Genomic DNA, 69,696 nt, shown 5'->3' on the forward strand with positions numbered 1-69,696 from the left:
ACTATAAATTTTGGAAACTTATAGTAATAATAAGTTAGTATTTTTGTAACAAAAATTATTTTGGAAAATTTATTATGTAACAATATTACTTTACATACTTTTTTATTTTAAATTTATATGAAAGCAAATTAAATTGAATCTATATAGTAGAAAATGTATTTTTTGAGATACTGTAAAGAATTTATTTTAAAGAAAAACTATAATACATTGTACTTCAAAATATATTAGTAGTAAATATCATATTTGAGAAATACACTAAGTTGGATAAAATATCTTCTTTTAATTTGAAATAGAAATGAATATTTCTAACAAAACCATTGTAAATTTTATTTTTGAAAATTAACCAGTTTAGATTGTTATTATCAGTGAATATATAATTATAATACTTTATATAATTTTACATTTTCATATATAAATTAAAAATAAAATAAATTTTAATTTCTAATTATAGTTTATTATAACTAAAATTAAAATTAATTACTTTTGGATATAAAATTTAAATTGATTCCAAAAATATTTTAAAAAGATTTTTTAGAACTTTCTTAAAAAATATTTATTGTTATTCAATTAAAAATATAAATATTATAATTAATTCATGTAAAATTTGATAAAATTTTAAAGAATGGTCCAAATGAAAAAATCACGCATTAAAAATTCATCACTACAGTATTTATATATTAAAAATATTATATATTTAACGATACATGTTTGTTAACACAACATCTATATAAATATTGATACATGTATAATGTATAACATAATTAATAATAATAACACTTATTATGAAAATACAATAGTGTTAGGATTTTAATATTTGATTTGATTTTATTATTTGCATGGTGAAATTCTAACATTATTTTATTTGCATAATAAATGTTAATTGTTATTATTATTAATTAGATCATATGCAGGTATTAACTTTAGAATAATTAAATGTTATTATTATTAAGTAGATTATAAATGGTTATATGCAACTATAATTATATATTGATGGAATAAACATATTTTCGAAATTATCCATTATTAATAATATTTTGATGGAATAAAAAGATAATTAAATATCTTGTTAGGATATTGTTATGAACATACAAAAAAAATAATGTAAGCAAATTTCTAGGGATGGTCCCTTTAAAATATCACACATGAAAGAAGTCATGACTTCTCTTTTAATAGTATAAGATATTAATAGTATAGATCTATCTGGTCTTTTAAATAAATAAAAAAACTCGCACGGTTGTGCGGATATTTTTGTTTAAAAAATCAACCAATCTTTGTATTTTCTTATATATATTTTCACAATAGAAAAGTCTATTAGAAAAGCTTAAATAATATTTATATATTCTCTTAAAATAAAATGCCTCTATTATAGAATCATATATCAGAACAAAATGCAAAATTAACATTTATTTATATTTTTCCATTAAAAAAAAGGAAACTCTATTATATGTGCATATAAAACCATGTTAGTACTTTGATTTTCAACATTTTTTTTTGTCGTCAACTATTACAGACTCATACGGACTCTATAAACCAAACCGGGTGATCTGCATCCATGTGAACGACAAAAGACGGTTGCTTCCTAGCACTGCGTGCTAGTCTATTCGCCATTGTATTTTGCGTCCTTGGTACATAGATGATCTCTGATCTGGTGAAGCTCTCTTTTAGGGTCTTGACATCCTCCAAGTAATTTGCAAAAGCTGGCCATTCATCTGGTTCTGAAACCATCTTCACCAATTGAGAATAATCCGTTACAAACGTAACCTGAAACTGATGTAAATTCCTCATACATTCCATTGCCCAAAGAAGCGCTTCCATCTCCGCATGAAGGGGAGAGATACTAGCCCTCACATTCCTTGCCCCCAACAATCCCTCAAATCCTTCTAAGGTGCTGAGCCAACCTTGTCCTGAAAAAATATCACCCTCTTTCCATGAACCATCTGTGAAACACCATCTTCCTGGAATTGACGGCAAGTTATCCAACATTATTATCTACAAGTTTGACTTTATTTTTGATCAACCTAAGTAATAATGATAAAAAAAATTGCATAAACTAACACATTCCTGATACCACTTTTCATGTTTACCTTAATCACATTTATCTTCATTTTAAAAAAAATAAATAGACACTTATAACCCTAGAGTTAACTGATCTAAACTTACGGTTTAGATTTAAGCGGTGGAGTTTTGGAACATATTGTTTAGGATTTTAATAAATATATAAATAAATATTAAACAAAATAAAAAAAATAGTTTCAAAATGAATTTTTGATTTTCAAAAATAAAATTTGATTTTTTTTATAAAATTATAAAATAGTTCGAATTTAAAAACATATAATTCGAAAACTATTAAAATTATGCTTTATCTTTTTATTATTTATTTAAATAATTATTTATATTTATATAGCTATAAAGCAAAAATAGAAATGTATTTTGCTTCTTTAATGAAGAGGATATTTGTGAAAATATTGTCGTACCAAAAAGAAGGTAAAAGTGAAATTTCTCCATCATGATAATGGATCGAATGCAACACAACATCTGATTCGCGGAAAATAATTCATATGTTAGTACTTTCATTTCATCCAATGCCCAACTCCTTAATTCCTCATATGAGATTTCAAAAGTAATGGTTTGAATAATGAAATTTAAAATTTTCAGATTGTTTGAAATAATAGAGATTATATTCAAATATACAAAATTGTTTTTAAAATTTTATAACTAGTATAGTAGTATATAATTGACATGCATTAATTTATTCATTACCAAGTACTGATTTTGAATTGGAAACATATATAGCTCAATAACATGTGTTAAACTATGTATGATTTACTTTAATACAAACTAGATTTTGATCCGCGTTTCGAAAGCGCGAGTTTTCTTCCGAGAATAACAATATTAGATATAAACTAAAGTTATGGTTTTTATTTACATTACTAAGTTACAAAGTTGTATTATATCAAAGAAGAAAATGATCTTTTATTTAAAATTATATTATTTATCAATTAGTTTATTTGAGATTCTTATGCACACTTTGATTTTACAACGTCATCTTTATATTTTGTGTATATTTTATAAGAGTTATATTTGTTGGGTTGGTGAGACCTAAGATTTACTTAAAATAGATATGTATGGTTATTAATAATTTTTATCAATGTTTTTGTACACGATCCAGACCTGTGGTCAAAACGGTAAATGCGGTGATCTATGTATAGTCCGGTTCGGATTTAGTTAAAACACGATAAGTAACGATCTAATAAAAAAAATTTAAAACTCAAAAAGCCCATCATTAATCTGCGATCCGATAATGGTTGATCCGATTAAAATATATATCAATCTGGTGATATTTTTTTAGAAAAAAATGATATACTTTTTAATAGTATATAAATTTGAATAATTATTTCATTTGTGATTTTTTAATCTATACTATTAAAAGAGAATCATTCTAAAAATTAAATAAATATTTTGTTTGACCAAAAATATACTAATCACAATTCTAATAGTTTCATATTCTATAAACATATATATATATATATATGTGTATATAAATTTAATGTTTTATGGGTGTATATAAGGTATAAGAGCTTATGACATGAGGTTAGAATTGTTAAAAATTGTTAAAAAATCATTCAATAATGAATAAATGGTGTGTGGCCTAATATAGTTATAGAAAATAACCAATCTATTCACAAGACAAAATATATCTCATAATTCTCTTACATTTTAAAAAAAAATTCTCACATTCATGTGTCTTTTTAAAGGCTTCTCACGTTCATGTGTCGCGTAATTATTGTGTTTATACCATACATTATAAACTCAAGTGAAGAAAAAAAAATAGAACAATTGGTCTATTCGTGGTTATATGATATAGTATATGATTATACATATCAATTAAGAAATTGATTTTCATGCCTTTGTGAATTTGAATTTAAATGCAAAATCCATTAAATTTCTCAACTACTTAGAACGTCCACGAGATATTTTAGGAGTGTATGTTAATTTCTATAATATTACTGTAGAAATTTAATGTTTACCAATTTCAAAGTACCATTATTCATTTTTACCATTATTAAAGGGATATTTTCAAAAATACATTCTTTATTAAGTGGCAAAAAACACTTATACACTTGTTTTCTATATATATATAATAAATAATTATTTAAATAAGTAAACAATAAAAACAAATATTAAAGTAAATAATAATAATAAAAATAATAATAAAATATTTTATGTTTTCGAATTAGACTTTTTCAAATTCGATTTTTTTATAAATTTCTGTTTTTTGAATTTTTTTTTCGAAAATTTTCTTTTTGAAAATAGGAAATTATGTTTGAAATTATTTTTAAAATTGTTTTATATTTTTAAGTATTTATTTATATATTTATTAGATTCCTAAATTTCACATCCCAAAATTTTTACCATACCCCTCAACTCTAAACCCTAAATCTAGATTATTTAATCCTAGTAATATAAATGTTTTTTACTCGTCATTAAAAGTGACTGTAAAAGTGGTTAGTGTAAACATGAAAAGTGATATTATGAATGTGGTATTTGTGGCTATTTCTCATTATTATTTCTATTTTAGGTTGGCTTATATTTTTGGTAAATATGAAATAAAACATGTTAAGTTATTAATGAATACGTCCAATAACCTTTTACATTATATTTTTAAAATGATTCTCTTTTAATAGTGTACTAGATTTTGATCCATCCTTCAAAGAGCGGGTATACTTTTTTTTAATTTTTCTTTAAAAAAATTAATTTTCATATTTGTGTTTTGAGTAATTATATTTGTGTTTTTATGTAATCAATAAAAATATATTTTATAAAATAATAGTAATTTAAAGGTTGACCTGTCGGCATACACTTGTTTCTTTGTAATTATATACACATATGTCCATTTTTTTGTAATCGTATTTGTCTATTTTAGATCTTAATCCGTGCTTCAAGTGTGGGTATAATGTTGTTTTCTAGTTTTTTTTGTTTTTTTATGTAAATATGTTACATTTTCTGCATTTTTTTCTTATATGTTATAAAAATTTAATTTATATGTTTGTGTATAATATTTTTTAAAAAAAAATTATTAGTAAGAGGTTTTGATGTATTGAATTTGTGATGTTATATAACTATACAATTGTGTCATAGTTATTTCATTCATTAATTTTGAACTTTGTTCCTAAATAGTGGTTAATTATTATTATTTTTTAAATAAGAAAGTATAGTTGCAATTTTGTTTAGCAATTAAATAGATAAAATTATATATTTTCATTAAATTTTCATGATTTGATTTCATATATAATTATTTATATAATATTATTATTAGATGTCCATTTAAAATTATACACTACTCAAAATTCATTCCACTTAAATTCATTGAGTGATGATTAAATAAAAAAAGCTTAAGATCAAACCACGTTTGATATAAACCCAAAAAAAAATATTTGTTAATATATATATATTTATATATATATAACTGTAGGTAATATATTTTTTTTCAAAAACAAAAATTATCTGTAATATATGTGTTTGTACTGAAAATTTAGGATGGAAGTTACAAAAGAAAAAAACTGACGTTACTATAGATCTAATGTATATTCCAGAAATTAGATTTTATATGGTCCATATTATTAGGTAACAAATCGAAAAACTGACGTTATATATTATTACCTATTCATATTTTTATTTAAAAAAATGGTGATTACATTTTATGGTGGTGGCCGCCAATTATTTAGCAAATAAAATGGTGGTTACATTTTATTTTCTTTGTAGTTATATTAAAAAAGAATGTATTATTTAAATTATAAATTGGACTCAATTATTATCAATTGTGCATGTTCCTAATTTAATAGTATTGATATATTAATACCAACTAAATTTAGTATTATATTTTTAACAAATTCAAATATATTTAATTGTATTTTAATATTCTAGTATTTTAATTTGAATATGTATATTAAAATGTAAAAATATTATTAGTTTAAATATTTTACTTTAATATTTTATTTTAATAATTTGAAGTAGTTTATAAAATTCATGAATATATGTTATTTTGTATATGTAATTATTTTGAAATTTAAAATTTATAAAATATTTAATAAATGGATTAATTAACTTTGTATTTATTAATTGGTCTACCAATTTAATTATGAATATGAACTATGTATATATAAATATTATATAATTTTTATTTCTTATTCTATAAATCAGAAATGGATTAATATTCATTTATAATAATAGTTAATATTTATTACGAAGTTTATTATTTAAAAGTAAATATCAAAAATAAATATATATTTACATTTAAAAATAAATTATTAAAATATTTTATTAAGTGTAATCTTATAAAAAATACTTAAGAATCTTTTAGATATTATAATATGTTAGATATGATATATATTTTAATATGGTTTCTAGCATCGTAAGAAAAGTTCTACCTGCCACATGAGTGTATTTTACATGTTTTAATATAATCTTCAAATGCCAAAAAAGAACAACTTTTTTTTTGGAAATATTAGAACGTCAATTTTTTTTTTAATTTATCCTTTTGACATTTTACAGAAATAGGTAAAAGATCCCCCTTATCTTAATTCCTTGGAGGTTTTTAAATCCTGTGCGACTCCACAGAACAATGAATACAAAAATAAAAGTAGAAGGGATCTTTAATTCAAAAAAAAAAGAAAAATCCTATAACGGTAGAGTAATAAGTAGATCCGAAACGAAAAATCAGTTTCGTCATCTTAACAAAACAAAAAAGAAAAGCAAAAAAAAAAATATCATTATTACTCACTCTTTCCCTCTGCTTCAAATTTGAAATCTCTCCTCTCTCTCGGCTCTCTCTAATCTCTTTCTCCTTTCTCTCTCGATCCTGTATCGTCTTGGGCAGCCAATGGCGGATTCAAGATGGAGCTTCCTTCCCAAATCCGTATCCGCACACTTGAACCCTAGATCCGACATCGAGAACGCACCTCCGAACATCCCTGAGCCGAGAACTAAATCAATTTCAAAATCACCGGCTCTCAGGAGTCAGATCGACCGGCGAGGCCAAGTGTCAGCGACTCGGGTGAGTGACGACGATCCTAACCCTCTCTCGTTTTGATTTTTGAATTTTCTGGGATTTAATCTTTTTTTTTTTTTTTTGTTGGAATATCAGCGAACGGCGTTGAAATCTCGCAGTGAAGTGGAGGAAGCTTCGAATCATCCACATGTGAAGGTTGTGGTGAGGATTAGACCTACGAAAGAGTATTGCTGGACTGTTAAAAAGCTTTCCGATGATTCTTATTCCGTTAGGGATCGCAAGTTTACTTTCGACTCTGTTCTCGACTCCATTCATAATCAGGTTCGTCTCTCTCTATCTCACACTAATAGCTGAGAAAGGAGTTTTTTTTTTTTTTTTTGCATTTTGAATCCTCCAATGAGTGAGCCTATAAGTTGTTTTGAACCTTTTTTTTTTACTTGTTGGTGCCAGGAGGATGTGTTTCAGCAAATAGGTGTTCCTTTGGTGAGGGATGCGTTATCAGGTTACAACACTAGTGTCCTATCATATGGACAGGTACTTAATGATTATGTTTTTCTATTTCTTTGAGCCACCAATTAAAAGCTAATAATCACCATGTGTTTGAATATATTCCCTTTTTCTGCCTTTGATTTGTGATCCTAAGAATGGAAGCGGGAAGACATACACAATGTGGGGTCCAGCAGGTTCAATGCTGGAAGATCCCTCTCCTAAAGGCGAGCAAGGACTCGCGCCTCGTATCTTTCAGATGTTGTTTTCTGAAATCGAGAGAGTATGTTATGCTTCTTAGAATTGATCGTAGATCTTTCATCAAAGACTAAGCTTCATGCTTTTACCATTATGCAGGAGAAGATGAACTCCGATGTCAACTATCAGTGCCGTTGTTCTTTTCTTGAGGTTTGCCTTTTCCAAACACATATGAATGATTCTTTTTTTTTTGAAGACTTTTGCCAAGTTAGGTTGCTTTGTCTTTTCTCTGCAGATATACAATGGACAAATCAGTGATTTGATCGATCAAACCCAAAGAAACCTTAAGGTTTAACTTCACTAACCTACACTTTTTGTTTTCATATGTTAATCTTTATTGAGTGTAAATTTGTATTTATTGTGTCATATGGCAGATAAAGGATGACGCAAAGAATGGTACTTATGTTGAAAACCTGACTGCGGAATATGTGGATAGCTACGAGGATGTTGCTCAAATACTGATGAAGGTAGCGTTCTAAGTTATGAACACTATGATATGAGAAATTTTACACTGCACATTCAGCTTTGTTGATTGAGTTTTCATTTCTTACCTGTTTCCAAGTCCATATCTCATGTTTTGGTGTGGTCTCTGCTCTGCTTTTCAGGGCCTGTCAAGCAGAAAAGTTGGAGCCACTAGCACAAGTTTTCAAAGTTCTAGATCACATGTCATACTTTCTTTCATTATCGAGTCCTGGAGCAAGGTATAGTTAGTTTGCAATTTTCTTGATTGTTCAAATCTGATGAATAATTGATCAAATACGATATGTGCACAGGGAGCTTCAACAAGGTGTTTCAATACCACCAGAACAAGCAGGATCAACCTTGTTGATCTTGCTGGAGTGGGAACAAATGTACGTGATGCTACTAAACACTGTGTAGAGGAAGAGAAATTCTTAAAGAAGTCCCTATCCGAGCTCGGGTATAACTTCATGAAAACTTTCATAGGTCTCAACTAAACATTAATAAATTAGTGATCTCCTAACATTGTCACTCTTACTATTGGTGCAGACATGTTGTGGATGCTCTTGCCAAAAAAGTCCACCCTGGGATATCTGACCGCAGTCTTCATAAAACCTCCTGCTTGACGCATTTATTGCAAGAATCGCTTGGTGGCAATTCAAAACTCACTATCCTGTGCAACATTTTTCCAATCGACAAGTATTTTCTTCACCTTATCATCACTTACTAGTTAAATATAAACATAGCTGCCTGGTGGTACCAAGTATTCAATCAATATAATGATCTGAAAATACAAATTTTAACTTAGTTGCGCATTTAAATGACAGAATGCCCACTATATGTTCTAATAGAGTTTTCTTGTGTAACGCAGAAACACAAAAAGAACAATGAGCACCCTTCGCTTTGGTGAACGAGCTAAATCTTTGGGAAACAAACCACTGATAAATGAGATCTCAGAAGAAGATGTGAATGATTTGAGTGACCAGATTCGTCTTCTAAAGGTTTAATCTCCTCTTCCACCAACCTTTTCCCTTTGTTTTTCCGTTGTTGAAGTTGGTTGTCATTCAAAGATTCATTGGCTTTGCAGGAAGAGCTTATAAGAGCGAAAGCTGATTGTCATTCTGTTGGGAGTAAAGATAATCATCATCTTGGAGCAAAGAGTGCACGTGAAAATTTGAATCAACTAAGAGTTAGTCTTAACCGGTCTCTAATGCTGCCAAAAATTGATATTGATGAGGAAGAGATAACGGTTGATGAGGATGATGTAAAGGAATTGCATCAGCAAATCAAGTCCTTCCGTGGTTCATTCAGTGAGAAACAAAAGAAGCTCCCTGTCTACAGAGAGTCAGTCAGCTCTTCCTTTGTTACAGCATTCGGTGAATCAGAGCTAATGGATGATGATGAGATTTTTTCAGAAGAAGTAGAAGCTGAAGAGAAAGATTTGGATGAATCTTTCAAAGAATGTGACGTCGACAGTGCTGCAGCAATCACCAAATCAACTGAGAAATCCAGGATAAAGGAATTTGCATCGGCAAACAACATGTCAATAAATCCTTGCCGTCAATCTTTAATCTTGCAAGAACCAATCCAGTCAGAGTCTCCTAAAATCAGAAACTCTTTAAGGAAGAGCATAGCTCTTTCTTCCTCATGTCTCAGGAATCAGAATAGCCTGGCGCAGAGCATAAAGTCCTCGTGTCTTGCGGAGAGCCAACATATCAGGGCATCTTTACGTGGAAGCAAGATATTCACAGGTTCTACAGAATCTCTAGCTGCAAGTCTGCGGAGAGGCTTGGATGTTATTGAAAATCCTGCATCAAACCGATGCTCGGTTTCCTTGTCTTCTGATAACTTGACCATGCAACATTCCAAGGAGATACTGCAGGATGATGATCAACTACCTCGTTCACCACTCTGTCCTTCCTGCAGACAGAAATCTGATACATTATTAAATGTTGTTGAGGGAGTAAGTATATCATGTGAAATAAAGTATGTATATGGATGTCAATTAAAATGAAGCTAACATTGTTGGACTCCTTGTGAATCAGGATGGACATCATCAAACGGAAGGGCTTACTGAGAAGCAGCAAGAGCTCGAAAATCTGTGCACAGAGCAAGCAGCCAAGATTGAGCAACTAACTCGCCTGGTAAACAAATTATCCGTGTCTTTATGTCTATTGAAAATTGGATCAGCACATATGGTTACTGTTATATCTTATTCAGGTGGAGCAACACAAACATCAAACTGTGAATGAAACAGAACAGCTTGTGGGAGCAAGTAACCGAGAACAGTTTTCTTCAGCAAACAAAAATCAGGTTTGTTGTTGTTCTTTACTATGTGAATTATCTATAGTGAATACATTTGAGCGATTGTAACCATATATTCCATTTTCATGGTTATGCAGCTTCTTAGCTCTAGTGATGTTGTTGAGTCCATAAAGACAAACTTTGATATTGGCGAGAAGGAGCCATTACTCAAAGAAATTGAAGATCTGAAAACCAAATTGCAGAAACCTGTGACCATGTCCACCAACGAACTGAGATCATCTTTGTTGGCCCGTTCGTTTCAACTGCGCAACAAGAATGCTGAAAAAGATATCGAGGAAGAACGACTTAAGTGCACAGAAATGGAGAGCGAGTGGATATCATTGACAGACGAACTCAGAATTGAGATTGAAACACAACGCTCACGCGCAGATAAAGCTGAAGGACAGCTTAAACAAGAGAAACTATCTACTGAGGAGTTAGAGGATGCACTTCGAAGAGCTGTTCTTGGTCATGCCAGGTTTGTTGAGCATTACACAGAGCTACAAGAGAAGTACAACGACTTAGGATCAAGGTATAAAGCAACGGGAGAATGGATAACAGAGTTGAAGAAGGCAGTAGCAAAGGCTGGGAAAAAAGGTTGCGGTTCCCGTTTCGCTAAATCACTTGCAACTGAGCTCTCTGCACTCCGAGTAGAAAGAGAGAGAGAAAGGGATTTTTTGAAAAAGGAGAACGTGAGCCTTAAGATTCAACTGAGGGATACTGCTGAAGCTGTTCATACTGCTGGAGAAGTTCTTGTTAGGCTCAGAGAAGCCGAACAATCAGCATCAGCTGCTGAGGTAAAGAAACAAGATGTTCATGTTTGAATCGAGGAACCATTTGTGTGTTAGTGTGACACTGTTTTTGGTTGCAGGAGAAGTTTAATGAGGTGGAAGAAGAAAACGAGAAGCTAAAGAAGAAAATGGAAAAGCTGAAGAGGAGACACAAGTTAGAAATGGCAACACTCAAACAGAGTCTAAAGCAAAACACACTGCCAGAATCTGCATTGCAGCCACTGCATCAGAGGAACTTGGAGATTGAAGAAGAAGGTATGTAGAAGAAACATACCAAAGTGCATAACTTGAAGACCTTTCTCGGATCTGATTGGTATACACATGAACTTCCTGTTTATTTTTCCACTTGCTGCTAATAAAAAAAAGAAGCTAATGTCTTATTCCACAAGGCATTTTGATTATTAGTATTTTGGTTTCCCATTGGAGTTTATTTATTATTGGCTGCTTTTGATTTGAATATTGTGTTTGTGGCGTGCAAACTGGTCTTCTTTGTATAACTTTCAATTGGTAATTTATTTTATTTATTTTCTCCATTTTAAATTTGTTATCTTTCTTCCAAATTCAAAGGTTTCATACGTACAAGACATATTTGGTCATCTTGTAATACAAAAAAAAATATATACTGATGTTTCTTTTTCTTCTTGTTTCCCAATAAATTGTCTATAGTATTCTTGATCATAGTTCTCTACTATAGTTCATGTGTACTTTCACGTTTTTTTGCTTGTGGAAACTGAACTCAAAAGTTGGTAAAGGATATTGGAAAAAATATCTCAAGGCATTGAATGGTAAAGAAGCTTTGTCTTGAAGATCTTCTTGGTTATTAACCATTCAAGAGTTTGTCGAGTTTCGTTATTCTAGGTTTAGCGTTGTCCATTGATGCACCAGGCTGGTGGACATATGGCGAAGGTAATCCTATAAGTTCACTAAGAAGTTGATGTATTTACAAGACGGAGTTGATGTATTTCAAATCGTGTTTTTGGCTTTTGTAAGCATTTAGATTTGAATTAAACATGTTAGAGGAAAATTGGAATCAGATAACCATAGGAGCTTTAAGACCTTCCAAAGTTCTGAAGTTCTCTCTAATTTTTTACAAAAGCGTTTTTTTTTTCTGATTTCGTGGATTCTATCTGTCAGCAGTATTATTTATCATGGACGCACCAATGCGTCAAGTCAGAAGGTATATATGTGTGGGATCATCGAAGGAGTGCTCATGGTGATGTTGTAAGGAAACCTAAATAGTGCTTTGCAGTAAAAGCAACAACACAAACCGAGTGGACTCAGTGCTTAACGTCGGCGAGATAAAGCCCACGAGTAACAAAGACGTAATCAAGCCCAGTACAAATGTTTTGCCATCATCAGTTTGGTCTTCACTCTCCAACGTCCATTGGCAAACCCATTTATGAGTCTATGAAGATATGTGGTTTGTTGAATGGTCTTGGGCGAGAGTATGATCCTATCTCTACAGTAATACAGAGCTCGATGTCTCGTGTTCCAACACCAATATCTTTCACTGAGGTCGTGTATGAGATACAAGGCTTCGATGCTCGACTACAAGCTCATGAAGCTTCTGTGGTGGTTCAAAATATAGCATTCCAAACAGCTACTGCGAACCCTCAGCAAAACTACCAACCTGCGCAGTATAACAACCGCGGAAGAGGCTCTTATAGCAACCAGTTTGGCTCAAACAGAGGTCGTGGTGGTTACTCATCACGTGGTCGTGGTTTTCACCAACAAACGATGACTTCTGGTGGAAGTAACGCTCGTCCTACATGTCAGATTTGCAGTAGAGTGGGTCACACGGCTTTGAAGTGTTGGAATCGTTTTGACAACAACTATCAAAGCACAGATGCCCGACAAGTCTTTGCTGCGTTACAGACGGCTGATGCTGCAGGAAATGAGTGGTTTCCAGACTCTGGTGCAACAAGCCACATCACTTCCGACATGGCAAATCTCCATCAGTCTGTTCCCTACCACGGCTTGGAGTCAATCATGGTTGCAGATGGTAACTATCTTCCCATAGCTCACGTTGGCTCCACTAACCTCTCTGTCAGCACAGGTAGTATTCCTCTTAATGATATACTGGTTTGTCCCTCAGTAAAGAAGCCACTATTATCTGTATCTAAGTTGTGTGAGGATTATCCTTGTGGTGTGTTCTTTGATGCACAAAAGGTCTACATTCTGGATCTCAAAACAATGAAGGTGCTGACAAAGGGTCCAAGGCGTGAAGGTCTCTATGTGTTGGAGAATCAGGATTTCAAGGCTTTCTACTCTACAAGACAACAGGCGGCTGATGAGTTGGTGTGGCATCACCGGTTGGGTCATGCTAATCCTATGGTTCTTCAACAACTGCAACGTAATTTCTCTATTTCGCTGAATAAAAGCTCAAATAAGCTTGTGTGTGAGCCGTGTCAAATGGGCAAGAGTCTTAGTCTTCCTTTCTCAGTTTCAGAGTCAGTCACCATAGAACCACAAGCCAAGATTCATTGTGATCTTTGGGGGCCATCTCCTATAGAGTCTGTACAAGGTTTCAGATACTATGTGGTGTTTATAGATGATTTTTCAAGATTCAGCTGGTTCTATCCGTTAAAATTAAAGTCTGACTTCTATGAAATATTTGTGATGTTTCAAAACCTTGTGAAAAATCAGTTCAACAAAAATATAAAAGTGTTTCAGAGTGATGGAGGTGGTGAATTCTTGAGTAACAAGTTCAAAATTCACTTACAAAGATCCGGTATCAAGCATCAGATGTCATGTCCACACACTCCTGCTCAGAATGGTGTTGCGGAGAGAAAGCATAGGCATTTAACTGAGCTAAGTCTGTCAATGATGTTTTAAAGTCAAGTTCCTTTGAAGTATTGGGTTGAGGCATTCTTAACTGCTAATCACATTGTCAACCTGCTACCCTCTGCTTCTCTGAAGACGCTGACACCTTTCGAAGTTCTTAACAACAAGAAACCAGACTACAGTTACCTAAGAGTGTTTGGCAGCGCCTGCTACCCATGTCTTCGACCCTATGCTGCACACAAGTTTGAACCACGGTCTCTTCAGTGTGTCTTCTTGGGCTATAATGCGGCTTACAAGGGCTACAGGTGTCTATACCCACCTACAGGGAGAGTTTACATCAGTAGAAATGTCATCTTTGATGAGTGCATGTACCCGTTTATTAAGGCGTTTAAACATCTGTTTCTTCAGTATCCTACTGCTCTCCTTCAAGCTTGGCAATCAGCAACAAAACCACCTCCTCCTATCAACCAAGAGGTTCAGCGACCAGTCAGACTTCCTGTTCCTCCAGTGTTTCACCCTCCCGTAGCTGTAGTTCAATCACAAAACCCTCCTGCTCCTGAAGTTCAGAACAATGAAGCTCATATAGACTATGAGCAAGGCAACAACGAGCTTCAAGATGTGCTTCCTCCGGTTCAGGAACCTGTCAACACACATCCAATGGCGACAAGAGCGAAAGCAGGCATATCAAAGCCAAATCCAAGATATGTTTTGCTGACTGATAAGGTAACTAATGCTGCTCCACGCTCAGTAACTGCTGCATTAAAAGATCCGCGCTGGACAAACGCCATGACTGATGAAATGGATACTCAATATGAGAACAAGACGTTTCATCTGGTTCCTTATGATTCAATTATGCTTGTTCTTGGAAGCGGTTGGGTATATCGCCACAAGCTCAATGCTGATGGTACTGAAGATAAATGTAAAGTGAGACTGGTGGTCAAAGGAAACAATCAAGAAGAGGGAGTTGATTATCTTGAAACGTTCAGTCCAGTGGTTAGGACTTCAACTATACGAATGGTTCTTGGTGTTGCTGTTGCAAAAGGCTGGTCAGTCACTCAACTGGATGTCAAGGCAACATTTCTACATGGAGATTTAACAGAAGACATCTATATGTCTCAGCCACCCGGTTTTGTGAGCAAAGAACATCCAGAGTTCGTATGCAAGTTGGACAAAGCTATCTATGGGCTTAAACAAGTGCCAAGAGCTTGGTATGATAAGTTTAGTTCTTTTTTGCTGGAGTATGGTTTCACTTGCAGTAAAGCAGATCCTTCTATGTTCACCTACTACCACAACGGCAACACAATGGTGCTGCTCCTGTACGTAGATGACATTGTGTCAACCGGGAGTGATCCAGCGCTCTTCAGACAGTTGATTGATGCATTGAGTACTCAGTTCTCAATGAAAGATCTCGGGAGTTTACACTATTTCTTGGGGATACAAGTTGAGAAAAATTCAGAAGGCATGTTTCTTTGTCAAAGAAAATACACTGAAGAAATTTTAGAGCTTGCGGGAATGGAGTCTTGCAACCCAATGCCCATGCCTCTGCCTCTACAAATGTTTCCATCCTCTGCAAGACAGTCTGAGCTATTCCCGGAACCTAGCTACTTCCGAAGTCTTGCTGGAAAATTGCAATATCTGACTCTAACAAGACCAATTATTAAATTTGCGGTGAACTTTGTGTGCAAAAGAATGCACGCACCAACTCAGTCGGACTTCTGTTTGCTAAAGAGGATCTTACGCTACTTGAGAGGTACATCAACACTCGGCTTGCACCTCAAGAAAGACAGTTCTCTGGCTGTTCTAGCACTCTTCGACAGTGATTGGGCTGGATGCCATGATACTAGGAGATCAACTACCGGATTATGCACTTATCTTGGTCATAATCTCGTATCATGGAGTGCAAAGAGACAAACAACTGTCTCTAGATCTTCTACCGAAGCAGAATACAGAGCTATGGCGGAGACAGCGGCTGAGCTCACTTGGATCGCTTTTATTCTTCGTGATCTTAACATTGCGCAAGACGGTCCGGCCATACTGTGTTGCGACAACTCGTCAGCAATTCATCTCACAACAAACCCGGCCTTCCATGCTCGATCAAAACACTTTGAAACAGACTAGCACTACATAAGAGAAAGAGTGGCGCTTCGTTACATCGAAACACGTCACATTCCTGCAGCTTAGCAAATAGCTGACATCTTTACAAAGTCCTTGCCGTACAAGCCATTTCAAGTTCTTCGAGGCAAATTTGGAATTGGTTGTCCACCTGCCTCAAGTTTGAGGGGGGGGGGGGGGGGGGGGGGGGGGGTAAAAGCAACAACACAAATCGAGTGGCCTCAGTGCTTAACGTCAACGAGATGAAGCCCACGAGTAACAAAGACATAATCAAGCCCAGTACAAATGTTTTGCCATCATCAGTTTTGTCGTCACTCTCCAACGTTCAAAACGTATGCGCAGTACAAGTCATGCAAAGGGAAGGAACGAGGAAGGCACCTTTACAGCTGCATAACCGTTTTGATGCCATTCAACCTAGGGAAAAACGAGACAGCTGTCGTGTGTGTATTGTGTGATGAAGACTCTATATATTGACAGGCCCTTCTTTTGTAAAGGTCATCCGAAAAGAGTCATAATAAGAAGTGTATTATTCAGCTAAATCTGTTGTGTTTTTGTATTCTTTTCATGCAGTACTGGCCTTGAAGAGAAGCTTTTTTTATAATATTTAAAATTCCGTCCAATAAAATTACAAAAAATTTGTGGCTTAGTTGGTTAATGACTAACAAAATATTTAGAAAGATAAGTCTTTTACACCAGTTTTTAAATTTTTTGGACTTCGGACCCAAAATATTTCATGGCCGGTTTTGACTCATGTGGCCTAATCTGCTGTGGCCTGGTGCTTTGCACTAGCCCAAAACTATAATACCCCAACAACACAAGAAAAAAATAGAAAACCTTCTAAATATGAAAAAAAAAAGTGAAAAACTCTCAAAGAAATATAGAAACTTAGACTAAGACTCTTTTTTTCTTTAAAAACCTTTATATTTTATTTATTCAACTTCTCGTGCATTTTACAAGCAGAAGAGGAGATGATAGATTTGTAACATCCAGAGTTATGATATACGGAAAGGCTTAATAGAATTGATTTGGCTACTATGTCACCAAAGTGTGCTTACCTTTTCTTGCACACATCCGTTTAGAGCTCCAGAGTTAAGCGCGCTTGAACCGGAGTAGTGGAAGGATGGGTGTCCTATCAGGAAGTAATTCGCGATAACGTACAAGTGAGGCCAAAGCACGAGAAAAGATCATGTGGTGATTTCAGGGTCAGTAAACAATAATTTCGAGCCTTGAAAAATCTACTCACCGACTTTGAACGGGTTGGGGCCCACGGGTCCTGAGAGAGCGGGCGTGGGTGGCCCATTAGTCGTGGGTAGTCGGGGCGTTACAAGTGGTATCAGAGCTGATTAGCCATCTCGGTTCTGACCCGAGAGGCATCTTGAGACCTGTCGTGGGGCGCAACGAGGACGTTGCATTCTGTTAGAGGGGGTAAATTGTAACATCCCGAGTTATGATATATGGAAAGGCTTAAGAGAATTGATTTGGCTACCTATGTCACCAAAGTGCGCTTACCTTTTTCGGCACACATCCGTTTAGAACTCCAAAGGTAAACGTGCTTGAGCTGGAGTAGTAGAAGGATGGATGACATATGAGGAAGTGATTCGCGATAACGTGCAAGTAAGGCTAAAGCACGGGAAAATAGTGGTTGCAGAATCAGTAAACAATGATTTCGAGCCTTGAACAAGCTACTCACCGACCGTTGGAATGAGATGAGACCGAGAGATCAGACGTAGATGGCCCATTAGCTGTGAGCGTTCCGGACGTTACAAGATTATTACGAGAATTGTGCAATTTTTATCTTCATTTCTCATACTTTTTTATTATCTTTTATGAGAGACTATAACGAGAGATGATCAAAACGGATGCTCTCACTCAGTTTTTATCACAAGTCAAAACATTTAGTTAATGAGATGTGGATTAGTATTTTTGGTCTTAATAATTTCTGGATGGTATGTTTTGGAAGAAAACAGTGTTTTCATATATTTACGTTAATTAAGTAGCACATGCAAACGTAAACATTTGTTAAATTTTCATAATACGTTAAGATAGCACATGCAGACGTAAATCGTTAGAGTTAGCCATCTAAAATGCGATCTATGAGTACTTCTCAATGTTAATCAACGTGCCTCAAAGCTAGCTGTAATAAATGAATTCATATTGCAACTTACAACGAGAGATGAGCTGTTCTGCGTTGTGTTTTATACTAATTGAATTACTTCAGCAAATTACATTACTGTAAACCCCTCCACTATAAATATGTGATCACCATTCGATCTAAACAGTAACAAAACCAAATCCAAAGATGGGAACTCAAGAAGCTCTTGTTTACACTCTCATCTGCTTCCTTCTCTCTCTGCTACTCTTGTTTTGGAGATTCCTGTGGCTCTCTTACATTGCTGTTACATCTACGACACAGCTAACCAGCCATCATAATCCCTCGACCAGCCATTCTCTGACCGCTGAAAGCGACGAATCTGAATTTATGGCCTATATGCTCCGTAAGTCTAAGTCCGTCAACAAGGCACTAGACGAGGCCGTTCCACTTTGCGAGCCAGTACTTAAGATCCGTGAGGCCATGAGGTATACGCTTCTCTCCAACGGCAAACGCGTAAGACCAATGCTTTGTTTGGCTGCATGCGAGCTCGTTGGCGGCCATGAGTCAACTGCAATGTCTTTTGCGTGTGCAGTTGAGATGATCCACGCGTCGTCTATCATCTTAGACGACCTCCCTTGCATGGACGACGACAGCCTCCGCCGCGGAAAACCCACCAACCATAAAGTATTTGGCGAGGATAGCGCCGTTTTGGCCTCTGTTGCGCTCGTAGGTTTGGCCGTCAAACAAACCTCTTCATCCACGGATGTTCCTCCAGAGAGAGTTCTCCGGGCGGTTCAGGTGATGATGCGAGCGGTGGGAACAGAAGGACTCGTTGCGGGACAAGCGGAGGATCTTGCCGGCGAAGGGATGAGCTTCGAGGAAAATGAAGCGGCGCTGGAACATCTTGAGTTTATACATATTCATAAAACGGCGTCGCTGCTTGAAGCTGCTGCGGTGGTGGGAGCCATAATGGGAGGTGGCTCTGATGAGGAGATTGAAAGGCTTGGGAAATACGCGAGGTGCATTGGGCTGATGTTCAAGTGGTGGATGATGTGCTCGACGTGACTAAGTCGTCAGAGGAGCTGGGTAAAACCGCTGGTAAAGATGTGATGGCTGGGAAGCTGACGTATCCGAAAGTGATGGGAGTGGAGAAGTCGAGAGAGTATGCAGAGAGGTTGAACAGAGAAGCGAGAGAGCATCTTCGTGGGTTTGATTCAGACAAGGCAGCTCCTCTGTTGTTTCTGGCTGATTACATTGTCAACAGACAAAACTGATGTGGCAAATTACTACTGTCTAGAAAGTCTTGATGACTCAAAAAAAAACTACTAATGTCTGTGTATATAGGTCTGATTTAACCTAATGGTCCAATGTCTTTCACTTGTCCATGTGTTCATTCAATTTCGTTTCTATACACCCTTCTTTCTTTTTATATTGAATATAATCTTCTTTTGTTTCTCGATGTTCAAAGCAGGATAAGATTTTTGTTTTCCAACAATTTGTACTATTCATTTGACTTTCTAGACTACATAAAAACTAGAAACAACGAGAGGAAACGTTAGAGCATCATTAACCCGAAGACCCACTTTGGGTTTCTTAATGATTTTTAAGTATTAAATGTTACTTAAGAGACTTAGTTAAGAGACACCATTATTTTTGTGTTTCAATGGGGAGTCTCTTATTTAGAGGTTCTTAAAAACATTTTATTAAACATTGTTTTATTAAAAATAAAATTTATTTATTAAATAAAACATAGTAAAAAATAAACATTGTTTTATTAAAAAAAAATTATTAAACATTGTTTTATTAAAAATAAATTTATTTATTAAATCAAACATAGTAACATTTTAAACATAAATTTTTAATGAATGTTGAGTTAGGCGATGAAAAATCCAATACTACATTGCTCAGAGCACCAAGAACTGCAACCTGGTCAATGATATATACATTCAAATCGGTTCTGCCATTTGCATTTAAAGATAATTTAATTTAGAGCGGTACCTGGACAGAGGAAGATGGATCATGCAATAACTGAACCAAAGGAAGCATAACGTGAGCGTTTCTAAAGCAAATGCACGCTGCAGTTCTAACATCAGCGTTATTGTGTGTAAGCGCATTAACCAGCAGATCCAACACCTAGTAGAAGGTAACAAACACAAAACAGATTCATTACAGTATAAGAAAACTGATTAACCAATTAAAAAATGGCAATGTGTAAAACGAACCTCCAATGACAGGAAGCCTGCAATCCCCAAGCTTCGAACACAACTCAGCTAGAGACAAAAACAAACCCTGAAGACGTTTAGGATTGACTTCCCTACCTGTCTTCAAGATGTCAACAATGTTCTTGATTGCATTTGCCTCCTAAGCTAACTTCTGTAAATCCTCTTCTGTAAGATTCACTGCAACTAGGGGAAAAGGTTGTTTTTTTTGTTTTTCTTAGCAGTTTTATATTCTCAACAACCTACATTGCGCTCTACCATGAAACAACACCTATCTACTCCATGTTTGTCAAAAAAATATGAATATTAAGAAAGTTTTTTTGGTCTCATCAAGATGTGTTTGTCATTAACCAAGTGACCTGTGCTTCAAGGGTTACCTTTGTGCCTTAAAGTCTTTCATAACCTCCAAAAACATATCATACTTGTCCCCTTGATCTTGAAACATCTTTCAAGGTAAGATAAAGCATCATCGGTTGTCAACTTCTGAGAGTTTACTCCCCCATCAGCAACACTTTGAGGTACTTGAGATTGTGCATATCTGCACTAAAACAAGCTCTTTTGATCACCAACTAAACCTAGAAATCTTAAAATTGGTACAATCGAATTGGGTTTTTAAGAGGTGGAAACTCACGATTCACCTCATGAAGAGGGTAAAGGACGTTTGAATTGAGACCCAGAGGAGTAGACATCGTCTCTAATCCGCTTCATTGCTGCTAAAACAGTAAAAAGATCATCAATCTAAAAATTCTCAAGTTTTGAAATTCAGATGAATTTAATGATACCTACTATCTGTAGAGCTCCAGATGAAACCAAATCACTTCAGATCTCCTCGAATCGAGAAGAGACACTTCGATCGCCCACCACTGTTTCACATGAATTCTCAGATTGTATGCAAAAACCCAAGAGGAATTGCGATGAAAATAGAGATTTTGGTTGCTACGACTGAGAGAGGAGAGAGAGAGAGGGAGAGTTTCGAATATGAAGAAGAAGAAACAGCAACGGAATGTGCCTTTGGGACTACCGGCTCCTTTCCCCTGTGAGAAACGGGTTGATCCAAGGAGGGAGAAGATACGTCTCTTCTGTTCCCTAAATAAGAGACGTCTTTTATGTTTATTGCTATTTTCCATTTTTTAAAAATCCTAATTAAACTAAAAGACGGTCTTAAGAGACCCGGATAATGATGGTCTTAGAGCATGATTAACCATGGGCAGTTTGATAGGTAAATAATTTTTTTTTTTGATTAAAAAAAAAATTAAAGAAAAATCGATCTTTATTGTGTGGCTTGTGTGACTGGTTTTTACAAAAAAAAAGTGGGATCTATACCACTAAAAATCTTCTAATATCCCCCGATAATTCTGGTCTTAGATATACAAACTTAGAGCATCATTAATCCTAAAACTCCATTTGGGTTCTTACTTTTATTTTTTTTTTGTCAAAAAAATTAAAAACAAACCAATCGCAGGCCGTCACATGTCAGTAGGGCCCGCGAACAGTACAAAAACCCTACCAAACTTACTTTTTGCAGAAGCGAAGGAAGAAGTGGTTTAAAAAAAAAAAATATGGTACTCATCTCTTAAAAACCCAGTTAAAAGGTAGGGTTAATCTTAGGCGTATTTGAGCTTCAACTCACATGTTTTGGTTCATATAGGAGAAAAATAGTTTTTTCTTGCAACAAAAGTATTGAATGAAGCCAAAGTGATAGCTACTATGTCTCGCATGTAGTAAAATATAGTGGTTTGATTTGCTTCATCTTCTGCAAACTATTAAAATTTTTCTTGCAAACTATTAAAAACATTATATTTTTATATTTTTGACAAAACACATTATATTTTTTTATTATTATTATTTTTTGACAAAACACATTATATTTTATTGATCATCATATATATACACGCAATCATTTTCTCTGGAGGGTGATTTTCTTGCCGTCATCATCGTATCCGCAAACTCTATTTTCTTGAATCATCATCCCGCTCTTGCATGTAGTACGAACCAAAGTATAGCAGTGAATGTTTGTGGTAGATACCATCATGACTCGTATTGCCGCCAAAAGGAAGAAAGATTCCAATTTATAAACAGATCGTATGGGAGTTCGGCCGCGTCTGACGTGGCTGAGTGAAGAGAGTAAAAGCGAATTTAACCTTAAAAGCGAGCAACCCGGTAGTAAACCGATATGAACTCATTCCAATGAACATTCAATCTAAACCGGTAACCGTCGTCGTCTCCGTCATATGCTTTTCATTCAATCTTTCATTCTGTTCTGCAGCTGCTTGGATAACTCGAAGGTTTAGGGTTCTCTCCAGAGATGGCTTCTTCAGAAACGGAGAGAAGCACCAGAGGTTCTCAAAATCCAGACTGGGAAACCGACTTTAACCGCTTCGAACAGGCGATTTCGTCTTCTCCGGCTCCGATTCGCGTAAGATCCGTCATGAAGCTATCAGAATCAGCGAATCGAATCCCGGAGAGTATTCTCTCCCGCGCCATCCCAATCCTCGCCCGTCTCCTTCGCGTCTCCGATGATCCCAGCCGTTCCGTCCAATCCGCCGCCGCGCATTGCTTGAAACGCATCGCATGTATCGGCGGCGAAGAGAGCGGGTTCGCGGTGAAGATGGGGAGGTGCGGCGTGATCGCTTGCTTGCTAGGTCTCCTACTCGAAGCGAATGGTAACGATATCGCGTTACGAAGGATTTGGGTGAAGTGTTTGTGGAGTTTAGTTACTTTCGGATCTTCGATTCGAATCGGATTAGCCAGGTTAGGTGGTTTAGAGATTATGATTCGTGAGTTGAATACTTGGGAAGATGATTCGAGTAGATGGTGTTTGTTAGAGATCCTTACTGCTTTTACGACGATACGAGAAATGAGACACGTTCTTGTTCATAACGGAGGGTTGAAGTTTCTTGTAGAAGCGGTTAGAGTTGGGAACTTGCCGTCTAGAGAGAGAGCTTGTCACGCAATTGGGTTGACTGGGATCACTAGACGAGCTAGGAGGTTGCTGGTCGAAGCTGGAGTGATTCCAGCTCTTGTGAATCTGTTTAAAGATGGAGATGAGAAGACAAAGCTTTTAGCTGGTAATGCCTTGGGGATTGTGTCGGCTCAGACCGAGTATGTTAGGTCTGTGACTGCAGCCGGTTCTGTTCCTTTGTACGTTGAGCTTCTCTCGGGGCGAGATCCAATGGGGAAAGATATTGCAGAGGATGTGTTCTGTATATTGGCTGTGGCTGAGGGTAATGCTGTTTTGATAGCGGAACAGCTGGTGAGGATCTTGAGAGAAGGAGATGATGAAGCCAAGTTTGCTGCTTCTAATGTGTTGTGGGCTCTTTCGGGTTATAGGCATTCTGTATCTGTTATTAGAGACTCTGGTGCGGTTCCTTTGCTGGTCGAGATTTTGAGAGATGGGTCTGTTGAGTTCAGGGAGAGGGTTTGTGGAGCTATTTCTCAGCTCAGTTACAACGAAGATGACCGTGAGGCTTTTTCTGATTCCGGTATGATACCGATTCTGATTGATTGGTTGGGAGATGAGTCGGAAGAGCTTAGGGATAATGCAGCCGAGGCACTTGTTAATTTCTCTGAAGACCAACAGTATTATGGTAGAGTGCGTGTGGCTATAGGCCATCCTGTGTTTCGGAATATGCAGAGCAAACTTGCTAGAATCCGAGCTTCTCATGAGCTGATGATGATTAGGTCAATGAGAAGGGTTACAATTGAACCTCTTGCTCGGGATCAAGATCTTCTTTGATCTTGATGGGAAAATCCAGCTCTCCAATTTCTCAGATGTATGTTTATATAATCTTGACTCAAGTGCTGTTTGATTTGTGCAATTTTTTATTGAGACGTTTGTATGTATACATGTACCAAAAGATATGGACTTTGAATAGATGTGGATTTTATGTCATCGATCTTCCTTTACATGATTGTGCATCCAGTGGTTGAACCATAAGAATTATAGACAAGTTCATACGTTTCAGGTTGTGGCTGCTCATAGCAAATTGTGGAGCATCGAGCTAAGCAGCAATGCTGTGGAATTGTTATGGTACTAGCGTCAACTAAACAAGCTGCATCAACTCCATCACCGGCCACCACTAGCTCGCCCTCGGATCTCCCTTCTATGGCCACCAAGATTACACCTGCAAGCAAGGTATACAGTTTTCATCATTTCATTAGAAACCACTTGGTGTGAAAACTGAAAAAAAAATCAAACCGAAACCGGACCGTAAACCAAAATGTACACCTTGAATCTCAAGTATCATCATATTATATAAACCATCCACATTATTTTCATAGATGTATACTAATATTTGGTTAGAAAAATGACAAATCACATGAACAAGGATTGTATAACTTACAAAAATAGAAACGAATGGTAACCCTAAGATCTCTCTAGAATCTAAATAATCTTAAGACAGCACAAAGGTAATCCAAAACAAGTTTTTTCAAGTTGACATAGTTGGGTTTTGTCTATTCTTGGTGGGTTTTTGTCCTCTCTCTCTTTCTGTTCATACGTTTTTCTCTTTGTCATCCAGACAGAGAGAAAAAAAAAATTCATTTGGATCGACAAAGAAGAACTTCTTCTTGAAAGGTCGATCAAAACCGTGTGTTCGCTGCAATGCTAACTTGGGAGAGCCCAGTTAGGCTTGCACGCAACACCACCGTGAAGAAAAAGCTACCCTTCATTGCATTCCTCATCATTGTGTTATGTCAGGTCACAATGGTCATCTCTCAGGAACATAAGGTTGTGCCAGGTTCAGACGCAGATTGCCTCTTGAGATTCAAAGACACATTAACAAATGCTTCTGTCATTAGCAGTTGGGATCCTTTAACCGCTCCTTGCAAGCGAAACTCCCCTAATTGGTTCGGTGTTCTCTGTTTCACCGGCTATGTTTGGGGTCTACAACTCGAAGGAATGGACTTAACCGGGAAGCTAGACCTTGAACCTTTGGTTCCAATCAAGAACCTACGAACCTTAAGCTTCATGAACAACAATTTCAATGGTGCAATGCCATCCGTCAAGAAACTCGTCTCGTTGAGGTCATTGTACTTGTCTAACAACTGGTTTACAGGGGAGATCCCCGCTGATGCGTTTGATGGTATGAATCATTTAAAGAAGCTTTTGTTGGCTAACAACGCGTTTCGTGGGAAGATCCCTTCTTCTTTAGCTTCTTTGCCAATGCTTTTAGAGGTGAAACTTAATGGTAATCAGTTTCAAGGGAACATACCTGATTTTAAACCCAAGAATCTCAAGTTAGCTAGCTTCGAGAACAATGACCTCGAGGGACCTATACCCCAAAGCTTACGAGACATGGACCCTGGCTCCTTTGCAGGTTAACTAAACAAACATTTCAAGTTCTTGCATTTGAAACACATAATCTTAATTACTTTGTTGAACATTTCAGGGAACAAGGCCTTGTGTGACCCTCCTTTAATCTCATGCTCAGCGGCTTCATGGTCTATTGCGGATCCTCCTCCTAGTTTCACGGAGAAGGACAAGATCCAAACTATGTTCACGGTTGCTATCGTTTTGATTGTCATTGGGATCATACTACTGCTCATCTCGCTTGTGATTTTTATCCTTCAAAACAGAAGACGGAAGATCTTGTCGGCTTGTCCATCTGCAGGACAAGACAGGATAGAGAAGTACAATTATGATCAATCCATGCACGTGGAGAGAGGTGCGGAGTCTGTTAACTCCTACACTAGTAGGAGAGGAGGAGGAGGAGGAGCGGTACCGGATCAGGGGAAACTCCTGTTTCTGCAAGAGGACATTCAAAAATTCGATCTTCAAGATCTTCTGAGAGCTTCAGCTGAAGTTCTCGGGAGTGGAAGCTTTGGTGCTTCTTATAAAGCAGGGATAAACAGCGGACAGACGCTGGTCGTGAAGAGGTATAAACATATGAACAACGTCGGAAGAGATGAGTTTCATGAGCATATAAGACGGTTAGGGAGGCTTCGCCATCCGAATCTGTTGCCTCTTGTGGCTTACTATTACCGTAGAGAAGAGAAGCTCTTGATCGCTGAGTTCATGCCTAACCGCAGCTTGGCTAGACATCTTCACGGTACGTAATGTCAAAATATTATTTGCTTACTTTACTTGGTTTCCACGCTAAAACGGCTCTGTTGTTTCAGCGAATCATTCTGTGGATCAACCTGGACTGGACTGGCCAACAAGGCTAAAGATTATACAAGGAGTGGCTAAGGGTTTAGGTTACTTGTTCAAGGAGCTACCAACACTGACCATCCCTCACGGTCATCTCAAGTCATCTAATGTCGTACTCGACGAATCATTTGAGCCTCTCTTGACAGACTACGCGCTAAGACCGGTGATGAACTCAGAGCAGTCTCATAACCTAATGATCGCTTATAAATCTCCAGAGTACAGCTTAAAGGGACAAATAACTAAGAAGACAGATGTTTGGTGCCTCGGGGTTTTGATCTTGGAGCTTTTAACGGGCCGGTTCCCCGAGAATTATCTAAGGCAAGGGTACGATGCAAACATGAGCCTTGAGACTTGGGTGAGTAACATGGTGAAGGAGAAGAAAACGGGTGACGTGTTTGACAAGGAAATGACGGGGAAGAAGAACTGCAAAGCAGAGATGCTAAGCCTGTTGAAAATCGGGTTGAGCTGTTGCGAAGAGGATGAAGAGAGGAGGATGGAGATGAAGGATGCAGTGGAGAAGATTGAGAGGTTGAGAGAAGGACAAGATTTGGATGGTGATTTCGCAGCTTCCACACACAATGTCTTTGCTTCTCGGTTGATGGACGATGATGACTTTGGTTTAGCCATGAATCGATGATCAGTCTTGAGATCAGTGGAGAAAGATTGAATTTGTTATCTTGATGGAAGAAAAGAGATGAAATCTTCGTCGGCAAGAAAGAAAGTTAGGGTTTTATCTCTGGGAGAAAATGTGTTAAAGAGCAAACTCATGAGATATAATGAATTAACCCAAAATTTTATTTTTGCATAGTTTCAAAAAGTTTATTCATTTATTCATTTGATTATCCCAAGATTTTGTTTTCTTGAATGCTACTTCCTTCGTTTTTTAATATAAGTCTTTCACATAGATTAAAAAATTATTAATTTTTTACATTTTCTAAACAAAAACATCATTAATTATTTATCTAACCACAAATCGACCAATAATAAAATACAAGGCATATTATCATTGATCATATAACATTAAATGTTAATAAATTTTACATAGAAAACCGAAAATGTCATATAATTTGGAACATAAAAATTCTTCTAAAACGACTTATATAAAAAAACGGAGGTAGTATGATTTTTAAAATTGAATACATTACATGAATCCATGCGTAATAACATAAACTGATATAGATATACTCGAGTGATTGAAATTAGCAATTAGTATAGTTTTAAAGCTCGGTGGGTATAGTGGAAGAGATTTGGTTTTGATGCCTATTCTTACATTAAAAGCATCAATTGATAACGCGAAAGTGTTGGTGTTAACTTGTGAAACGGACTCGCCGAACAATAACCTCGTACCAGCTGTACGGTACGGACGATGTACTTGCGTTGGTGCCAATAATAGTATTCTTCCATAACTTCTTGGCCAAAAAAAAACAAAGGACATAAAAGGCAGATACATATCTAAGAAATGAAACATTGAATCGTTAGAAGCTATTTCGAAGAAGGAATATTTGAAATACTCAACAAATAAGAAAAGAGCTTTTAATCACTCTCAAACATACAAGAAGAAGTTGATTACCAAAAAAAAAAAAACATACAAGAAGTAAGAACACACACTAAATGACAAACCGTGTTCTAAAACCCTGGACCGGACCGGCTAATTTAAATCCCGATCAAAACCATTGAACCGGATCGAACCATCAACCTGAAAAAGATCGGTTATCGCTTGAAAACAATATTCTGGGAGAAAATAAAGGGTCAGAAAGGAGCGTTTTGATTCGACAAGTGGGAGGTGCAAGTGCAAACATTAAACCCTAAACTTTAAAGATCTTCCCATAAAATTTATTCCTCTCTATCTGAAAATAAAACCTCTTCATAATCTGAAAAGTTTTATTATTTTATTTAAGAATTAACACTAATAAATTATGTTTAGTTGAATATTCTCCCTTTAAGCCCTCTTTGAATCTCTCTCATGTTCTGTCTAAAATCTTTCAAACGGAGACAGATATAGAGAGAGAGATCAGTGGAGATGACAATGGTTGTTCCAAAAGAAGGGTTCGTGGTAATGGCGAAGGAATCTATTTCTTCATCTCCATCAGAGTCTCCTCTTCGTCTCCAGCCTCAGTTTCCTGACTTGACGATTCCTGTTAAAGTTAGTTCTTTTTCTTATTGTTTCCTCTGTTCCAGTCTCTCTGCTTTGCTTCCCTGAGTTTGAACAATATGTGTTGTGTTATGTCTGAAACAAACTATTGTGTGATATGCTGTAGCCTAAATCTATATGTTGTGTTTTTACTATTCTTATAAAGTGAGTTTCCTTTTTGTTTCCTCTGTTTTGCTTCCGTGAGTTCTGACAGTATATGTTGTGTTCTGTCTGAAACCCTTGTGTGCTATGCTATATCTTTTTTTTTTTTTTTTTAGAAAGAGTTTTAAATTTTTTCACTTCAAAAACCTTTGTGCAAGCTATGCTATATCTCTTTGTTGATTCAGGAGTTCTTCAAGTCTAGGGAAGCTCGGGAGTTTCTTAGTGGGGCATTAGCTGGAGCTATGACCAAAGCTGTTCTTGCTCCCCTTGAGACGATAAGGTTTCTGTATACTCTAACACTTGTCGTCTCCTACTTTGATGTTTTGTCTGAACTGCATTGTTCTGTGTGAAATACGGCAGGACAAGGATGATTGCTGGTGTTGGATCAAAGACCATTCCAGGCAGCTTTCTTGAAATAGTACAGAAGCAAGGATGGGTAGGTCTTTGGGCAGGCAACGAGATCAACATGATTCGAATCGTTCCAACGCAAGCCATCGAGTTAAGCACCTTTGAGTGTGTAAAGCGTGTGATGACATCAGCGCAAGAGAAGCTGAAGAAGATTGAGAAGGCAAGGATTGAAGTTTTCGGTGTTAGTTTCAGCCCTTCTATATCCTGGATCTCTCCCGTTGCTGTGGCTGGTGCAGCTGCAGGTATCGCCAGTACGCTCGTTTGCCATCCACTAGAAGTCATCAAGGATAGATTGACCGTGAGCCCTGAGCTTTATCCGAGCCTAAGCCTCGCAGTACCGAGGATTTTGAGAGACGATGGGATCCGCGGCTTCTACGCAGGTTTAGGACCGACATTGGCCGGGATGCTTCCTTACAGCACATGTTATTACTTCATGTACGACACAATGAAGACCACCTACTGCAAGTCCAAGAACAAGAAGGCTTTAAACCGTCCAGAGATGCTTCTTCTTGGAGCTCTAGCCGGTAAATTTAGAGTTTCTTTTACATTATTTCGGGTTTAGTTCTCATTGAGTTGTGAATGGTTGTCAGGTCTAACGGCAAGCACCATTAGCTTCCCGTTGGAAGTGGCGCGAAAGAGGTTGATGGTGGGAGCTCTCAAGGGGGAGTGTCCACCAAACATGGCTGCGGCGATAGCGGAAGTAGTGAAGGAAAGAGGAGTGATGGGACTGTACAGAGGATGGGGAGCAAGTTGTTTGAAAGTCATGCCGTCTTCAGGTATCACTTGGGTCTTCTATGAAGCTTGGAAAGATATTTTACTCGCCTCCAACACTAAACCACTTCTATAATGACGAAATTTTTAGATTTACCATTGTTTCTTGAAGCTAGCTATTATCACATTTTTCAAAGTTTTGATTCTCATTAGTAAGAAGCTGAGTTCTTTTTTTTTTATATAAGGCTAAACATTTTCTCTATGTTCTTCTCAGTTTAATGAAAGAGCAAATCAATTTTAACTGTTCACATAATACACACAATCACACGTATACTCATAGTTACAAACACATATGCACACAAGTATTTTCAGATATATATTTTATTTTTCTAATTGCAACCCAAAGTGTCTAACCTTCTGTTCCTTCTTCTGAGGCTTCACTCTCTGCAGCAATGAAACATCAAAAAGTTCAGACCATTAGAAACACACACAAACTAATATTGACAGCAACAGATCTTCACCAAACAGCTGTTCGAATCTAGCTACTATGTGTTTCCCATATGTGTACTTCCTCAAACTCTGTAGATGGATCTTCATCCTCTGCCCCAGAACCTCCCTTTGCTGATCTTTACTGATCTCCAAGACTTTCTGGACCACGTAATTTGCGTACTGATCTTTCATCATCGCCTGCAGAAGATTAAAAAGAGTGTTACAGTCAAAGTCCAGTGTGGTTTCAAAACCTGTGTTCTTACCAGCAAGTGATTGTCTTCCTCTGATTTTCCCATTATCTCCTCAATCAGCAACTCTCTCTCGGTACCATCACCATGTTCCAAACACTTCTCCACAACGTTGGATGCGTACTTGTGCTGACTCATCTGAACAACATTCCATGTCAGCTTCTCAATGATCTTTCTCCTCTCATCAGGCTTCCCTCTCTCCAAGACATGCTACAAGAGACAAGACAAAGATTAAGAACAACACCCGAGGGATGCATTGATCACTGAGTTAACCATATACCTGAGTGGCATAGTTCCCATACTGATCATGAGCAAGAGCAAAAGCAGATTCCAAGATTTCATCGATTACACAACGAGTCTCCTCACCATCTGAGCAATGCTCTAAGATTCTCTAAAACACAGACACAAATAGAGTGAATATTTTCAAGTAGGCACACAAGAGACACTCAGAAAGACTCACTCTTACCTGGATGACTCTGCATCCATAAGGATGAGTAGAAAGAGTGGCAACTTGACCGCGGAAAGCTGCAATAACGAATCCAATCCTATCCGCAGGCATGCTCTCTATACACTTTTGGATAACATGGTTTCCGTTTTGGTCTCTAACACACTTCATCACATTCCCATCTAGCTCACGTATCAGTTCCGTCTTTTGGTCAACATCTATCACTTCAAGGGCCTTATCAATAAGGCACAAACCATTTACTTCAGATACTGACATTGACATGGGGAAACTAATATTTACTTATTTTACCTTTTGTATCACACGACATCCATACATTTGCAAGCTTAGAGAAACCATCTGACCAGCGAGTTGCTTCACAAGTTCTTCCCTCTGGTCCGGAGTTCCATGTTCTATGAACTGATCCACACATCAATATTTCTCAACAGACTTATGATGGACAGGAAAATACTAAAAAACATTGGAAATAACCATACCAAACCAGTTTTCATGTAAATTTTATGTATTTGATCATCATTATCAAAATTTATATGTATATTACTTTCATTTTTTAGTTTTGAGGACTTTAAGGTACATTTAGATTTTTCTTATAAAAAAAATATTTAATCGAAATTTATAAATATACCAGAATAGAGCTTAAATCTCTAACCCCGAAAACCTGAAATCCAAACAAACCCAAACCGAATCCAAAAGGATATCCGAACACCCACCCCTAGAAAAAGTGCCTCACCTTTTGGATAACATAGTTTCCAAAGACATCAGTCATCAATTTTGAAGCTTGTGGAAGAACCTCACTGAAAACGGATGCTCTCTCCTCATCAGAGCAATGCTCCAACTTCTGTTGAATAAACCGGCTCCCATGCTGATCCACGCTGAAGTCAAGATAAAAATGAGTAGCAAAGTGATACCTCTTGATGCTTTCAAAAACACTAATCCATGATAAAATGATAGATACCTGAATTCAACAACACGCCCTGCAATATCAGACAGCTCGAGTTTACGAGCATTTGGAGACTTGAGTTCATCAAGAAAAGAATGTCTTTTAAAATCATCAACGACGCTGTTGCCTCCTTGCCATCCACCAGGGTAGATCCCTGTGCTCCTACTCGTTCCTTGTTGATGATACCTTGTTTCACTTCGTCTTCCAAATTTCCCCATCATCCCACCACCAACCGGTGAGGATGGCATCACTGGACTAGCAAGAGGTGATCCTGTATACTGCGGGATGACTCTCACACCAGGCGGCACTGCAAAGTAGTTCCCCATGTGCCGTGGACTTTGCATTCCATAACTTGAACTCAATGGATTGCTGTGAAGTTCATGATTGGCCATAAAGCCAGAAGCAGAGTCAGCGCTGCTCTGGAAGGAAGGAGAATACGCATCTGCTTGAGGCTGTTGGTAGTATTGCCACTGAAACGGATCCACAAGAGAAGGAGTGTTATGTCCTCCTCCAGGGAGAAGCCTAGCGTTGTTGTTGTATCCTGAAGAAGTTGGTGAGATGTCATATGGCATAGGAACAGCCCCTTCACGAGACAGGTACCCACTGTAATTATACTGCGGGAGGTACATACCCGAGGACTGATTGTAAAATGGGCTCAGAGATGTCATGTATGCTGATGTTGATGTATGCATAGGAGTAGTTGCAATCTTTGGTAAGTTATGCATCATTTGTTGTGAAGGAGAAGTAGCTTGAACCTGATAAGATGGAGGTGGCATTCTCCTTCCTTGAGAGTGTTGTTGTTTCTCTTGGTTCCTCATGGAGGATGGAGAAGCACCAAAGAGAGATAGATTATTATTGGTTCTCTCACTCTGTGCATTAGTAGAATTTTGTGAGGCTAAAGTATCTTCACTAGCAATAGCATCCATGGAGAGAGAACTAGAGGAAATGGCATGGATGTCTTCTGCCGAGTGAGGCCGCTTAAACACACAAGAAAGTGTAAGAGAAGTGAAACTTAATATCTATTTAAGTAACAATCAAGCAGAGAACCATGTACCTGAATCAAATTAGCCAAAGAAGCATAAGGCTGTTGTTCAACCAGTGAACCCTCATCCTCAGGCTCCTCTCTATGCGTTGAAAGGGATCTTCTAGAGGAATGCAAGGAAGATCTTATCCCCATACCATCCCAAGAGGCTGTTGTACTCAACAAGTGCTGATTCTCCCGTGAGATTAAGGGAGGAGGGAGTCTTGGATTCAAGGTGACGTTAGACAAATAGTAAGCTACATAAGCAGGATCCCTACGTATCTCTTCTTCAGAGTCATAACTCTCAATGGCCTTACTCAACACTTCAGAGCTACTACTACCTTCCTGTTGTTTCAATAGATTCCTAAGAGCTGTAAATGAACCTTCCATGCTAGGTGGCGCGCTTCCACTCCTACTAGGGATATGATCACCACCAGCACTACCACTATCTAACCTGTTTCTTTTCATAAGGAAGGCTAAATCTTCAACAACCATATCATGTGAACCAAATCTAGAAGCCTGTTGCCAATTCTTCATATGATGATCACCTTCCACCATTCTCATAGCACTCTGAGTCGTCGTCATCCTCTCTATATCCAACAAAATGTTTCACAATTTTTTTTCAGACAAGGTTAATAACATAACAACACCTAACACAAACTAGCAAGCTGAAACCATAGTCCATAAGAGAATTAAAAGTCAAGAGCTTTAAAATATGATCCTTGTCCAAAAGACATTCTCTATGTAATCGACCGCATATGAATGAAACATAATTTTTCAGACAAGATTTTCCCATTACATAAGCTTAGAACTAAGTCAACCCTAAACCCATCAGCAAAGACACACAAGGATCATTAAAAGACGCCATACCATCAACCTCGTTACAAAACTGTTAACCGTATCCCAAGTCTATGATCCGATATCAAAAGTAGAAGACTTCACTTTTTTATCATTTTTATTTATTCATAAAACTAGCTTCTTGCATGACTTGTGGAAGACGGAGAGAAGAAGAAGAAGCAGAGTTTAAGAACCTGATGGCTGATGGTGATAGTTAAACCTCCATGAAAGTGTTTTTCTCGAGAGATAGAAAACTAAAACACTTTGAAAAGTTTACCCCAATGTCTGCTTCGAGTCATTCAAGTCAAGACTCTGTTTTTCTCTTTTCTCACGGCCATTATTGGTATTTTGTAAAATCTAATTTTATTCCTTCTATCTGTCTAATGACTGAAACACCCCTACATGGTTCTTTGATGATATCGGTAAAGTAAGCTCTTTTTCGTCATTTCACATTCCGGTGACTAGGTTTGCCACGTGTTTGACACTTCTTCTAAATGAAAGAGATACGTTAACATGGCTCTGTCTCTGTGCCTGTTGCTCCCACCACCAAACCCACAAACCTTTTTTCAAGTTTATTTATATTTTTTCTCTGTTCGTTGTTTTCTTGAGATGTATACTTTTATAAGTTTTTTTTTTGTTTTTTTTTTCAGATTTCATAAATTATAAATTGTTCATTTTAAGTTCTTAGGATTTGGTTAAATATGATGAACATGATGGAAAATAAAGGAACAAAAGTCCTCTAATGACATATCGAAGACTTTGTCCAAAAACACTGAAAGTGATAGAAGAAGACACTTTTGTATCATCACCATCATAACATTCAGTCTCCCATCAACAAGACAACATTGGATTCTTTTGTATGTGATTACATCCTAACAACAACAATGAAAAATGGTCCCTTAACAGTGAATCTATCCCCAAAAGCTAACAGATTAAGTGTCATTAGTTCAACTAGAAAACACACAGTCAAAACAGTTTAGAAGTCACATGACCAATCAAGTTTTAAAACTAAACTAAAATTGCATCTTATAGTTTCAAGTCTAAGAGAATTACTGCCAGATTCTCATGTTTTAAAAAAATAAACTAATCAACTGTCCTTGTATTTGAAACCTTAATGGAAATCCAGTGAGACCAATGGAACACACAATCACAAATCACTTCATTGATATGTCTACAAAAAGAAGAGAGCAGTTGACAAGACTGAATATGAAATCATTGTGTGTTATTCATCATTTATTATTATTATTATTATTATCAACAAGAAGGGAAAAGAACTGGAGATGGGTGTCTCTGAAGCTTCCCACCAGAAAAGCTGAGTTTTTTCATCTTCTCTTCACACCACAGAAGCTGCTCTTTACTGATCCTCCCCATCCTCACAACCCTTGTTGCTAGTTTGATGTCAATGGCTGCAAACAAAAGCTGAACACCTTCCCATGTCTGAGGCCAAGACTTCTTTCTCAGCCCTTTTGTTTTCTTCGAAAGCTCCTTAGCTTTCACCCTCTTCTGCAAATGGTTTTTAACAAAGATTCAGACACTAAAGAAGCATGCATGCATGCATATTGTGTCTAAAGACATTACCTTATCAATAGATGACTGAACCAGTTGCAAAGGGGTTGTAGAATTTAAATGGCTAGTGCTCTTCTTCTTCTTATCCATTTTCAAGAAAACGTTGAAAGTAAGGATCGAGCTCTCTATGATTCTGATGAGATCATCAGCTAGGACCATGTAGTCTGAATCTTTCTCCATCTCCTTCTTATCCGACCCTGAGATATTTGAAAAATGATCAACCTAAAGCGTTACTACTTCACATTAGAGAGGTTAGGAACTCACCTTGAATCTTGGGAGCTTGAAGAAGCCTAGGCATCGCGTTCCTACCACGAGCATAAAGCTCAGCTCTCGACCCCTGCTGCTCAAACGGCTCGTTCTCTATATACCTCTGCAGTAAGACCAAGAACTGCTGAAACTGCTGCGCGGTGTGGTTGTAGCAAGTCACTGCTTCCGGTTGGCAAGAGATCAAGTGGCTAAGCTGAGTGTACTGAGAGTGAAGCGCCTCCCAAGTGAGGCAGAGCTGGGCAACGTAAGCCGTCTCAAGATCTTGACAAGGATCCGTCTCCGTTGTCTGCTCTATACCTTCTTCCTCCTCCTCCTCATCAGGAACATCCGTTTTCTTGAGAGAAAGACATCGAAAAGGCGATGAGAGCTTCTTCTTGGATGCTGACGGAGTTGAAGGACTTGGAGCGATTTCTTTGAGCTGGCGAGAGGTTAAGCGATCGAAGAAGAGCATACGCTCGCAATACGTTTCGTAGACAGCGTCAAAGCCACCCCACCATTGAAGTCCCTCAGCGACTACATCTCTCCAGACGCTTGAACAGTTTTCTTCTTCTCCTTCATCTTCGCCTAGATAAGATTCTTCTTCTCCTTCCTCGTCTTCTTCGGGTATCAAGACCATGAAACTGTTTCTCCTTAGCTCCTTGATCCTTCTCTTGACCTCGTTGGTGATGAAATCATCGTCTTCCTCGTCTTCTACCTCGTCTGCTTTTCCTGAATCTGCCACACCAGGTGCAGTGTTGTCACTCCTTGCTTGTTCTTGCTCCTTCTCTAGGCTTGGCTTCCGTGACTTTCGAAATCTCCTCACTTTCAAGAAATCCATGGAGTGTAGGTGCTTAAATCTTTAGATCTACTTTGCATGAACAGAGAGAGAGATGGTAATGGCGTGTTTCTCTTCAGACAGAAACTGAGTTTTGAACCCTTTCTTAGGAATCAGAGAATCAACCAAATGCATGAATCTAGGAAAGATCTCACAGAATCATAACCCCTAGAGAAGCAGAGACGCAGAACAGAAGATGAAACACTTCAGATTCGGATTCCTCTCTCTCTCTCTCTCTTTCTAGCTGATAACACTCAAAGCATTATCTGCTAAACACAACAAATCAGTGCACTGAGACTACACTGATGAGAAAGTGTGAGAGAGAAAAAAAGAAAGAGAACAACCTTGCAAGAGACAGAGAGAGATAGAAAGCTTTTGTTTTATGTATTTCTTGGGGAAGAGGGAGGAGCACAGTATAAATGTGAGATACTTATAATTAAAGTTTGATTTCAAATTTTATTTTCTTCTTTTTTAAATCCTTTCCTCAAAATTTTCCATTTTCAGGTCTAAGAAATTTGAAAACCCCCTAACCGAGAGGTTCCCTGCATTGACCCTTCTTTTTCATTGGTCCAAATTGCCTTTTACTTTCCTAAAAAAGTGTTTTTCTTTTATTGTTAATATATGGAAATCTAAATTTGAAAATATTTTTTTTTTGTTTGGTCTGAGAAAGTAGGAAGGAGCAGAAACTTAATAAGTGAGGGGGGGCATTGGGTTAAAGAGTACAGAGAATATTGTCAGAAAAGCCGCGCAATCTGTTGTCCTTCCATTTGCTCACACTTGCCGAAAATACCAATTTAGCCCTCCTCCACATCTATATCTACGAGCTTGTCTTATTGCAGGTTCTGTCATGAAACATATGGGCCTTTCGAAATATTGGGCTTTTATTTTTTACCCTTCTATCTCTATTCTCTACCGATTTTTTTAGAAGATTTGTGAGAATGTGTTGTATATTTTTTATTGCTTACACCACTATATATAGTGGTTCATACAAGGTGGAGTCAAAGGGAGAATTGATTACAAAGATACTCTACTTAATGACATGATCAAAGTCATAAAGACTAAGGTTGAATGGGTCTTCCATGTGGCTGGATGTAAACCTCCAATGGACTCTAGTCTTGAACTTGTATGGTCTAGACCATCCATTTCATGATTCATAACACTCCCTCTTGGATGCCATAACCATATAGGGTTTGTAACATACTAATGTTGCCTCATTAAAACCTCTCTTGGAAAACTCAAAACCCAATGTGGTAAAAAGAGAAACAAGAGAAAGGAAAAAGAGTACAACACACATTACTCCCTATGATTTGGACATCACTGAAGGTCCTTGAGTCTACGCGTGTCAATCTTGTTGCGTGAACTTCCTGAATATGCAAGAGGGGAATGATTTGGTGAAGAGGTCGGCTGAGTTTTCACTAGACCGGATCTGAAGGACGTTGACCTCTCCAGCTTTCTGCAACTCATGGGTAAAGAAGAACTTGGGTAGAATATGTTTGGTTCGGTCACCTTTGATATACCCGTCTTTGAGTTGAGCAATGCAAGCTGCATTATCTTCATATATGATGGTCGGACCCGTTGGGTCGCATATGGACGCATAATGTGGTCATATACCTTTTGTTCAAAGATGAACTTCGATCTTATAGCTTATCTTTATGATAGCTTATTCATTCATACCACAACTTGGTTGGTTCATGCTGAGAATTCGACCAACCATAAGTATTACCAAAATTTGGCTAATTTGTGGTGATGGTCTATAACCTTTTCTAAGGTTTAATGAATAACTATTTAACCTATCTTAGGCTGGTTAGTATAAAACACAAAGAATTTAAAATTTCTCTATGGACTGATTTGAATTGTTCTTATAGAACTCTTCACTTGCTTACATGTAGTAATTTAATTCAGTCCATGAACAACTTTAGGAAAATATTGTTCAAGAGAACTTCTTTTCTCATCTTTTGATTCTGAGCTCAATACCGTTTGGTAAACCTTTTGGTACCAATAATATTATCATCATCATCCAGTGAGTCATATATAGCATACTACATCTTTTGAATTTCTTCCAGACATCATATATAGTGAAATATGTAGTAGTATCCACCACATTGGATTATATAGACCTTTCCCGGTCTGTCTCACGATTTATCCTTCTTTCAGGATTTATATATTCACTGGGCATCATATGGCGTTTACATATTCATGGCCAATACAATACGCCTTTTATATATCACTTTAAACCTCACGTTTCTTTTATTATTCATTATGAGTACTGTTGTGTGGGTTTATGATCCTCGATACATATCTTTGTATTCATGTGCTACATGCTTGCGCATTTTCTATGAATGTATGTGTCGACACACTTATATATATATATATAGTTCCTTTTAGTTCCAGACATGGTATAAATCAATTTGAGATTTCATTATCTAGGACCTTAATAATCTTATAACTTGGCGTCCCAAGCTATATGGTATGGTACCTAGTTGTTCAGCTGGCCAGCCTTATATCTCAATGTCTGGAATGGTTTCTTTTAATAAAACTCGGATTTTATCTCATGCACCTTTCTTTCTTTCCGAGGTTCCTTAGAATTTATGGAACTTTATTTGGAACATTTATTTGGTCTATCTTATATAGACTTTGTAGCAACTTGGTTGTGTCTTTAAGACTTCAAAACCGTTTGGTGCTAAGCTGTGATGACATAGTCATTCTTTCTCTAGGGTCAATGTGTCTGGCATTTTATTTTGCTATCATTGTAGCATATTGATGTCTATAAATTATTTTCTAGTCCGAGGATCTTTGGCAAGACATTGATGGTTGATACCAGATGGTAGATATCATTCTTTATACCAGCTTATTACTTTTCTCCTTTCATTGTTGTATATTCGGATTCATAAACCTTATGTAATCCTTGTTCCTTGGTCTATAATTAGATCACCCATTTTGGCTCAAAGTTTCTTTTAAACTTATGGAGAAAGTATATTCATAATATATATCCAACATATATTCCCAATCCTCTTTATGAGATTCTAAGATCACATGATCTTAGATGGCACATATATTTGTGGTGGATTCTTTCATAATATTTTAAGATGATATATGTCTGGACTCATGACCTGTATCAGTCTGAGGTGGGAATATCTATGATCACTTATATGGCCTGATATAATTACTATGGCCTGATGCAGGTTCATTCTTTTATAACTCATGGTGTCCCCAAGCATATGGACTTTTAGAATTTAAACCTTATAGGTAATGGTCTTTATATCAAATTCAACCAATATGTAATATGGTTGTGGACCATGTTTCACGGATTTTAGTATGGTCATGTATCATGGGATTTGTCCTCACTTCCCCTCATGAACATACTCTAATTCGTGGTGCTTGGGACAATAAATTCCCTTGTGCATAGATATATTGCACACACGTGAGATCTTATGGGATAACATTTGTGCCCTTTTAAATATTTACATCATAATCCGAATGGCTAAGTATGGTAATGTCATCTAAGTGATAAATTTTGTGGGTTAATTAAACATGATTGCCCTGGCTATTTGCCTAATATCATATTGATCACTAGATTAATAGAGAATGTAGTCTCGACCACTTAGACGATTTTAATTTAGGTACTCTTATTCCCTTTTGTCCATTGTTGGAAACCATTTTCTCTACTTAATTCAATGGACCTTATAGGGTGAATATAATGTCATTTAGGCAAAGCCTTGGTCGAGCTTCTTTTCCTTTCTTTCAATGAATGTCCAGTTGAGTTCAAGAGTATTTTATAGCTGAGCCTGGATGGCAGAGCATGTCGTGCCATTTGTCAAAGGCTTCTTTGAACTCTTTGGAAAAGTGAGTTGGGGAATTAATCCTCAATCATATTTATCTTGGCACAATAAAGGCATATAGATATAGTTTCTTATCAAACAACAGTTTGAATAAGATAATGATGAACTCAAAGTAATTCATTTTATTAATGAAGTCGTGTATAAAGCAAAGTATCAAAGCAATTAATGAAACATAAACTCAGCACTACAAGAAAACACAAATTTAACGACGGCGGTTTTCCTCGCTAATTCCTCGTAAAATCGGGTTTACAAGGAATTAGCGAGGAAACACGTTTCGTCATTAAACGTTCGTCGTAACGCATATTTCCTCGCCAATTCGTCGTAACTTAGTGAGGAAATGATTTCGTCGTAAAGACGAAGAACAATATTTCGTCGTAAAGACCATGTAAATATTCCACGTAAGGACGTCGCTTCATTTCCTCGTAAATACCTCAAAAGGTGCCCCTCGTAAATTACACATAAATATCTCGAAAGTATTTCCTCGTAAAGAACACGTAAATAACTTGAAAGCATTTCCTCGTAAAGTACTCGTTTATTATTCCTCGTCATTTTCTCGTAAGGTTTTCCTCGTAAAATACTCGTTAAGTTTCCACGTAAAGAAATCGTAAATTAGCTACGAATTTGCTTCGTTTTATTTGACAGAATATAAAAATATAATTTAAAAATAATTAAAATTATTTAATTTATTAAGGAAATTAAATTTCTAAAAAAAAATCTATACCAAAATATTTTATATATAAATAAGTTTTGAATTTATAATACAAGAACCGAAAAAAAAGAACTAAGTGTCGTTCGTCGCCCGGTAGAATTCATCACTCGTCCTCTTTACATCTGCCTCGGCATGTGTGTGGGATGATGACTCGCCTAGAATGAGATTTTGTCGTCGCAAGTTCCTCAACAATGACTCCCATTCCGAATTAACAAATTCTATAAATCTAGCTAAATTCTCTACATTAACCACCTAATCAACACTAATCAGTAAACCTATCTAAATTTCCTATACTAACCACCTAATCTACCCTAAACGAAACAAATTAGAGAGGAAATAGAGAGAGAAAGTACCATAGCTATGAAAGGGAGATGAAGTGGAGAGGAAACGGGAGGCGAAGCTCGCTTGTATATATAAGAAATTAGTAGTCGTCGTAAATTCCTCGTAAACTTACGTGGAATTAGCGAGGCCCGTGTTTTGTTTCCTCGTAACTTCCTCGTAAATTTACGAAGAATTACAAAGGCCCGCGTTTTGTTTCCTCGTAAAGCCCACGTTAAATTATGAGGAAATAGCAAGGCCCGTGTTTTCATTTTACGAGGAAATAGCAAGGCCCGCGTTTTCCGGTTACGAGGTCTTTACGACGATTTCTGCTTACGTGGAATTAACGAGTCCCGCTCTTTATTTTTTAATTTCGTCGTTATTTCGTCGTTATTTTACGAGGAAATTACGAGGATTATGTTTAAATCCCTAAAATCTGAAACCCCAAACCCCATCTTCCTTGTCTTCTACTTTATATATTCCAAACCCTGAACCCATCTTCCCTTTAACCTCAATCTATTATTTCCATTCCAAACCCCAAATTCTAAAACCACAATTCCTTAACTTATAATCTCAATCTCTTATTTCTAATACAAACTCCCATTACCTTACACAAAATCAAATTATATAAATATGTTTTCATGATTAAATCCATCAAATCACATGCATTAAGTCTCAAAATCAATCTTATTAAAAACAAATACATCAATCGGATACATCGACATTCTCGTCATTAAACTCGTCTTCAACAGCTTCGTCTGTGGCATCGTCGGTAAGATCTTCGTACTCATAATTATGCGGATCAATGAAAAGGATGTCATCAATTTCTTGTTCAGGTTCTTCGACTTCATTTATCTGTTCTTCTTGCAATGGTGGTTCTTCTCCACTGATGATTCGTCCTCGAGGTGTAACTTTGATCACTGCTAACCAATTTATTCTCGATTCTCTCATCCGAGGGTATGGAAGGAAGCTAACTTGGCCTGCTTGTGAAGCTAAGATGAAAGGCTCGAATTTCTTGTACGTGCAAAAATAAAGAAAACGTAGAAATTAATTTATTTTGCTCATGTATGGTGGATTCAAAATTTCCTCGCTAAGTAGACGTAAAATATTTCCTCATAAATTTACGAGGAATTACAAAGGCCCGCGTTTTGTTTCCTCGTAAAGCCCACGTTAAATTACGTGGAAATAGCAAAACCCGTGTTTTCATTTTACGTGGAAATAGCAAGGTCCGCGTTTTCCGGTTACGAGGTCTTTACGACGATTTCTGCTTACGTGGAATTAACGAGTCCCGCGTTCTTTAGTTTTTAATTTCGTCGTTATTTCGTCGTTATTTTACGAGGAAACTAGGAGGATTATGTTTAAATCCATAAAATCCGAAACCCCAAACTCCAAACCCCATCTTCCTTATCTTCTACTTCATATATTCCAAACCCCAAACTCATCTTCCCTTTAACCTCAATCTATTCTTTCCATTCCAAACCCCAAATTCTAAAACCACAATTCCTTAACTTATAATCTCAATCTCTTATTTCTAATACAAACTCCCATTACCTTACACAAAATCAAATTATATAAATAGTTTTTCATGATTAAATCCATCAAATCACATGCATTAAGTCTGAAAATCAATCTTATTAAAAACAAATATATCAATCTGATACATCGACATTCTCGTCATCCCTAGAAACATCATCATTTTCATTAAACTCGTCTTCAACATCTTTGTCTATGGCATCGTCGGTAAGATCTTCGTACTCATGATTATGCGGATCAATGAGAAGGATGTCATCAATTTCTTGTTCAGGTTCTTCGACTTCATTTATCTGTTCTTCTTGCAATGGTGGTTCTTCTCCACTGATAATTCGTCCTCGAGGTGTAACTTTGATCACTGCTAACCAATTTATTCCTGATTCTCTCATCCGAGGGTATGGAAGGAAGCTAACTTGGTCTGCTTGTGAAGTTAAGATGAAAGGCTCGAATTTCTTGTACCTGCAAAAATAAAGAAAACGTAGAAATTAATTTATTTTGCTCATGTATGGTGGATTCAAAATTTCCTTGCTAAGTAGACGTACAATATTTCCTCATAAATTTACGATGAATTACAAAGGCTCGCGTTTTGTTTCCTCGTAAAGCCCACATTGAATTACGAGGAAATAGCAAGGCCCGTGTTTTCATTTTGCGAAGAAATAGCAAGGCCCGCATTTTTCGGTTACGAGGTCTTTACGACGATTTCTGCTTACGTGGAATTAACGAGTCCCGCGTTCTTTAGTTTTTAATTTCGTCGTTATTTCGTCGTTATTTTACGAGGAAACTAGGAGGATTATGTTTAAATCCATAAAATCCGAAACCTCAAACCCCAAACTCCAAACCCCATCTTCCTTATCTTCTACTTCATATATTCCAAACCCCAAACTCATCTTCCCTTTAACCTCAATCTATTCTTTCCATTCAAAACCCCAAATTCTAAAACCACAATTCCTTAACTTATAATCTCAATCTCTTATTTCTAATACAAACTCCCATTACCTTACACAAAATCAAATTATATAAATAGTTTTTCATGATTAAATCCATCAAATCATATGCATTAAGTCTGAAAATCAATCTTATTAAAAACAAATATATCAATCGGATACATCGACATTCTCGTCATCACTAGAAACATCATCATTTTCATTAAACTCGTATTCAACATATCTTCGTCTGTGGCATCGTCGGTAAGATCTCTGTACTCATGATTATGCGGATTAATGAGAAGGATGTCATCAATTTCTTGTTCAGGTTCTTCGACTTCATTTATCTGTTCTTCTCGCAATGGTGGTTCTTCTCCACTGATGATTCGTCCTCGAGGTGTAACTTTGATCACGGCTAACCAATTTATTCCCGATTCTCTCATCTGAGGGTATGGAAGAAAGCTAACTTGGTCTGCTTGTGAAGCTAAGATGAAAGGCTCGAATTTGTTGTACCTGCAAAAATAAAGAAAACGTAGAAATTAATTTATTTTGCTCATGTATGGTGGATTCAAAATTTTCTCGCTAAATAGACGTAAAATATTTCTTCGTAAAGTACATGCTACATTTTCGTCGAGTTTACGAGAAAAGCGTATTTCCTCGTAAATGCCAACGTGACATTACATCGACTTTACGACGAAATAATTTCGTCGTTATTTTACAAGGAAATGACGTTGATTTTATATTTCCTCGTAAGTTCCTCGTAAAGTCGATGTAAATTTACGAGGATTAATTTTCCTCGTTAAGTTTCCTCGCTAAACTTGTGTTTTCTTGTAGTGCAGGAAACATGAAAATGTGAATGTCAAAAGACAATTATATAATATGGCCTTCACAATGCATGTGTTGCATAGGTCGCTCAACTTCAGCTTCATCAGCTATACGAGGCCTCATCTCATTATTCTTTAGCTCAATGTATCTTTTCTGAAGCTTGTCAAATCTGTTGATGGTATCTTTGATTTTCTGCTTTCTTTGTTCAGAAGCCAAAAGATATGACAAAAGGTCATTATAAGTGGTGAACTTCTTAGCCGTGTGTAACAACAGCACATCCTTTGGATGGAATGTGGAGTAGGTCTTATATAATAAAGAATAATGTGTTATCCTTTCACCACATAGTTCAAGACTATAAGCAATATCCATCAGAGCAGAATTATATTTGTCCACAGATTCAAAATTCTGGAATCTGAGGATCTCCCATTCATGGTTGGCCTTTTGCCACGATACCGGTTTGAACCTTTCCCTTAACTGTAAGTACCAAAGGTCACAAGGATCCTCAACATGGAGATACAGGTCTCTTAGTTCCTCAGTGAGATGATAACGAATAATCGTTATAGCTCTATGTCTTTCACTGTCAATTATATCATTGTACTCATTGATGCATTGTCCGAGTCCTCTGGATCTCAGTGCAACAAGAATATTCTTTACCCATTCTAGGTAATTATCTCCAGAGAGATTTAGGGCAGAGTAATCTGAGGGTTCAAATCTCGACATCTGAATATTTAACGAGTAATTCAAGCACTCAGAATTCTATGTAAGCAATAGAATAAATCAATGTATATGATTTCAACAAGGTTTTCTCCCAAATCATATAATCTATTTGCTTAAGCAATCTTAGTATGAGAATGATCAATTGATCATAGCATCTAGTAATCCTTTTAATTATAATTCAAATCGGATTGATTATATATATAGGGTATTAAGGCCCTTTAGAATTTGAATAAGGATCAATCATCATTTTATTAAATGAGATCAAGCAAGATGGATGAAATCAAGCAAATGCATGGATCAAGAAATAGCTGAATGCATGTTCAGAACTAAGCATTGGACTTAAACAATCTATATGTGATTCCTAATGCATGAAGATATTTGGTTTTTAAAGAGCATAAAATAAAACTGATTCCTTCCCCCCTTTACAGGGTAAACAAAGACAAGGAAAAATTATAATTTTCAGGATATGTCTAAACCAAATTCAATTAGATTTTCAATCAATTTGGTTTCAAGGCAGGTTTATTATTTCAATTAAAGCAAACATGCTTATTTTAAATAATAACCGATTTAATCTATTTAGATGCAAGCAATATGAATCAATTAGATGCAAGCAATATGAATCAATTAAATTTTAATTTAAATGCACCATGATCAGAATAGTCAATGATATGCAAGCATGGATGATCGGTTTTAACAAAATGACAATCGGATGCATGGAAAAAGGTTGGTTCAAAATAATCCAAGTTTGATCTAATGATTTACTAATCTAATAGATGCTATCAGGTATGCATATAAGATCAGTATATAATTCAATCATCACAAAATCAGTCTTCAAGCATGGTTTTAGATCAAGATTAATTTAACAAGCAACTATGTGATCAATGTTCAGTATATGATTTAATCATCACAAAATCCGGTTTTAAGGTTGGTATTAGATCACGATAAATTTATATCATTTGTTCAAACTATAATGAACCGATTTCAAGGCCGGTTAAGATATAGATAAATTTTGACAAACAATAATGTGATCAAATGATATCAAACCAGAATTTATTTTATCTTATGACATATTAATTTAATTCAAGACTATAGGTTATAATATTTAAAATACTACCTAGTCAAAGATATGCATTTATTAAAATCAAATATGCATTTATAAAAATTAAATACGCATTTATAAAATCAGAAAAGTTTTTAAAATTTTATCATTTACAAAAAAAAAAACATCAATGGTCAAAGATATGCATTGATTATGATGTATTTCAATTTTATTTGGTTTGACTGATTTTCAAAGAATCTGGCCGAATATGGCTCATGATGTTTTTGATTGTTTTGAATTTTGGATTTGCTGGTTGAGAAAACCAAGCAAGAAGGATTTAGGGGATTGATATGTATAATGGCCATCAAGATACATATTTAGATTTAAGGATTTTGATGGTGAGGTTTTTTTTGATGGCCGGTTTATTCATCCTACTAGAATAGCTGGTGATGCGGATGATCAAAGGGTTTGATTATGGGTTTTGATCTTTTAGACAATCCGGATTTAAGGTCGGATCAAATAGGAGAAAAAGGGAGAGCCGATTTAAAGGCTTATGATTTTATGATTTTCTCTAATATTTTTTATGATTCAAATAGTTCTTAGAATCAAGATTCATATAGATCTTTAGATGATTAATAAGTTTTATAAGTTTTTTTTAGAGATACTTAGATCTTTAGAGATTTATAAGTTTTTAGGATTCAAATAATTTTAGAATCAAAATTCATATAGATCTTAGATTCAAGATTAATATTTGAGATAATTTTAGATCTATAGATTTTTATAAGTTTTAGGATTCATATAGATCCAAGATTCAGATATATGATGTTCTTAGATCTTTAGGTTTTGATTAGTTTACCTTTTACACCACAAGGATTCTGAATGGACCACCGTGAGAGAGAGAGAGAGAGTGATCCGCGGATTGAGGTGGTTGAGAGAGAGGTGGAGGAGCTGGCCGGAAAACCGTGAGAGGGATAGACTTGGCCGGCAGAGCAAGGCTGAGGGCCAGAAGAGACGGCCGGAAAAGAGATGATCGCCGGCGGATGGGATTGCTCAGGTGGAGAGAGTCTCGTGCTGATAACGTGTTAAGATTTGAGAGAAGATTTGTGAGAATGTGTTGTATATATCTTATTGCTTACACCACTATATATAGTGGTTCATACAAGGTGGAGTCAAAGGGAGAATTGATTACAAAGATACTCTACATAATGACATGGTCAAACTCATAAAGACTAAGGTTGAATGGGTCTTCCATGTGGCTGGATGTAAATCCCCAATGGACTCTAGTCTTGAACTTGTATGGTCTAGGTTATGGACCATCCACTTTATGATTCATAACACTTTTTTTTTGCGCACAAATTCATTAAAACTTAAAAAAGCCTCAGGCCCAAAGTCCTGCCCGAACTGGTCCAATACAAGAAAAGAACCTAAAGCGGTTTTTGCCAAACGATCAGCATCACCCTTACATCGACGAGAGATATGAAAAAACGAGAAATCGACAAAATCAGAAGAGAGCTGTTGGTTATCTTTTACAATACCATAGATCTCTTTGTTCTGGTTGTCGTTGTTAATAGCTCTAACGAGTGTTGAGTTGTTAGAGGTCATCTTGAGTGTTGGTATCTCAAGATTCTCTGCGGTGAGGAGGCCGGATTGAAGCATTAGAGCCTCCGTTACCAACATGGAGCTTACAAAGTCCTGTCGGGTTGATCCTCGGGTGTTGCTTGTCCCGGATTGTCCTGTGAAGATGAAGGCCTTAGCTATGCTCCTAGAAAAGCTGGATTTGGCTATGCAGTCCATTAAATAAGCAAGAACAACTGTAATACTGACAATGATAATCCGGGAGACTAGGTGAATCTCAACTATGAGATCATATTGTTCAGCAAGAAAGATCGTGAGACTGTTGCATACGTGCGACTGCGGCTAGACGATGATGAGCTATGTATGTTGTCTTGGTTTGAAAATTCCACTATGGTGTCTTGGTCAAAGATAAATTCGCCCTGAACTCCGGTTCTAGAGCACTTGACTTCAATTCCCTGAGGTAAAAGCTTAATGATATCTGATGGGTAGGCGATGGCTGAGTTCAAACAGGGACTCCATCCTCCAACATTACTGTGTCGGGTCCAGAGTTCTATGGAAACCAAACCTAGCCGCTTTTCATCATTTTTTTATCAAACTAAACATGAGAGACCAAGTACCTTGAAGTACATAAATTGCAAAGCTGAGCGCAGCGAAGTTGACGTGTTGTGTTGTGAAAGCTGAGGTCAGGCTTAAAAAACTGCCACAAACATGGTAAGGCTGGAACCATACGCTTATGCTAAGCACAAATCTAAGCCTGCAATAGTTGGTTTCCCTACGGAGCCAATAGGTCGGAGAACCTGAAGTATTGGGCTTAGATCTTCCGATGTACAGAAGAGAACAACGGATGAAGATTCTAAGAAGTTGATTTCTAAAAACAGAGCAAGGTCCAGAACCGATTTTCACAAGTCGAAAGCTTGGAGAGCTTGGGTCCGCTGCATCATGCGACGGAAGAGAGGGGTTGAGGACGTCAAAGTCTGGTGACGTACGATTCTGGAGAGAACTCGTCTCTTGGACACACCAAGGAAGACACCGCCAGTAGTTTCATCCTCCATATCTGAGACAGAGGACTCCAGATCCACAACTTTGGTAACCATATGAGGAGAGGGAGCTTACAAAATTAACTAAAACATCAATTTCATGTTAACTTACTACATAACAGATAGATCATATAAACTTCGTCTGAGTGTTTTGGAAAACATATTTAGAAAGCATTATTTAGAATGTTAAGTGTATAAAACCAATTTTCTTGAGCTTACAAAATTGACTAAAACATCATTTTCATGTTGACGTACTACATACCAGACAGATCATATAAACTTCGACTGAGTAATGTGGAAAACAAATTTAGAAAGCATTATTCAGAATGTTAAGTGTATAAAAGTGTATGAAATTTGTAAGATCAATCTAATTTACTGTACAATCTCTCGTTGAATATTATAAAAACGTGTTACAAAACCAACGCATCAAAGAACAAATCGAGATGATTTACAATAATAAAATAAAAATTAGGAAGTGTAATACTTTAAAGAGAGCCTTTTGTGTACACATATGTAGTAGCAATATCATCCAACAAGGGAGCCAAAACCATGAGAGCTCTTATGATCCAAAGACTGATTCAAGAAATGCTGGTCTTACCCAAAAGCCAGAGCACAAACCACATTTTGATCCCGAAAATAGTATGAAGAGTACTTCTAGCAAGTGTAAACCCAGACACTGTGATTCCTGCTTTGTTGTTCGCAAAGTAGTTCAGCAAAATCCAACAATGAGTATTAGATAACTAGAGATGTGAATAAGATATGAGATTTGGTGTCTATGTACCTGAGCTTGTCATTTTTTTAAAGAACTTATTTTATTTAGTAAATATTTTAGAAATATCTCATTCTACATAAAACACAGGTTACTACATAATTACATATTAATATTTGTTTTGATTCTTAGAGGTAGTATATTTTGATTTTTCGGACCAAATCGAAACGATTGAACCAAAATTTACCGTACTTTGTGCCCACTCGACTTCTTAGTTGGACTTGCTAGTCTTATTAGATTAAGTTATCTTTTTGATATAAAACACAATTGGTTGTCCTTTCGAATCTAAGTCCAGTTTACGGTTTGGTCGACTGGGATTGGATTCAACCGACATCAGGTAGCATGTGGTCATAGTGGGTCAATGGGATCATTTGGCCTTTTTGTTTTTGTCTGTGTTTTTGTTTTCCTCTGCCACATCGTTTTTTTTGTCTCTCTCAGACTCTCACGCTAAACTCTGCTTACAAAATTGACAAAAACATGTTTTCAATATTAACTTACTTCAAACCAGAGGTTCAGAAATTTAGAAAGCATTATTCACAAGTTAAGCTTAATAATTAGAAAATCACATATATAACAGATACAAATGCATGAACTTTGTAAGAACCAATCTCATTTCTGTATGATCTCTCGTTAAACATATGAAAACTTGTTACAAAATAAGATGATTTACAATAATAAAAATAAAAATCAGTAAACATTATATTTTTACAGAGAGCCTCTTATGCAAGTAGCAATATCACCCAACAAAGGAGCCAAAACTCTGATCAAAAGAATGATTCAAGAGATGCCAATGGTCTTACCCAAAAGCCAAAGAACAAGCGACATTTCAATACCGAATATTGTATGAAGAGTACTTCTATCAAGTGTAAACCCAAACACCGTGATTCCTGCTTTATTGTTCTCGAAGTAGTTCACTGCAATATCCAACAATGAGTAATATTAGATTACTAGAGGTGTGAAAAAGATTTGTGTGTATGCATAGGCATATATATATGTTACCTAGAGCTTGTCGTTTTTGGAATGATATAGTGCTATAAGCATAAGCAGGGATGAGATTATTGTTATCAAAATCATCTTCTTCGTCTCCATAATCCTCACTGTCGTCCGTATCTCCAGTATCGACATCTTTTGAAGAGAACCCGTGTCCACTTTCTCTATCAACTAACCTTGGACTCCCTCCTTCCACTGTCTCAAAGGATTCTATTGTCGCGCAAACATGCCACTTGGCGGCAAGGCAAGTCACAGCCTGAGCCTTGTGTGTGATCTTTGAGGCACTTCGTAGTAGAATGAGCAGCGCAGTGACCAGCGTCACTGAACATAGCTGAGATGATCACAAAGCAAAAAAAAAACTTCATCAAGATTCATCAAGATCCAATAGAAAGAGAAACAAAAACTAAAAACTTACTGCGAGTTCTCCAGTTTTGTAGATATTCAATTCAGCATGGGCCTTAGTGGTAATAAGCAGAGAGTAAAACTGACTTCCAGTGACAAGAATCAATGACAACAATATGAAGGTCCTGAATCGGTGGCTGATGATTCTCAGGTGACGTCTGATGCGGAGATGTTCAGACAAGATGGTACCAACATCTGAATCCATTTGGAAAACCTGAGCAAAGTCTTGGAGCCTGAGGATTTGAAGATGGCAGATGAGACGGAAGAGGACACAAACTAGGAAGATCACGGTAGTACGGTAGAGCCACGAGCAGATCTCCATCAGACAAGCGACTGTATCACTCAGGAGAACGTTACCGAGGAATGGAATCCGGGAAGCGCCTGAAGCGTACCACCATATCTTGTATGCGCTCGTCGCTAAGACACAAGGCGTGACGAAGTAGGAGAGAATCTTAAGCGATCTCTGCAAAACAAAAGAGTTGAGAGATTATAGAACACAACTATACACATGGGGCTATGTGCTAATTCATATAAACAAAAGCAAAAAAAAAAAACACTTAATACTTGTGAAGCAAGTAAACAAAGAGGGTTTTCAAGATTCATACTAGGTCATTGTTTACACCACCATTTTAATATTTACCAAGATTTATACAGAAAAACCACAGATTCAAATTTTCAGACACTTATAGGAAGAAACCATATTCAAATTGGACACAACAAGGAACAAAGCCGATCCTGGTCAAAAATCGAATGAAACATTCGTTTTGGCCTCCAGAAATTAAAAAAAAAAAAAAACTTTTATACATAGATTTTAAAGCTTCTAAACTATGTAAATAATTTTTATAATAAAATTCATTTTGAAATGTTTAAAATTCATTTAAAAATGTTTATGGCTCCTAAATCTTAGGACGGGTCTTGAAACCAATCAAGAATTGAAAACTTGGAATTGGAAACGATCAAAAGAAAGAACAAAACTCACGTTGAGCTGATTGGTGTAGCCTTGGCGAACAGTCTCACTCTCGTGCCAAAGCTTATCGAAGAAGAGGAACCGTCGGAGACCATACTTGCTGACGAATCTCGAGAGACAGAGGAAAGATAGGGAAGCAAAGCTGCTGAGAGAAAGCTGAACCACGGAATCATACGGCCTCGAGTGATGGCTGTCGCAGTCAGCGCAAGCGATCACGAAGTGAGACGTGGCCGGGACCACGAGCGTGAAGACGACGAACATGGACCAAGACATAACCGCCGTCCAAGGGCTCGACTGATCCACGCACATCCATCTCAGGTATTTCCGGAAACTCTGGAGCTCGTCCTGCGCGTGAGAGACGCAGCGCGTGAACTTGTTTTCACGGTTAATGAGCGGCTCTCGTCTTCCTCCTCTGACTCCTCCGGCTGCGGTTCCGATGTCGATGTCCGCCATGGGCGAGAGGGGAGAGAGAGGTTCTCTGTTTTGTTTTTGGATATTATTGATGAACAAGGCTAGAGAATCCGGGATATAGCTAAAAATTGTTAAGGTTATTTATGATTGATGTTAACGCGGCCTTTGACAACCAACCATATACAGATACAAACTAACAGTTGTAATAAACCAATTACTATGAATGTTGTTACTTTGAAGATGATGTTTATGTCTTTTTGTATAACCTTATTTCTTAACGTGCTTGTTTTTTTGTTTTTGTTTTATTATGCCTTCGGGTTTATGTTGTATAAGTAAGTGATTGTTTATGTGTTTATATAAGGCTGACTTTTGTTTTACAATCTAACAAAAAGAAATGTATTTATGTTTTCATTAAACAAAAAGAAATGTAGATGTGTGTTCATGAGAAAATCCTGATTTGGCAATCACGGGGCATTGCTGATATTTTTCCCTAGGATTTTTTGATTTTTTTTTTCGTAGAAAGATTTTTTCTATAATCTACTGGATTTTTTTTCTTAGAAATAAAACAATTTCTGATCAATTTTTTTATTACCATATAAAAATGAAAAACTTAATAGCATGCAACTTAATGTAGGACATGTTTTTTTAACAGGTTTCAGTTGATACTGATTAAGTGTTCTCCACTCCTATACAACGAATTATATTTGTTCATAGATGATTAATTTTAATCATAAACAATAAATCGTTATTAGTTATTATGTATAACAAACTTGATCTAATCAATGAATTTATTCAAATAGTTTTTGTTAATGGAATACCTTTGTCTTTTGGATTATAGTTTTAATCCTTATCATTTATCGGCGAAAAAAAGTAGGTGACAATAAAAAAGTATTAGAAAAACATGAAGAGTTGCAAAGCATACAAGATGATAGTGTGAACAAACAGGCTGTAGGACGTCGACATGTAATGTTTAAATTATAAGCCACATATCACGCAAATCACCGTACATACGGCGCCACGTATGTTGGTAAGGAGCTTCTAGTTACCACTAAATTAATTTGACACTCTTAATAAAGAAACATAATATAATTAGATCAACTGAACTAGTAAACTCTTAATTTGTTCTCTTAACTTTTAATTATACGAATTACGATTGATTAAGAATTCTAGTCCCGCACGGGCATCTTACCTGGATTTGCTCCAATGTATGATTCTATAATAAATTAGGATCGGTCTGCGCTATTATTGTTTATGTTTATTTGCATGTATTTTATGTTATGGTTTTAAAGTTTTTTGGGAGTAGAATATTTTCACGGCGGAATATTTATTTTATAAGTTGAGCTTTGAATTTATGTTGATGTAGTTTGTAAAAAAATTATTGTTAAATATTTGGTCTCACAATGCACATTTTAATTATTTTATTCATGTAGTGATGTGTTTACATGGTTAATATGAAAAAATCACAATCGTATACTGTCGCTTAGAAAAAAAACTGAATTAGAAATAATATGTATTTTAATCATTATTATAGTTATTTATTTTATTTTTCTTTTCCATGGTGGAAAGTTTGGTTTACAGGAAGCTGGATGAATAATCTTTTTTTATATATTTTGTAAGAAACTATGAAACATAAAAGTAGATGCTCTATCGAAAAAATTAAAATATAAAAGCAGCATTTGGTATACCAGAAGAATTATTATTTTATTCATGTAGTGATGTGTTTATATAGTTAATAGAAAAAAATCACAATCGTATACTGCCGTTGACACTTGCTCAATATAGAAGAAAAACTGAATTAGAAATAATATGTATTTTAATCATTATTGTAGTTATTTATTATTTTTTTCTTTTACATGGTGGAAAGTTTGGTTAATAGAAAGCTGAATAAAAAATCATTTTCTTATATTTTGTAAGAAATTATGAAACATAAACACAGACGCTCTTTCGAAAAAATTAAAATATAAAAGCAGCACTTGGTATACCAGAAGAATTAATTTATTGTAGTTGTAAGAAGCTTACTCCATCTACTAATGTTTTTCTCTTCTTTTTCATTTTACGGCTTCTCGGTGTTCTCAAACTTTATATTTTCAATCTCTTTTAGTGTTTTGTGTGTAAACTCATATCTTTAATATATTATGTCGTGTGTTCTGTAATGCCAAACCAATTAGAAATTAACGATGTTCTTACGTTAATGTATACGAAAGAGCGATATTGGTGTAGTGACTAAAACATTAAAACGACCAAGTTCCAGAAAGGTTTAAAGCTGAACTATCTGGCTAAAAACATGGATATGCAGCTATGCATGCGTCCTCAAGTTCGCAGTACTCAAGTTCATCTTAATTAAGTCATGAATATATATTGATCTATCCTGTAGTAAAAAATAAATGAAACATACGGCCAAATCTACCTAAACATTACCAACGATGACAGCTTCTTCTCCTCTTCCATTCAAGAAATTATTTTTAATCAAGAATGATAGAGTGAGATGGTAACCTTTTCCACCAGTGTTCTGAAGACTCCCATGGCTCTTACGCAGCTGCTAATCTTCAGTTTGAACTTCTGCTCTCAAATCTTTGTTTATTCTCAGTGAAATCCGACCAACGACCAGTTCTTGTCACTGAAAGACACGAATAGGAGTAACAGCACATCTTTTGATTTGTATACACTGTCAAGCGGGAGATTGTTTTCCAATAACTATTGGAAAGTGAAAATCAAAAATGATCTTAGAGAAAATGGAAAATGTAAGTAATTGGAACACTTATTGATCAAAGCAGCAAAAAGAGGGGAATGTACCTTTAGATTGTCACCAAAAGAGTTTCAGATCAGCTGTGGCTTTATCATCTCGATGAAAGCTTCAAATGAAGCCTGCAATGGAAAATAAATACAGATTTCAGAGAAATATCTTGCCAAGAACCTAATGTTTAATTTAAATCCAAATGGTTAATGTACAAATGCCAAGTTAAATGCAAGGATTGTGCATATAAGTAAAGGTAGATGATAACGTCTCATATGGACACCAATGGTAATATCCAACTTTGATTCCTACATAAGTTGATAGAGAGTCAAAATTATCGTGTGAATAACAAAGAACATGTACCAAGTCCATCCATGCAAGGTGTGACTCATAGTAGTCATTTGAAAGGAATGCTTCAGCTTTTCTGTGCAGCAGCTTCTAAAACTAGAAAAATATAATGTACTTCAAGACACATAGCTAGTATCTATGAAGAAAGTGCATGTTATTCTACCTCAGTGAAGTGACCAAGTATCATCAAGCTTTGTGATGTTGGCGAGATGATCAGATTGAGAAGCATCTTATAGGAGTTCACTTCGTCTTTTTATAGTACAAAAAAACTGTTGCGGCATGCTTTTTATCTTCTGTGAGGCTACTAAGCCATAATTTGAACTCCTATAAGATTTTCGTAAATTCTGCTCTCGAATTTGGATTGATCTGTCTCTCTCCACTGCTTGCTCATTCACTTTCGTGACATGCCGCACACTCAATTAAATCATGAGTTACAAAAGGACCTTAAAGTGGCAAGTAATCGAAGAATAAGAAGCAGCCTCAGTTTCAGATTCTGGGTCTGAATAAGAATGAAGTGTGTGTTTAGATGGAAGATGGCGTATGGAAAAGCTCAGGCGTCACCGCCATCGATCTCCATCTCCTCATTTCATTAGAATTAGGGTTAGGAATGCTTTCAAACCCACAACCCAATAACATCGAAGCCCAATACGATTATGTTTAATGAAACGATGCGGTTTGTGCTTGTGTACACGTGTCGCAACTCCAGAGCTCGAATTTCCTAGGTGGAATCCTAGGTGGCACAAGGAGGAAAGACCAAAACACTCTTTTATAATAACTAAGAACTATCCCGGGCTACGCCCGAGTTTGTTTTCTATAGTTTTAGAATTTATAAATTGAATTTATAACTTAACATTTGTATTTGTAAATGTACATTAGAATCAATTATAAATTACAAAATAATAGAAAAATCTAAATTTATTTGGGAATTTTAAATTTATTGTATGTATTCATTGTTTTCCAATGAATTCAAAATGGTTAAAACTTACAATTTGTTGTGTATTTTTTAGTAAATTTTATATAGAATGGTCAGAAAAATGGACTGGCAGTTATTAAACTTTTGTAATGTTCAGAAATCTATTTTATTTCTATTATTTTTATGTTAAATAATTGATAAATTTAAAAATTATTTAACCATTGTTATGGTTTTAGAATTATTGAGTTAGGTCTTCCGTCCTCAAAAAGAAGTACAAACCAACATATTAACGGGCTTCTTCCTTCGTTTATTTCAGTTGAAAAATTAAGTTCATTGGTCTAACTAAGTTCACAGCTAGGCAAACTTGGTTTGATATACATATTTGCCTTTTAGTATTGTATTGATCAGGGGCGAAGCCACTCAGCAGGGAAGGGGTGCACATGCACCCATAATTTTTTTGAAAAATTAATGTAATTGTTAAGAAATTTTAAAGGGCTTTTTGCAAGATTGACTCAAAACTCAAAGTCAAACCTAAAACTAACCCATGCTTTTCTTGGATTTTTCTTTTGTCCTATTCACCCCACAAGTTCACGATATTCACGAAAATGCCATCAAATTTTTTTTTTTTTTTTCCGAAAATGACATTTTTACTCTCTCACCCTCATCATCTTCAAGTAATTACAAGATTGTCATTGTCATCAATACCCCAACCACCATGAACAACCAATTTGAAGCTCTTAATGCACTTAAAATCGATTTACACTCTCTCTTTCTCACTTGTTATGAACTAAAAACAACATCTCTTTCACTTTGCCTCCATATTCATCCAAAAAACTCAAGCTTTTGATTCAATTTTTTTTTATGGTTTATAGAGCCATTCAAGCATACTATTCTTGGTGGGTTACTTTCGTTTGAGATTCTGAGTGGTTGGAGAAGACTCTGTGTGCTAATGAAGTCATCTCACTAGTTTAAGGTATGAAATAGAATTTTTTTTCCAGATCTGTTTGTGTAGAAGACTTACTCGTAAGTAGTCTGGCTGTAGAAGACTTACGGGTAAGTCTTCTGGTCAAACGGACGACTCACTTTTAAGTCGTCATCTTTGTTTGTTAAAAAAAAATCTAGAGAATACCCTAGACGACTTATGTCTAGGATAAATGGGTTAGTTTTGCATTTGACCGAATTGTATCAGATATTTGACTTTTCCTGGACGACTTACGAATAAGTCGTCTCCGGGAAAACAAAAATTTCAATATTTTATTAAATCTGGACGACTTATCTGTAAGTCGTCTCAGGTTACTTTTGCAATTGGAAAATAAAACTTAAATATTTAACTTTTTCCAGACGACTTACGCGGAAGTCGTCAAGTAAGACGACTTACCTGAAAGTCGTCCAGGATAAGCAAAGTCGTCCAAATTTATTTCCTAGATTATGGTCAAACCTTGCTTATCTGGGACGACTTTATTGTACGTCGTCTTCCTGGACGACTTTCAAGTAAGTCGTCTGGGTAAAGTTAAATATATAAGTTTCTTTTTCGAATTGCAAACTAACCTGAGAAGATTTACAAATAAGTCGTCTAGCTTTAATAAAATATTGAAATTTTTGTTTTCCCTGAGACGACTTACTGGTAAGTCGTCCAGGAAAAGTCAAATATCTGATACAATTCAGTCAAATGCAAAACTAACCCATTTATCCTAGACGACTTACTAGTAAGTCGTCTAGATTTTTTTTTTAACAAACAAAGCTGGACGACTTACTTGTAAGTCGTCCTATTTAAAATTCAATTACAAAAATGACTTGTTTGGACGACTTATTGGTAAGTCTTCCAGACGACTTACTGGTATGTCGTCTGCGTCAATGTTTAGTAAACTTTCATTTTCTCTATGTTTACTAATGTGTTTTATTTTGAATTTTTGTAGATGATGCGTCAGTTACATGCAGTGTATGGAGAATGGTTGTTGAATGATTGCCGTTGGGATTTTGTGGTTGATAATGTCAAAGGAGCGAGAATCATTTTTTTGGGGGAAGGTTCGACACATGCTGAACTTCTTGCAATGGTTCAAGAAGATTATAACCTGGACATGAGCGCATAATCTGTGGAGATAACCTACTCAATACCAGCAGAAATGATGCAGGCTCCAGACACCCCTCCTATTCATGTTACAAGTGATAGACAAGTTCGAAAATTTGTCGTCCAGTGTTCAGTCTATGTACTAAAAATTTGTGTTATGAACTTATCTGTGTCAACTTCTTTGTCAAATTGCACTACCAAACAAATTTGAGATGGTCTTGCCCTTTATATTATCTGAAATATAGTTACAAAAGGTCACTGCTCAGAAGACTTTCCAGACTACTTATAGTTAAGTCGTCCAACATTCCAGACGACTTAACTGTAAGTCTTCTGCGCAGAATATAGTTATAGGGATCAAGTTCAAATACAAAATAGGAATCAAGTTCAAATACACACATCAGCCTAATATATCATACAAAATAATCTAAAGTGGCCTGTTTATCACACGTCATACGTACCCAGGATGTCATCCATGTCCTTGTTTTCGAACTCATGCACGTTAGGAAGCTCTTGAAATATATCCACCGCCATCTTATCCCTCATACTCTTCCCGTTGGGCTTAGCAAAGTCTTTTTTACTAAACTCTATCCCAAGAGCATGACATTCAATGTACTTTAGAGTGTACACGCCACAATCACCAGCTTTGGCCGGAGGTATATTGGTCGGTCTCTCATATGTGAATGGCTCCAGGCTGTATTGGGCACGTTGTTCGTCTGAGGAAGCGCACTCAACAAGCAGATAAGGGACCATGTAGAGAAAAGGCTCCATTACCACACCGAGTTCTTCTGGGGAGATACTGGAACAAATGCTGTCAAAGACGACTATGTGCCTCTTAGGGATCGATATCCACATAGCAATCCAATGACTGTTGGCAAAGTTTACTGGCGCATAGATATCATCAATATCCGTCCCCCAAACCTTGTTCGATTGGCAAAATGTGGGTATAGTGCCTGCATAATAATTCCACGCCCCACCAGGGAGTCTTCTTCCTAAACCGTTGTGATCGGGCTTCGAGTCCTTAAAATCCTTGAAGTTGAATATCCATTGCTGAGCAAAGAGATGATCAAGGAAGCAAATTCTCTCGCTCCTGAAATGTTGTGGGTTAGCGTCATACCTCTTCCTCAGCACATTAATCCAAGCATAAATATGCTGCATATAAAATAGAGTACAAGTCAGAAGATATCAGACGACTTAGTGGTAAGTCTTCTACGTAGACGACTTACAAGACGACTTACTTGTAAGTCGTCTGGTAAGTCGTCTATGTAGAAGACTTACCAGACGACTTACAAGTAAGTCGTAGACGAATTAAGTCGTTTGATAAGTCGTCTACGTAGAAGACTTACCAGACGACTTACAAGTAAGTCGTAGACGAATTAAGTCGTTTGATAAGTCGTCTACGTAGAAGACTTACCAGACGACTTACAAGTAAGTCGTCTACGTCATAGCAGAAGACTTACACAGTCCTCCAGCCACTCTAGGGAGGTTCGGAGGATTTGATACCACAAAGTTCTAGTTTTACGTGGTTTTTTATCGAGAGCTGTTCTATAATGACTGCAAACACAAAATGTTGAAAAGCAATCAGGTTTTATGGGAAAAGCAAGCTATTATGTGAAAAGCAAGCTATTATGGAAAAAGAAAACACTTACGGACAAGATTTCAACCAATCAGCGAGCTCCCGTAACTTCGTCTTGTCAATTGATGCAAAAGGATTATAGCCTGGATAAAGCTTTATGTTTGAAATGATCACTCTGGCCGTTCTGTTTGCCGTATAAGGAGATTTCTGTGAGGCAGCAAGTTTCCTTGTTCGATCACTCTTTGCACGGCAAAGTGCCAAAGAAGCATCCCTCTTTTCTAGATATCTAGCATCCTCCTTCTGTAAATCTGAAACAGTGGATTGATTTTTGTCCAATAGAACAAGGCTCGGTTCTGGAGCTTTATCTTCCGAGGAACTAGCATCTGCGGGCACATCTGCGGGCACATCTGCGGGCACATCTGCGGGCACATCTGGACCTTTATCCTCCGCCAAGCTCTTCCTTCCCGCGTTCGTCCCATTGACACTTTCACTCTGCAATATACAAGATGGGTTTATACAATAATAACCAAAGATCCATTTCAAACAATAATAACCAATGAGTGTCTTCAAACATGAAACAAAATACATATATAAAATCCATACACTATAAACAAAGCACACATGTTCTGACATACAAGAAACAAAGCAAATGCAACTTTTCAATTCTTATTCTTAAGACTTTGTCTAGTCAATCTCTTGTTGTGAGAGGATTCGTTACTAACCCCGGGTTTGAGCGTCGATTTAGGTGGAGAGGTAGTGTTTTGAGATGATGTCCCTTTCCGTTTTGTGGTGATACCAACCTTCTTCTCCACAGCTTCCACCCTTTCCGACAGATACTTGATCTCCTTAAGGCACGTCCCAAACCCTTCCCTCATGGCATCAGCTATGTCCTTGAACATGGTTTTAATATCCTCTTTGGTCAACCCACCAACAGTCGTAGTCATCTCTTCACTAGTCTCTGCAGCTGCCTCTTCACTAGCCTCTGCAGCTGCCTCTTCACTAGCTTCAGCAGGTGCCTCTTTACGAGCTTTCTTCCGAGGTCTTGGACTGTCTTTCTTCACTACCTTTTTCTTCGCTGGACTCACAACCGCCGGCTTTGTATTGACCCAAGTACCGGTGACTTCCCAGCAATCCATGGTCCACTTCCACGGTTTCTTCACAAACATGAGTTTAATTATGTTCTCCGCGAGCGTGTCCTCAACATCAAACTCCCATTTTGTAAACATTTCAGCAGTGTCCTTTTCAACAAAGTTGATCACTCTAGTCTGCAGTAAATAGAAGATATGAACTTAGATATTTGACGGATTAAGAAAGATGGAAAGAAAAGACTTCACAGACGACTTATAATTAAGTCGTCTGAAAAGTCTTCCAGCTGGACGACTTAGTAGACGACTTATAATTAAGTCGTCTGTAAAGTCTTCCAGCTGGATGACTTAGTAGAAGACTTATAATTAAGTAGTCTGGATAGTCTTCCCAGACGACTTAATTATAAGGCTTCTACTAAGTCATTCAGCTGGAAGACTTTCCAGACGACTTTATTATAAGTCTTCTACTAAGTCGTCTAATTGGAAGACTTATCAGACGACTTAATTATAAGTTTTCTGCAAAGTCGTCCAGATTGAAGTAAATACCTGACTGAGGATAGCCTCTTTAAACTGTCTGCGTCCTTTGCGACCCTTGTAAGCCAGTATCGGTGGAGACGGATTGTTTGGGAGAGGATTACCAAAAGTAGCACCCAATTTCGGAAGAGCTGTGTACACCCAGACCTGGAGAGCTTGCGCAAACCCATTAATAGTGTAACAACCCGAAATATCTCTGCCCTTCACAGAGTCCATCAGCACCTTAAACGCGACTCTCCCCCATGGATAATTCTCAAACCGTTCTAGCTCCATCACTAGCCTTGCCAGACTAACCCGTGTAGGGGTTGAATACTTTCTCCCTTCAATGTATCCAGTGAAGATGGAAAGGTACGCGAGCCGCTTGCGATCATCCCGAGACCACCCTTCGCATCTCTCAAGTGATGCTATTATCTCTTGAGTAGATGGCCCAGCTTCGACATGAACTCCCAACATCTCCCAAAAAGAAGTCAACTCCTTTATAACAGCAGAGTGAGGTCTCTCAAGGTCCTCGATGTACTCGCAGTTTAGACCAGTGAGGTTTTCAAACTCTAACAATGAAAACCTCACAGGTTCTGGACCAACGAGACTCCACAGCTCATACTTCTTCTTTATGTCCAGCTGGAAACCGAGCATGTAGTGAATCAGCCTTGAAGCCCAATCAAATCCCAGCTCTTGGAACTTGATGAAAACTCCCAACTTCGACTCCTTCAGCTCTTCATATTCGTCATCATGAAGAGCTTTCTTTAAAGCAGCATGCAATGTCCAACAAGTATGATACGAAATGCTATGCACTGCGGGGGGCTCTTCCCCTAATGTATATATCCTACGGGGGAGTTCTGGCATCTCCATTTTTTTTGCCTGCAAAACAATCAAAGACAACCATCTCAAACAATCAAACTTATAATTAAGTCGTCTGGCAAGTTTTCCAGCTGAAAGACTTATAATTAAGTGGTCTGGAAAGTCTTCCAGCTGGAAGACTTTCCAGACGACTTAATTATAAGTCTTCCAAGACTTCCAGTTTTATGTTCACCTTTTCCTCAATCAATCACTCGACAGTAAGAGATATAACTTACCGGCGGCGGAATTCAACGAGACGCCTCTGAGAGAATGCGCGCTAGAGTTTCCTCTCGGATCTTAAATAGAGGAAGCGGCTGTGAGAACGGTGGTGAGAATGACGGTGATAACGGCGGAGAGATAACCGGCGGTGAGAACGATGAGAACGATGAGAACGATGGATTAGAGAGAATCGACGGAAATCGCCTTCGAAATCGCCTTTGAGAGAAACGGCTTTAGGGTTTTCTGATTTTCGATAAACAGTGAAAAAAAAACACCTTATATATGGCCGGTAAATAATTCGGTTAGGTTTAAAAGTACATTGTAAAATTAAAGGTTTGGTCCGGTTTGGACGACTTACTAGTAAGTCGTCTGTTGAATACTGTACATCAGACGACTTACTAGTAAGTCGTCTGTTGAATACTGTACATCAGACGACTTACTAGTAAGTCGTCCCAGACTCTAAATTTAACCCCTAAACTAAATTGACTAAATTAACTAACTAACCACGTTATAAACCCGTAGTTATACTTAAATAGTGTTTACTATACACAGAAATAAAAACACTTAGGTAAATTTTAAAGTTTTCAAAAAAAACATTTATGCATTCCAAAATCTAACCTTAAGAACACATACAATACTACGTCATATGTTGGCAAAACCTAAACCAAAGAATATCATGACTCACTACTTTCACTCATCTATGTCGAAAACAATTAACTTTTGTTATATCTTAATTTATATCTCTTAAAATATATGTTAATTACATGATTTCAATTTTTCACTTATCAAAATATTTTTTACAAAATTTTTAAATTATTTATAAGTAAAACTAGTCCAGACGACTTTCTAGTAAGTCGTCTGGCTGGAAAGTCGTCTGGGAAGACGACTTACGGGGGTTAGAAACGTAAAAAAATTTCGGTTTTTTTGTTTGTTCACAAGGGGTTGGTTGTAATTTCAATAGCCTTTTAGGTAACTTTTGCATTTGATTCAAGTTTGGGTTAACTTTTGTGTTTGAAATCAAGTTGTGAGTCATATTTGGCAATTTTCCCACTATAAAAATTTATAGTTGTGTCATAATTATATGGTAAGAAATTTTTTTGAAATTACTTAAAAATACCATGGAGTTCTAAGTTTGCGTTTGTAAGAGAGATGGTCAAACTTGCGATCGTGGATCACAAAATTCTGCATAAGGAGACATAAGAGTAAAACCACACATTATTTAGAGAATTGATAAGGCAGAGTTGGAGTATACGATTTGTGATAAAGTGAAGATAATGATACCTTTTCATCCATGAAGAGAAGGGTGGTTTTTATAAATTCACCGTTTGTCTTGACGTTTTGCGAATCCCATATATCATATATGAGGGCATGGAATGAGATGACTCGCTTGAGCAACAGAAAAATCAGAGGAAGACATTTTCGATGAGTGGATGAAATCTAATCCGGTTCAGAAAAACTGTGAATTGAAATGAGATGCAAGAGCCTGGTGTTTGACATGAACTGGGAGAAATTCGAAGCGGATATATAACCCAGCCATTATCGAAGGGTTGAGTAAAGACTGGAAGATGTAGAGATAGACGAAGATTAAGAGTTTAAGGATTCAATTTGAGAAGTAGAAAGGTTAAGGTTTGTGATATGATGAACCCTAAAAATCTAAACTGAAGACGAAAGGGTTTTTATTTTTTTTATCATAATACGGTTTTAGTAAAATGGACCTAAGCTGGACATTCTATTAATAGGCCACCGAACGCATTGGAGTGACTAATGCCACAAAACAGATGGAAATAAGAAACGTAAAGATTAATTAACCACTTAATTTTTATGCGGGACCCACTTATATAAGGAAGTCGCTGACGTGGCAAAAAAAAAGAGTTCTGATTGGTCGATTTTATTTGGGGACGTGGACAACCTCCCTATTTCTCATATATCCCTTTTAGTATTAGTTAGATAAATAGGCCTCAGACTTCAAATATTTGGATCGGCTTCGGGTAAGATCCATTCGGGTCCGGATCTTTTGGATGAATTCTCTACCTAATAGGTACTTGGTAGATTTCGGTTCAGGTTTCGAGTCGGATACCACTGGTTTCGGATCGGTTTCGGGTACCCATTTATTATGTAAATCATATACATATTTACCAAATAAAATATTTTATGTGTAAATTGAAGTGGTTCAGTGGTTACATACTCTACCTTTAGTGTGGAACCCGGGTTCAAGTCCCTAAAGTATCAATTTTATAAAAAAAATAATATTTAAATACTATATATATTTACAATATAGAAGAATACATAAGTTGAAGCGGTCTGGTGGTAACAGAGCTGTTGTTCTACCTATCCAATCCGGGTTCGAGTAGAGGTGATTGACACTTTTTCTAATATTCTGGGTTTTAGGATATCCATTTCAGTTTAAATGGGTACCCGATCGGGTTTCGGGGAATAACCGGAACCGATCCGATATCCACGGGTATCAGAAGCAATGACCCATCGGTAATATGGCCATATCCGAAACCGAACCGAACCTGTCCATTTCGGGTCGGATCCGGTTCGGGTAAACAGTTTCAGTTAGAAGTCCCATCCCTAATAATAGAATTCTCATGTTTATAGAAGAAAATATATAAATGTGCTATTTTCACTTCTAAGACCATCTCCAACCCGCCTATATTTTCATCTCTATATTTTCCTATAAAATAAAGTATCCCTATGATAGAGGTGGATTTACTCCAATGTATGCCTCTATAATAGAGTTTATCTATTTATAAAGGAAAATATAGAGATGTACTATTTTCACTTCTAAATATAGAGGCAAAAAATAACATTTTTATATATTTTCCTCTAAACTAGATGAACTCTACTATAGAATCATACATTGGAGCAAGTATACCTCTACATTAGATATGCTCTAAGTGGAAGGATAACAGAATCTATAATTTCAAAGTCCCTATCATAAAATGAATATAATAAATGGATCATAAAGAATATTTTACAATTAAAAAAAATTGTATTCAACCCGAGAAACGAGAATTCAGATCCGATTACAAGTTCGATTTGAACAAATTTTTCCAAGTCAATATATCATATTCATAGCTTTGCCCCTGCACTAAACTCCACAGGTTCCGACAATAAGCTTTTAAAACCCTTAAGGAATCATTTCCTTTTCTCAACCATTGACGAGTTTCTCAGGAAAGTGAGGTTCTCTCCATTTCCCGGATGTCGGGATTTCTCTAGTAGTCTTTGGAGTAGCTAGGCTTATGATGGACTCCTTGAAGCTTATAATCATCATTGTCAATGAAGTACTAGACAAACAATAAAAGAGATGTATTCAAGTAACCCTTACCGAGAAGAGCTCCGAGAAACCGAGCTGTGCGCTCGCCCATGCTTGCCGCACACCAAAACCGGGCCTGGCCGTAGCACGACACGCTGACCGGAAACATCTCTAGCTTCCTAGCCATAAGCCGTAAATATTTCATTCATGGGCTTGCTTTATGATTGCTTGTGACATTGCGAATAGCTATGCATTCATGTCCGTGTACTAGAAAAATAAAATATTTTTTTTTTTGGTTTAGAAATTAAAAAAAATAATAATTAATTAATTTTGTTAATATTCTCAAATAAAAAAAAAGTTTGTTAATACTCTCAAGTCAAGAATAAAAATTTCAATTTATTCATAATTAATTTTCTTGAAATAAATAGATTGCGTATATCCATCAATTGTTAAACATGTTGAACAGTTTTTTTTGAAGAAAAAGATTTCTTATGTATAATTTTTAATACTAGTATATAAACTATTTTATTTTTGATTATTTTCATGGGTATATCTGATACAAAAGTTTGAACAGAACACACAAAAATGAATCATATCATATATCAAGTTTCACAGTAAATTGGAATCAGCAGCTGAAACGCATCATAATTACAAAATGGAGGAGGTATGTAAATACGAATATGTGGTTTAAACTTTGGTTTATAAGATTTGATTGGTCATCTCTTTTACTTCATATTTTCTTCGATATTTCAATCGCAAATAAGTCGTATTAGAACATGATTATTGGGAGGTTCTTAGGGCGAAGTTCTTAGCGAAATATAAGAGCGGGTTCTTAATTTTTTTAGTTAAAAGTTAAGAGACAGGTTCTTATGTTATGCTAAAAACCGCGTCATAAGAACCTCCCAATAATCATGCTCTTAGCAACCAGCAATCATCCCTAACTTCCCAACGTATATGAACCTAAAACTCGTAAGTCGTAACCAACTCCCAACTCCCACAAAATTGAAAAAAATATGGCAAAGGCTGAGATGGTAGAAGATGTAATTTTGTGACTAAACTGAATATTACTTTCAAGTGAAAGTGTAGAAACGGGCCGGCATAAGCTTAAATGGGCTAACATAATTTCTGTCACAAAAATACAAGCCGTGCTCGGAACACGCAAGCCAAACTAAATTGTGTTCAGACGTTTGTCAGAACTCAGAACGTCATAGTTTCCAACAACAGACATTTTAATAGTTTTACAAGTAGAACTTTCATGTCTTAGTTGATGACATATATAAGGTATATCTTGATGGTTTTGACAAGAAAGAAATGGATACATTTCTGGTTTTTGAAATATGAGATGATGATCTAGCATATTAGGCTTATTAGCTAATAGTTTTGATGAGAAAATAGATCGCTTAGCCAAAAACAAATGAACTATTTGAAAGTTTGAGATAAAGCTATTATGTAAGAACCCAAAAGATTCGAACCTACACCATACCATTATGAGAGACTCACTCTCGACCCCCTCAATTTTCGAAAGGTTACAACAGTAATGGAACATTGTAGACTATTTCGAAATTCTTATATTTGGACCAGAATCCGAACCCTAAAAAAGAAAGCGAAAGCGACTTAAGAGTTGAGACAGGTTCATGTAATAAACATTGGGAGTAAAGAACAAGACATCATCACTTCTTAAAATTCTACAATATCTTTCAAGATTTTCCATTACAAGCCTTGCCCGTATGCGGTAAAAATAAAAACAAAAGCTTGGTCTTTCTTCGAACACAAAGATTCACTGTCTGAATCCGTGGCAGAGAAGCAAAGTAGATACCAAATTTAGGACAACTAGGCCAGCAAATTTTAATCAAATGGTCAAACATACACAGCGAATTCTACCACCCAACAGAATTTACAGATCAGCATCATCTCAGCCACCAACCTTTAACCTAAAGATTTGGCCATTTACGCATTGACCATACCTAGGCCACCTCTCTGTTGCTCAAAATTCAAACGCGGATTGGGTACACGAAATGTAAAGCCTTTATTGCCTTCCTGTCTGCACCTAAAAAGATGAATGAAAACACTTCAGAGGGCTTAGCAATTTACAATGAATATTCCAACTTATTTCTTTAAACCACCTAATTAGGTAGCAAAGGAGCTTCACCATCCTTGTTTCTTCAAGCTTATGAAACCGTTCAGATCTTCTATGTCCCTCATAGATTACTTCCATTTCATATCCAAACTCAGATCACAAGAAGCACTGAAAGGCTTACTTCTAGAATAAAACCATAATTTTTATCAAGATCAAAGACAAACAAGTGCCTATGTTACACATAAAATGTATTTATGAAAATGCAGCTTCATACTCCAAACCATCCATAAGCACATCAGTGATAGATACTCTATAAATTCTACAGACTTTAGATTTTGAATCATTAAGAATCAGCAGCAGCTATATAAGTGTTACATGTAACAAAGGTTTGATCTTTATAAGAAACAGACAAGTGAACACACAGATCTGGTTCTTACAATAACAGATCTTAACACAAACTCTCTCTCTCTCCCTATCATCTTTGTTGTCATTGTGCTCAAAAGATCAAAGACGTAGATCGGTGCAGTGGAGATCGTCTGCGCCTGCGAATAAGTCAACGCCATCCAACGGCGGAAAATTAAGATCAAATGTAAACGGCGGTTTCCTGCGCGAAGACGACGAAGCTATGTCGTCTCCGTCGTCAACCACCGACGACGAAGAATCGCAGTCGCTGCGGCAATCCTCCGGAGCGACCGGCGGAGTCCTCGGATATCTCTTCGTCGCAGGTAACGGTTTGGCCACCGAAGAAGAAGCTGGTCTCACTCCGCTACACGACTTAACGGTGCTGCTCATGGTGCTACTCGCCGGCCGACTGATAATAATAACCTCCTGCTCTCCGGCGTATAACCGGTGGTCCATAAAGGGATCGATCTGGTTCCGATGATTGAGCGGTTGGAGAGGAGAGGAAGGAGAGCAGTCGATTGGGAAGTTGGTCTTGGCCTTTGGACCACGGAGGTTACGAGCGGCTGCGTCGTAGGCGCGTGCGGCCTCCTCGGCGGAGTCGAACGTGCCGAGCCAGACTCGGGATTTTTTCAAGGGGTCACGGATCTCGGCGGCGAAACGGCCCCAAGGTCTCTTCCTAACGCCTCTGTACCTCGGCTCCTTCACAGATCCGTGAAGGGCGTGTGGAACGACGGAAGAGCCTCTCCCTTTCCTCATGGTGAAGAAAGGTGGGAGAACCAGAAGAAGTAATGTGATTGAGAAGAGATCTGTGTGTGAAGTTGATGAAGATGGAGGAAAGGTGAGGAATAGTTTATTTTCTTCTTCATAAAGCTAT

General features: G+C 36.8%; 8 protein-coding genes, 1 long non-coding RNA gene and 1 pseudogene across 16 annotated transcripts in view; 5 read left to right on the forward strand and 5 right to left on the reverse strand.

Annotated features, from left to right (window-relative positions):
• The first annotated feature begins 6,644 nt into the window (after positions 1-6,644).
• Positions 6,645-11,840, forward strand: LOC106389325 (kinesin-like protein KIN-12F). Its single transcript, XM_013829539.3, has 16 exons — positions 6,645-7,054; positions 7,145-7,330; positions 7,460-7,543; positions 7,653-7,778; positions 7,853-7,903; positions 7,989-8,042; positions 8,128-8,220; positions 8,359-8,454; positions 8,527-8,672; positions 8,762-8,911; positions 9,084-9,213; positions 9,300-10,175; positions 10,258-10,356; positions 10,433-10,525; positions 10,615-11,313; positions 11,388-11,840. The coding sequence occupies exons 1-16, from the start codon at positions 6,881-6,883 to the stop codon at positions 11,568-11,570; spliced, it is 3,240 nt and encodes a 1,079-aa protein (XP_013684993.2). The 5' UTR covers positions 6,645-6,880; the 3' UTR covers positions 11,571-11,840.
• A 6,186-nt stretch (positions 11,841-18,026) lies between these two features.
• Positions 18,027-20,247, forward strand: LOC106389323 (annotated as a pseudogene).
• Positions 20,248-22,601: 2,354 nt separating this feature from the next.
• Positions 22,602-24,649, forward strand: LOC106389322 (outer dynein arm-docking complex subunit 2-like). The gene is made up of 2 exons (XM_022699599.2): positions 22,602-24,287; positions 24,480-24,649. Exon 1 carries the CDS (start codon positions 22,820-22,822, stop codon positions 24,248-24,250), a length of 1,431 nt encoding a protein of 476 aa, XP_022555320.2. The 5' UTR covers positions 22,602-22,819; the 3' UTR covers positions 24,251-24,287; positions 24,480-24,649.
• On the forward strand, positions 24,486-27,524 carry LOC106389321 (pollen receptor-like kinase 4). Of its 2 annotated transcripts, none has more exons than XM_013829535.3 (4): positions 24,486-24,649; positions 25,214-25,832; positions 25,905-26,564; positions 26,635-27,524. In XM_013829535.3, the coding sequence occupies exons 1-4, from the start codon at positions 24,542-24,544 to the stop codon at positions 27,300-27,302; spliced, it is 2,055 nt and encodes a 684-aa protein (XP_013684989.1). In that variant the 5' UTR covers positions 24,486-24,541; the 3' UTR covers positions 27,303-27,524. The 2 variants fall into 2 exon arrangements, with proteins under 2 accessions (XP_013684989.1, XP_048609160.1); XM_048753203.1 differs by having other exon boundaries at positions 24,515-24,649; positions 25,035-25,832.
• A 929-nt stretch (positions 27,525-28,453) lies between these two features.
• LOC106389318 (probable mitochondrial adenine nucleotide transporter BTL1) lies at positions 28,454-30,390 on the forward strand. Its single transcript, XM_013829533.3, has 4 exons — positions 28,454-28,808; positions 29,144-29,238; positions 29,319-29,890; positions 29,957-30,390. Exons 1-4 carry the CDS (start codon positions 28,686-28,688, stop codon positions 30,211-30,213), a joined length of 1,047 nt encoding a protein of 348 aa, XP_013684987.1. The 5' UTR covers positions 28,454-28,685; the 3' UTR covers positions 30,214-30,390.
• Positions 30,352-34,422, reverse strand: LOC106389317 (pumilio homolog 5-like). 7 transcript variants are annotated; one of them, XM_048753208.1, is made up of 10 exons: positions 34,270-34,422; positions 33,272-33,828; positions 32,849-33,194; positions 32,233-32,758; positions 32,008-32,149; positions 31,569-31,676; positions 31,275-31,493; positions 31,095-31,205; positions 30,830-31,024; positions 30,352-30,764 (listed from the first exon to the last, which is right to left on the reverse strand). In XM_048753208.1, exons 2-10 carry the CDS (start codon positions 33,821-33,823, stop codon positions 30,555-30,557), a joined length of 2,409 nt encoding a protein of 802 aa, XP_048609165.1. In that variant the 5' UTR covers positions 33,824-33,828; positions 34,270-34,422; the 3' UTR covers positions 30,352-30,554. The 7 variants fall into 7 exon arrangements, with proteins under 7 accessions (XP_048609165.1, XP_022555322.2, XP_048609164.1 ...); XM_022699601.2 differs by having other exon boundaries at positions 30,352-30,521; positions 30,599-30,764; positions 31,281-31,493; positions 32,233-33,194; XM_048753207.1 differs by having other exon boundaries at positions 30,352-30,521; positions 30,599-30,764; positions 32,233-33,194.
• A 790-nt stretch (positions 34,423-35,212) lies between these two features.
• On the reverse strand, positions 35,213-37,127 carry BNAC03G41500D. Its single transcript, XM_013829529.3, has 3 exons — positions 35,906-37,127; positions 35,654-35,838; positions 35,213-35,578 (listed from the first exon to the last, which is right to left on the reverse strand). The coding sequence occupies exons 1-3, from the start codon at positions 36,723-36,725 to the stop codon at positions 35,330-35,332; spliced, it is 1,254 nt and encodes a 417-aa protein (XP_013684983.1). The 5' UTR covers positions 36,726-37,127; the 3' UTR covers positions 35,213-35,329.
• A 13,460-nt stretch (positions 37,128-50,587) lies between these two features.
• BNAC03G41510D lies at positions 50,588-53,105 on the reverse strand. Its single transcript, XM_013829528.3, has 4 exons — positions 52,375-53,105; positions 51,409-51,858; positions 51,003-51,324; positions 50,588-50,917 (listed from the first exon to the last, which is right to left on the reverse strand). The coding sequence occupies exons 1-4, from the start codon at positions 52,813-52,815 to the stop codon at positions 50,781-50,783; spliced, it is 1,350 nt and encodes a 449-aa protein (XP_013684982.1). The 5' UTR covers positions 52,816-53,105; the 3' UTR covers positions 50,588-50,780.
• Positions 53,106-54,777: 1,672 nt separating this feature from the next.
• LOC125584543 lies at positions 54,778-56,535 on the reverse strand. The gene is made up of 3 exons (XR_007321458.1): positions 56,019-56,535; positions 55,871-55,951; positions 54,778-55,638 (listed from the first exon to the last, which is right to left on the reverse strand). It is a non-coding gene; the product is annotated as an uncharacterized LOC125584543 (long non-coding RNA).
• Positions 56,536-68,604: 12,069 nt separating this feature from the next.
• LOC106384383 (ethylene-responsive transcription factor 7) overlaps positions 68,605-69,696 on the reverse strand; it is a 1,120-nt gene continuing 28 nt past the window's right edge. Inside the window, exon 1 of the mRNA XM_013824355.3 lies at positions 68,605-69,696. This exon is cut by the window's right edge and continues 28 nt beyond it. Within this exon, the coding sequence (XP_013679809.2) occupies positions 68,925-69,578 (654 nt within the window). The 5' untranslated portion in view covers positions 69,579-69,696 and the 3' untranslated portion in view covers positions 68,605-68,924.

This window comes from Brassica napus, chromosome C3 (genome assembly GCF_020379485.1).
Source record: "Brassica napus cultivar Da-Ae chromosome C3, Da-Ae, whole genome shotgun sequence".
Lineage (NCBI taxonomy): Eukaryota > Viridiplantae > Streptophyta > Magnoliopsida > Brassicales > Brassicaceae > Brassica > Brassica napus.

What these genes read in the sequence shown, in the direction of transcription:
- BNAC03G41510D (XM_013829528.3), bottom strand. Translation starts at nt 52,815, where the DNA reads ATGGCGGACATCGACATCGGAACCGCAGCCGGAGGAGTCAGAGGAGGA. An exon ending in GCTACACCAATCAGCTCAAC is followed by an intron (nt 51,859 to 52,374) that starts GTGAGTTTTGTT and finishes TTTGTTTTGCAG; the next exon opens with AGATCGCTTAAGATTCTCTC. An exon ending in ACAAAACTGGAGAACTCGCA is followed by an intron (nt 51,325 to 51,408) that starts GTAAGTTTTTAG and finishes TGATCATCTCAG; the next exon opens with CTATGTTCAGTGACGCTGGT.
- LOC106389325 (XM_013829539.3), top strand. Translation starts at nt 6,881, where the DNA reads ATGGCGGATTCAAGATGGAGCTTCCTTCCCAAATCCGTATCCGCACAC. An exon ending in TCGACTCCATTCATAATCAG is followed by an intron (nt 7,331 to 7,459) that starts GTTCGTCTCTCT and finishes TGTTGGTGCCAG; the next exon opens with GAGGATGTGTTTCAGCAAAT. An exon ending in AAGTCCCTATCCGAGCTCGG is followed by an intron (nt 8,673 to 8,761) that starts GTATAACTTCAT and finishes CTATTGGTGCAG; the next exon opens with ACATGTTGTGGATGCTCTTG.
- BNAC03G41500D (XM_013829529.3), bottom strand. Translation starts at nt 36,725, where the DNA reads ATGGATTTCTTGAAAGTGAGGAGATTTCGAAAGTCACGGAAGCCAAGC. An exon ending in TCAAGCTCCCAAGATTCAAG is followed by an intron (nt 35,839 to 35,905) that starts GTGAGTTCCTAA and finishes CAAATATCTCAG; the next exon opens with GGTCGGATAAGAAGGAGATG. An exon ending in TTCAGTCATCTATTGATAAG is followed by an intron (nt 35,579 to 35,653) that starts GTAATGTCTTTA and finishes AACCATTTGCAG; the next exon opens with AAGAGGGTGAAAGCTAAGGA.
- LOC106389321 (XM_013829535.3), top strand. Translation starts at nt 24,542, where the DNA reads ATGGTACTAGCGTCAACTAAACAAGCTGCATCAACTCCATCACCGGCC. An exon ending in AGATTACACCTGCAAGCAAG is followed by an intron (nt 24,650 to 25,213) that starts GTATACAGTTTT and finishes GTGTTATGTCAG; the next exon opens with GTCACAATGGTCATCTCTCA. An exon ending in CTTGGCTAGACATCTTCACG is followed by an intron (nt 26,565 to 26,634) that starts GTACGTAATGTC and finishes CTGTTGTTTCAG; the next exon opens with CGAATCATTCTGTGGATCAA.
- LOC106389318 (XM_013829533.3), top strand. Translation starts at nt 28,686, where the DNA reads ATGACAATGGTTGTTCCAAAAGAAGGGTTCGTGGTAATGGCGAAGGAA. An exon ending in GCTCCCCTTGAGACGATAAG is followed by an intron (nt 29,239 to 29,318) that starts GTTTCTGTATAC and finishes GAAATACGGCAG; the next exon opens with GACAAGGATGATTGCTGGTG. An exon ending in TCTTCTTGGAGCTCTAGCCG is followed by an intron (nt 29,891 to 29,956) that starts GTAAATTTAGAG and finishes AATGGTTGTCAG; the next exon opens with GTCTAACGGCAAGCACCATT.
- LOC106389322 (XM_022699599.2), top strand. Translation starts at nt 22,820, where the DNA reads ATGGCTTCTTCAGAAACGGAGAGAAGCACCAGAGGTTCTCAAAATCCA.
- LOC106389317 (XM_048753204.1), bottom strand. Translation starts at nt 33,823, where the DNA reads ATGACGACGACTCAGAGTGCTATGAGAATGGTGGAAGGTGATCATCAT. An exon ending in CTTTGGCTAATTTGATTCAG is followed by an intron (nt 33,195 to 33,271) that starts GTACATGGTTCT and finishes TGTGTGTTTAAG; the next exon opens with CGGCCTCACTCGGCAGAAGA. An exon ending in GAAACTATGTTATCCAAAAG is followed by an intron (nt 31,677 to 32,007) that starts GTGAGGCACTTT and finishes TGTGTGGATCAG; the next exon opens with TTCATAGAACATGGAACTCC.